Source organism: Phascolarctos cinereus, unplaced genomic scaffold (genome assembly GCF_003287225.1).
Source record: "Phascolarctos cinereus isolate Bilbo 61053 unplaced genomic scaffold, phaCin_HiC Scaffold_726;HRSCAF=1367, whole genome shotgun sequence".
In the NCBI taxonomy this organism is placed as follows: domain Eukaryota; kingdom Metazoa; phylum Chordata; class Mammalia; order Diprotodontia; family Phascolarctidae; genus Phascolarctos; species Phascolarctos cinereus.
In genome coordinates this window covers 427,764,544-427,835,206 of record NW_027556098.1, presented here as the reverse complement: position 1 = coordinate 427,835,206, position 70,663 = coordinate 427,764,544, and the positions used below count along the sequence as shown (strand labels likewise).

The following is a 70,663-nucleotide window of genomic DNA, read 5'->3' as shown; positions in this document are numbered from 1 at the left end:
CTTATTAGATGCCTGCTGTATGCCAGGCACTTGACAAAAACTATCCCATTGGATGGAAGCCTCCGGGCTTGGCAAAGACCTTTTTTGGACACGCTGGATCCCCTTCTTAGCACTGGACAACATGGGGTGGGCCTCCAGACCCCTAAGTCATGCAGCAGACTCAAGCCTGCCTTTGCCAAGCAGTCAAGCAGTGCCCTTCCATCCCACTTCTCTTCTGTCCTCCCCTGGCTACTAGTTCCTCTCAACAACCAGCAAGCACAAACATGCCTGTGTCTCCCCCATCCTCAAAATAGCATCTCTTGACCCTCCTATCCCCGCCAACTGTGGTCCCATGTCTCTTCTGCCCTTTGTGGCTAAACTCCTCCAAAAGGCTATCTACGATGGTGCCTCCACTTCCTCTCCTCTAACCCCTTACAGTCTGACTTCAGACCTCGTCATTCTATCCAAACCACCCTCTCCGAAGTCGCTACTGAGTCTGTTAGTGGCCAAATCCAATGGCCTCTTCTCAGTCTTCAGCCTTCTATCTTTCTACAGCCTGGGGCACTGCCAGTCATGCTATCCTCCTGGACACATTCTTCCTTAGGTTTTGGGGACGCCCTCTCTCCTGGTTCTCCTCCTCCCTCTCTGACCACTTCTCCTCTGTCTCCTTGGCTGGCTCCTCCTCCAGGTTATGCCCTCTAACCTTGGGTGTCCCTCAGGCTCTTTCCTGGGCCCCTTTCTCTTCTCTCGCCATACTACTTCACTTGGGGATCTTATCCTCTCCCTTGGATTGAACAACCATCTCTATTCTGAGGATTCTCAAGTCTACTCGTCCTGCTCCAGTCACTCTGCTGACCTCCAGTCTCTCATCTCCAGTGGCCTTTCAGACATCTCTACATGAATGTCCGGTAGACATCTTAAACTCAGCATGCCCAAAGCCAGATGCTTTGTCTTTCCTTCTAAAGTCTCCCCCTTTTCCTACCTTCCCTACTACTGTGGAGGGTAACATCATCCTCCCAGTCCTTCAAGCTCCCAACTTAGGAGTCACCCTGGACTCCTCACTTTCTCTGACCCCCAGATCCAACATGATGCCAAGGCCTGTTGTTTTTTCATCTCTCGTCCATTTCACCCCTGCAGCATCTCTCCAATAAACACCTTCCTCTCTTCTGACCCTGCTCCCACCCAGGCACAGGCCCTTCATCATCCTTATATCTGGGCTATTGCAATAGTTGCTGGGGGCACTACCTGCCTCAGTCTTCCCACTCCAGTCCATCCTCCATTCAGCCACCAAAGGGGTGTTACCTAAAGTGCAGGCATGATCATGTCAGCCCCCTACTCAGCAACCTTCAGTAACTCCCTCTCACTTGCAGGAGCAAAGACAAAATGCTCGTTTGGCATTCAGGGCCCTTCATTATCTGCCCCCTCCCACCTTCCTAAGCTTCTGACACTTCTAGCCACATCTTCTTCCATCCTGTGCCCCTGGCCTCCTGGCTTTCCTGAATAAGACCCTCTACCACTCTGGCCATCGTCCCCCAGGCCCAGAATGCTCTCCTTTCTCCACTCTGACCACTGCCCTCCCTGGCTTCCTTTAAGTCCCAACTAACACCCTACCTCCTGTAGGAAGCTTCTCCCGCTCCTCTGCACTCTGGGGCTTTCCTTATTGTTAGTTATTTCCTGTTTGTTCTGTCTGTAGTTTATTTATACATAGTTGTTTACATGTTGTTTCTCCTGTTAGACTGTGAGCTCCTTGGGGGTATGGACTGTCTTTTGCCTTTCTTTGTCTCCTCCGCACTTAGCAACATGCCTGGCATACAGTAGGTGCTTAGTGCTGGTTGATTTGACCCGTGTGACCTTGGCCAAGTCCCTTTCCAGCTCTCGGCTGCCTCAGTTAATCCTGTCACATGAGGGGGCATACTTGATGCCTTGTGAATCCCGGTGATCTGCTCAGTGACCCTTCATTTGGCCAGTTCCCGGTGCTTGCTCATTGCTGGATCTCGTCTGATCCGTGTTGTGTGGTTGGAGAGAGAGCAAGTCCAGTCTGTGGGCAGTGGGCCTCTGGCCCGGCGCCTTCCCCTCTGCAGGCTTGACGGGCCTCTCTGAGCCCCCAAATTGCTGATGTCAATCACTGGTCGAAACAGTGGCATGCCAGGCACTTTGTTACCTCTTGGGAACAGCCCCCAACCCCCTCAGGACCTTAGGTTAATGTCCTTGGTGGGATTTGAACTCGGGCCTGGGTTCAAATCCCACCAAGGCCATTAACCTCCTGAGTGATGCTGGGCAAGACCCTTCTCCCCGGGCCTCAGTTTCCTCATCTTGTGTAAAATGAGGTCCCTCCCAGATCCCTCTAGATCAGGGATCCTTTGGTCCCATTATATACCCTTGTCGTGAGACACACACATACACACACACACACACACACACACACACACACATACACATGTGTACACACAGAGTATACATATACACACATACCTACACATGCACGTACACAGATGCAGCACATACCCACACACAGACAGGCACGCATACACACATACACACATGTGTACACAGAACACACACATACACACACCAATATGTGCACACATGCATACACACATGCAGACATATCTTCACGCACATACACACATGCACACTCACATGCACATACACACACAGTAATTTGAGGAGGGGGAAGTGTCCTGCAGGGGCCTGGCCAGCGCAGCATGGAAGACAGGCCTCTCCCCTTGTCCCTTTGGGGTGGGAGCTGCTGCCTTTTGTCTGTGTAACCCCAGGGCTTGGTGCACAGCAGGTGCTTAATAAATGTTTCTTGGCTTGACCTTGGGGTCAGATGAGGATTCTGAGGAGGGAGGCGATGCCAAGCAGGGGGTTGGCCCAGGCAGAGTCCTGGAGACAGGAGATGGAACATCCCAGGTAGCATCGGCCAGTGAGCCCATGAAGGGGGTGATGTGAAATGGCTTCTGGATTGGAGGGGAGTGGGAGGTGCAATGGGGCAGAGGGCCCAAGATGGGGAGGGGCCGTGGGAGTGGGGAGAAGGGCAGTGCTGGAATGGTGTTAGACTGCTGGGGAGGAGGGTCCGTGCTTGTGAGCCTGGGGGTGGCAGGGTGTAGGGGGGGAAGTGGATGCTCGTGATAGGGAGCCTGTCCCCAGAAGAGCCCTCCAGGCCCTTGGCTCTTCCCTCCAACCTGGGGCCCCCTGAGGGTGATGAACAGGGAGGGCCAGCAGCCACCGGGGAGAAGGAGGCAGAGCAGCTGGCCTCGGCCCTGACCCCAGAGACCTCAGATCAGGTTGTACCCAATGAGGAAACTGAGGCCTCCTTGCAGGGACTCCCCCTCATATCACTCACACTTGCTAATCAAAGAAGCCCTGGCCAAGCTGCTGGGTTGCAATGGGGCCGCACACCCCTTCTCTGAAGGATGGGCCTTCAGTAGGGCTAGGATTGCTAAGGCTCACCCTTGCTTGTCTCCATGGCAGGTGCTGCCAGCAATGAGCACTTCCCTCTCCCCCCTACCTCCCTCTCCAGTCTCCCCTCTTCTCTTTCCTCTCCTCTCTCCTCTCTCCCTACTCTCCCCGCTCTCCTCTCCCCTTTCCTCCCCTCCCTTTTTATCTCTCTTCCCTCCTCTCTCCTCTCTGTCCCTTGCCCTCTCCCTCCCCTCTCCTCTCTCCTCCTCTCTCCTCTCTCTTCCTCTCCCCTTTCTTCTCTTCCCCTCCCCTCTCCTCCCCTCCCTTTTCCTCTCTCTCCCCTCCCCTCTTCTCTCCTCTCTGTCCCTTCCCCTCTCCTCCTCTCCCCTCTCCTCCCCTCTCTCCTCTCCTCTCTTCTCTCTCCTTTCCTCCCTCCTCCCTCCCCTCCCCTCCCCTCTCTTCTCTCCCCCTCCCTTCTCCTCTCTCCTCCCCTCCCCTCCCCTCTTTCCCTCTTTCCCCCTCCCCCACTCCAGAGAGGCCCAGTACAGACCTTGGCACAGGAAGCCTGGCTCCATCACCAGTGTAGAAAGTTGATGCCAAGGTGCCAGGTCCTTGAACTCCATCCTGGTGTGTATTTGAAGCAGGGAGGGCAGAACTGAAGCCTAGAGAAAAGTGAAGGAATGAAAGAAGACAGTGCTAGACCCTAGGGACAGATAGGGGCCAGGGAAGGTCATTTGGTCCTGCCAGGTCACAGGAATGGAGAGGGTAGCCTCAGTGCTGTCTGCTGAGATACCTTTTTCCAAAACCATAGGATAGTTTATTTGAACTCTTCATTTTCCAGAGCACAAGGTGGGGGTGGAGTAAGCTGTGGGAAGCTGGAAAAGTGGCATATGGCCTGGGGCGGGGAGGGAGGGGAACGCGCTCCCTGGGCTGGTCAGCCCATTCCAGGGCTGGTGGGCTTGGCTGCCTGGATGTGGCTCACAAGCAAGGTGGGGTCCAGGTGGAGAAAAAGGGTCGTGCCTGTGGCATCTGGGCAGCAGGTGACCAAAATGCTCAGCTTCCAGATCTGAAACCAGCCCCTGAATCACAGGTCAGACAGCCTTGGCCTCCAGAATCTTTTGTGGCCCATTTCCCCAAACTTTGTCCCTTTCTCCTGCTCCATTCCCCCAGACTTGAGTGGGGGCACTGAGGGAGCTGAGGGGCAAAGCTGGTCTCCTAACAGCTCCCATCTCCCCCCCAGCTCTGCCTTCAGCCCAGGCTCCCGCCCATTCTGCAGATCTGGGGAGCCTCAGAGACCAGGAAGCCAAGCTCTCTGACAGATGCCAGGTGAGTGGCTGCCTCCCTCCTGATGCGCCCACCTTGGCCCCATCTCTCTCTGGTCTCTGGTTCTGTCTGAGCGCTATCAGGCTACCCCTGCCCCTGAGCCAGGCATAAAGCCCAAGGGGTCACATCAATAGGATGCAGCAAACCTCGAATAGGGGGAAAGCACATGAGACGCCCCTGAGGGTGTAGTCCTGTGGGGGAGGGGGGACTAGGGCCAAGAACAAGCCAGGCTGCGTGCCTGTCCCCCAGAGTAAAGGCCAGAGAAGCCAAGGGCAGGCAGGGTGGTCCCCAAGTCATCTTGTACAAATGGAAGGTCCCTGAGGACCTTCCCATGGGGGCCGGTGCGGCCCCACTGTGCGGGGTACTCCATAATAAATGTCTGTGGAATGAGTGAGCGTCTAGTCCAGCTCACACCTGGGCAGGAATCCAGCCTGTGTGGGAAGGCTTCTCAGGAGGAGGAGCCCCACCCCCAGGCCCTTTCCTTGAAGACATCTGTTTGTCTTGGCCCCCCCCCCATTCTCTCTTCTCCAGGCTAATCCAATTCTTTCCTCTCCACATGCTCCACTTGTTCTGTGTCCTTTCTGAAATGTATCGGAATGGAACCTCAGCCTCCAGATGAGGCCAGGACTTCTGTGGGATGGCACCTTGTTTTTCCAGGGAGCCTGAGGCCAAATAAGCCTTTTTAGCTGCTATCCAGCTTGGGGTCCACTCACAACCTCAGATCTTTCTCTGGCAAAGTGCTGTCTACCCCAACCCTGCCTTTGCCTGGTTTGTACCTGCAGGCTTGACTTTTGGAGACTAAATGTAAGATTTTAAATCCAGTCAAGTCAGCACACATTTCTTTCTCTCTCTCTCTCTCTCTCTCTTTTTTTAAGATGGACCAATCATTTTATTTTTCTTTGATTGGTTCAGGAATGTGGATAGGCAGCACCTGCAGGTCTGAAGCTGGGTGGGGGTGGGATGGCCTATCCTATTGCGTTCCAGGCAGTTGACTCCTCACTGCCTTGCTGTGGATCACGCATTGCACACAGTGCAGTTTCACATACAGTTTGGGCAGCACACGGGAGTCAAAAACGCTGGCCTTAGAGATGTCCCTGACAGCCGCAGCTTCCATGATGTTGCAGATGACGGACTTCTGGATGGCCTTGTCCTCAGGCATGCAGTGGGAGCAGTCGGTGCCATGGACGGGCTTCACGTGGCCGTGGCCCTTCTTGGCAGGCCCACCAGGTGTTCCTCCTCCTCTTGGTTATCTTGGAAGCCAGGGACTGAAAAAGGCAGCAATTGTTTCTTTTTTTTTTAAACTTTTAAAAATTATTTTTAGTTTTCAGCATTCACTTCCATAAGCTTTTGAGTTTTAATTTTTTTTTTTTGGTTAGGCGGTTGGGGTTAAGTGACTTGCTCAGAGTCACACAGCTAGTGAGTGTTATGTGTCTGAGGCCACATTTGAACTCGGGTCCTCCTGACTCCACGGCTGGTGCTCTATCCACTGTACCACCTGGCTACCCGAGTTTTAAATTTTCTCCCCCTGTCTCCCCTCCCCCCTCCCCAAGGTGGCAGGCGCAGTGATATAGGCTGTATGTATAGATTCATATTAAACATATTTTCACTTTAGTCATGTTGTAAAGAAGAATTAGAACGAACCACCAGAAAGAAGAAACAAAACAAAACAACAAATGGAAAGGAGATCAAACTGTGCGCTTCCATCTGCATTCAGATGCCAAAGTTTTTTCTCTGGTGGTAGACAGCACTTTCTGTCTTTTGGAGACATCTTAGATTCTTGCATTGCTGAGAAGAGCTAAGTCCTTCACATCACACAGTGTGGCTGTTATTGTGTACAGCATTCTCCTGGTTCTGCTCACTTCACTCAGTGTCAGTTCATACAAGTCTTTGCAGGTTTTTCTGAAGTCTGCCTGCTCATCATTTTTTATGGAACAGTAGTATTCCATTACATTCATATACCACAGCTTGTTCAGCCACTCCCTGGTTGATGGGCCTTCCCTCAGTTTCTAATTCTTGGCCACCACAAAAAGAGCTGCTATCAATATTTTTGTGCATGTGGGTCCTTTTCCTGTTTTTGTGATCTCTGGGATACAGACCTAGAAGTGATATTTCTGGCTCAAAAGGTATGCGCAGTTTTATAGCCACTTGGGCATAGTTCCAAGTTGCTCTCCAGAATGGTTGTATCAATTCACACTCCACCAGTAATGCATCAGTGTTCCAATTTTCCCACATCTCCAACATTTATCATTTTCAGCAAGCATTTCTTAAACCCCTACTATGTCCAAGGCACTGTGCTGAGCCCTGGGGATATGAGTTGAAGCAGAAAGGAAGTGGGGAGATGAAGGGGCCTGACCCAAGGCTGATAGCTTGGAGAAGAATGAGGACAGGGAACGCCTGGGAGGGGTAAGCTTATGGGTGCAGAGGGGAGGCACGAGGAGTTATTGGGGTGTAGCCAGGAGAGTTTTGTGTTTTAGTCTGGACTTGAAAAGTCACCCTTAAATGAGCATTTCTATATGCATGGTAGAACACAATGAGAAGAGGCTGAAGGAAGCCACTATTTTCATTTCATGCTGCTTGGTAGTTTTTGTAAAGTATATAGTAAATTTGATGGTGCCCCACCTAAAGATGGCAGCATCCTCTGGAGACCTGGGTATTATAGAAAAGTCTCTCTAGGAGTCTCTGACATCATCTCTGTCCTCATTTCTTAAGGCAAAATCATATTCCTGGGGCAGCTAGGTGGTACAGTGGATAAGCTCTGGCCTTGGAATCAGGAGGACCTGAGTTCAAATCCGGCCTCAGACACATGACACTTACTAGCTGTGTGACCCTAGGCAAGTCACTCAATCCCAATTGCCTCACCAAAAAAAAAAAGGGCAAAACAGAATAATATTCCTTTGCATTTCCACATCACTATTTGGTGGTGTGCCCCTTTAGATTCTGTTCTTTGTTTCATTTTAATCCCACCCATCCCCCCATTGGGTTGGCCATATCTTTAAACCAAACCACGTGTGTGTGTGTTTGTGTTTTCAGCCCTCCTTTTTCCATGCCAAAGAAAAACCTCCATGTCTCTGTCTTCCCTAGTTAGGAGAAATGGCCAGTCTTATGCCATTGCCTTTCTCTTCTGTTTCCCTGTTCTATCCCCAGTCCTCTCCGTTTCATATTTGACTCCTTCGGTTTCCCCTCAAAGGCCATGAAAGCTCTTGGGGACTAAATTCTTTTCCCCATCAGGATATCAGCACTCCATCATCATGCAAACCCTTCCAGGCACTCACTTAAACTTACCTTTCTGGGCTTCTGTTGTTACTTCAAAGTTCTCTCTCTGCCCCAAGTTCCCTGTTTTCATTAAGGGCTCCTGTTGGTTTTTTTTGTTTTTTGTTTTTTGGTCTGTAGGGCTCTGGTCTCCTCTGTAGGGCCAGCTTCTCTTGACTATAATCCTAACCCTCTTTGCTGTGAGGAGCATTGTATTCCAAGATTTCCTTTCCATGGTGTCAGAAGCTTCCAGGTCTTGTGTGATCTTGGTCCTTTTGGCAGACATTCATGGGGCTTTTCCTGTGGGAGCTCCTTTTAGGAAGGGATCGGTAGATTTGTTTTTTGTCTTTGCTTTGCCCTCTTCTCATTCTAGTAGATATGAATTTTTTTTTAAATCACGTTTTCCAGGGAATCTGGTGGTTCTTAAATTGCCTTTCCTTGTTCTGCATAGCAGACCCTTCATGCTGTCTTCTGTTTTTCTGATCTGCTGTGAGTGTCATTTGGATGAGGCTATTTTCTTCTGCATTCTTTCCTCCAGAGGTTTTATTTAATTTCTTTGTCTCTTGCTCCCTTCAAATATTCATCAATGCCTTATGGAAAATACATTATTTTCTTGGAGTTATCAGGAGTTACTTTTTCCTTCCAGTTGGACATTGGGGCATCTTTAGGTTAATAATTCTTTATAGTAATTGGTGCCTTCTTTGGCTTACTCACTTTGGGCTTTGTGCCAGGGTGAGGCTCCTTCCCTTCCTGTATTTTGGGGTGTGGTGGTCAGTGTTGCTTGATCTTGACCTGGGTCTCCTGGGTTCCTGTGCTGACTCCATCTCTGACCTCTGAGGACAGAGCGCTAGGGACGTCAGAGCACACTGGATGCTGCTTCTTCCAGGGATTTTTAACTATCTGAGGCTGGCTAAGAGACCATGTGGATCTCTCACTTATCTGGTAACTCTGGAAGGCCCCTTGACCTTTGCCTTTATGGGAGATTCTGGTTGGCTTTTTGGTGCAGTTCTGGAGTGCATAGTTTCTGATTGGATTTGTTGATCATGGTTGGGTCAGATGCAAATTTCAGGTGTTTTGCTGGAATTGGTATGTCAGCACAGGGTGGCCAACTTCTGTTCAGATAGCCATCTTGACCAGAAGTTTCCTTTTCTGGAGTCAGCCCAGTCTTCTAGCTTGTACAGATCTTTGGGGGTCCTGATTCAGCCACACTGTGTTAGTTGTCCCTCCTCAAGCAGGCTGTACTAGCTATGCCTTTATTCAAGTCATTGATAAACATCAAAGATGTCCCACGTGAAGAGGGTTATTCTCCAGAAGCCTTCAAGGGGAAGCTCACTGGCCACTTGTTGGGGATCCTGTAGAGAGGATTCCTGTCCACATTGCGGCCAAACTGCAGATCCCAAAGATCCCTTCTGCATCTGGGGTTATGGGGGTTAGCCTCATATGGATCTGGAAGCTCTGGAAGTTTTTGGAAGGCAGATGTTCCTGTTGGATTGCAGTGCCTGAGATTGGTAGCCACACGAAACTCCATGGTCACTTTCCACCCCTGACCTCTCCAGAAGGATGGAGCCATCCTCCAGGCTCCCTCACCAACACCCTTTCGCCATTCTGTGTGTGCTCTCTGGCCTGGCTAGAGGAGGCAGTGCACCATCTTGGACGCAGCTCTGGTGGGAGTCAGGACACCTGCCATTGCAGGCCAGCTGCACCCCAGCCTACCAGGGATCCTTCATAGATTGTTGGGCATCGCTCCCCTTGTTGCTGAGCACCTTCCCAGGCATCTCTCCTAACTTGCCTCCATCCTGCCCAAGCACAGCTGCTTGGCGCTGCTCTAATACTTGTGGATTGAAGGGGGCTGGGAGCTGGTTCTCTCCTGGCCGAAGCCTTTTAGACTGAAGGCCTTATCAGACCCAGATGCATCTGCTGCTTTTTAATGCCCTGGTCTCCCATTCTCAAGCTGACCCTCATTATGAGGGTTGGAAAGTACCCAGGGCTCAGAGTCTGATGACCCAGAGTTGTCGCTGGAACCCTCATTCTGTCCCTCTCCTGGGCTCAGAGATGGTCCTGCTGCTGCTGCCTCCCTCTCTGGGCTATGGTGAGGACAGCAGCACAAGGGACCCCATTGACCGTCTTGACTGCTCTGCCCCAAGGGTAGTGAGTCTTGCTTGAGCCACAGAACTTGGTCTCCTGTGGTTGGCCCAGGGCCAAATGTGTGCCCCATCCCCTGCAGACAGCCGGTTCTATCTTGTAGGGGTTCACCTTGCCCTGGGGATGAGGGTATAGCATCCCAGTGCACAGGCTGGGGCACTTTGAGGACCCTTCAGGGAACACGAGAGCCATCCCCAAGGAGTTGTCTTTTGTGTACGTTGTCAAGAGACTAGTTTAAATCTGCATGTAGGGGAAATGTCCTCACTTTGGCTACTTTCCCACCAGGGAATGGCCTGCCTGTACTGAGTGGTCTTCACACAGAGGCTGGACAACTGCTGGTCAGGGACATTCAAGGTGGGATTCCTTCAGTGTGGGGCTTGGACCAGACGCTTGTGAACACCTCGCTTTGAGAGTCGGTGATGCCTGTGGCCCTATTCATAGTAGGTCTTTAATAGGCAAAGGACTGAGTTAAGTCTGGCTTTACCAAGTACTGGCTCTGTGACCTTGGCCTGTTTCCTTGCCTGTAAGATGGGAGAAATTAGGAACCCTGAGGTTCCTTCTGGCTCACTTCTAGGGTCATGTGATCTATGAATAAATGTTTCCTGAATGAATGAATGAATGACTTGGGAGGAACACATTAGTTGGGCATGGTTCCTGAATGAGTACAATTTCTAATGTCATTGCTTTTTAAAAATTCTTTTTGGGGCTACTTTGTATTCCTTGACATACTTGGACTCCTGTTCAGGCCTGCCTTGTCTTGTCCCAGCCCCAGAGAGGTTCCTGTAGGAAGTCTAGTCTTGTGCTCTCCCACTCCAGACTTCACACAGGTTTGAAGGAAAAGCGCCCCCCCCATCCTGTTTGATGCACGACTTTCCAAAAGGTTTGCTGCATTCTGAAGTGTGACTTTCATCTCCCATAGGAAGGCCCTAAGAAATTAAAACTCAGTAGAAATTTTCATTCCATCATTCTATTTAAAAGGCTTTTCTGCCAAGCCCCTTAAAACTCTAGATCAATAAATGCTTGTCTCCCCATTTTGCAGAGGGTCAGAGATGGGGCAGCCATGGGAAAAGGGAGGGGAAAGAGCTATTCAATTGAGCCCCCCAGAGATCTTGGCACCGACCAGGCAGCCCAGCCTCCCATGTCGGGCCCAAAGATTTCCTCCAAGAGGCCCCTGAGTGGGAGTGATAGCCGGAGCGCAAAGAGAGACCGCAAAGCCATTAACTTGCATGTTAAGCTGGAAGTGCTGCGTCGGTTTGCAGCCGGTGAGAAGCTCAGCCGCATCGCCAAGGCCTTGGGGCTCTCCACCTCGACGGTGGCTACCATTCGAGACAACAAGGAGAAGATCAGAGCGAGCTCTCAGGCGGCCACGCCCCAGGTGGCCACCAAGCTGACCCGGAGCAGGAGCCTGGTGATGGAGAACATGGAGAGGCTGCTGAGCATCTGGATCGAGGACCAGAATCAGCGCGGCGTGCCCATCAATGTCTCGACCATCCAGGAGAAGGCCAAGAGCCTGTTCCAAGACCTGAAGAGGGAGCAGGGGCCTAGCGCTGAGGCTGAGACATTTGGGGCAAGCCGGGGCTGGTTCACCAGGTTCAAAGCCCGTCACAGCCTACCCAACCTCGGGACCAGCAGTGAAACAGTCAGCACAGACACGGAGGCTGCAGCCAAGTACCCCGAGGCACTGAGGAGGGTCATTGAGGAGGGTGGTTATACGCCCCAGCAGGTATTTAATGTGGATGAGACGGGGCTCTTCTGGAAGCGCCTGCCTGACAGGACCTTCATCTCGGCAGAGGAGAAAACTGCGTCCGGGTTCAAGGCGGCCAGAGACCTTTTGACCCTCCTCCTGGGAGGCAACGCCGCTGGTGACTTCAAGCTCAAGCCCATGCTGGTCTACCATTCAGAGAGCCCGCGTGCCCTCAAGGGCTTCTCCAAACCCAACCTGCCCGTGATTTGGCGCACCCACAAGAAGGCGTGGGTGACCATGAGCCTCTTCCAGGAATGGTTTGTTCACTTCTTTTGCCCGGCCATTGAGAAATACTGTACCCAAAACAACCTGCCCAACAAGGCCCTGCTGATCCTGGACAGCGCTCCCGGACACCCGGGAAATTTAGATGACCTGTCCGACAATGTGCGGGTGGAGTACCTCCCCAAGAATACCACTGCCCTGATCCAGCCCATGAACCAAGGTGTGATCGCAACCTTCAAGGCTTGCTACCTACGGAGAGTCTTCCACCTGCTCTTGCAAAGAGCCAACGGGGACGACAAGGGCACGATCCGCGAATTCTGGAGGAACTACAATATCCTCAACGCGGTATACAATATCTCGGAGTCGTGGGAGGAGCTCGAGGCGGCGACCATGAACTCGGGGTGGAAGAAGCTGTGGCCCGAGTGTGTCTCCAGCGACCGCGGGGCTCTGCCAGCAGAAACCATCGGGCGGATCGAGCAAGACATCGTGAGCCTGGCCCACAATCTGGGCTTCAGAGACATTGCGGAGGCCGATGTGGCGCAGCTGCTGCAGAGCCACGGCGCTGACTTGTCCAACGCGGAGCTAATGCAGCTGGAGCAGGAGCGGGCTGCTGGGGAGGAGAGCGAGGACGCTCCACCTGCCCCTCGCCAGCTGACAGTCAGGCATCTGGCCAAAGCGCTCTCTCACTTCGATGCGGGGCTTCAGATCCTCACGGATAATGACCCAAATCTGGAGCGTAGTCTGAAGGTGTCCAGAGGTGTCCATGGCCTCATCAGCTGCTACCGTGACATGTACCTGGAGAAGAGGCAAGGGCCCAGATAGGGAATCTGCCCTCCCCGCGCTGGCCACGTTTTTACTCTGCAGCTTCCTCCGAGGAGACTTTTTGTCAAAACGATCAGTTTACTTTTAAAAATACATGTGTTTTGAAAGTTTGCTGCATTCTCAAGTGTGATTTTATTGCGCATACCTTTGGTTGTCTTCCCTGAGGAAAAGTGCCGATCTGCTTTGTTTAGCAGAAGTCCCTGGGGCAGGAAGACTCATCAGGCATTGTCACTGGATGTGTTGGGCAGGATTCCCAGAGGACATAGTGGGGGAGGTGGGGCGTCAGATTGCATTAGGAGTGGGGCCAGAGAACAAACTTCTTCCTTGTCCCTCTTCCTGGCCAGCTCCACAAAGGAGGCCCCCTTGGAGGCCTTCCTCTTGCACTGTTAGTAGGGAAGCTTCCCTGGCACCGACACTCCACTGGAGAAGAGAGGAGGGGGCTCATGAAAATGAGGGAGAGGCCCTCTTTCAGGACCTTCCCGTCTTCATCTCTGCCCTGACAGGAAAGAGGAGAATGGAAACAGTCAATTCTGTATTGCAGGCCAGTAGAAGGAAAGAAAGGGGAAAAACCCACCTTGGGCCCAGCGCTCATGTGTGTACATATGTGTGTGTGCTGGTAGCCTCTGCTCCCAGCCAGGAGCCTGGGGCTGCCTTCACAGTCAGTGGGGCCCAGACTGCACTGCTAACCCTTCCTCCTCTTCTCTCTCCCCCTTCCCCCTGCTCTGGCTGCTTTATGAGTGCCATCACCACACTGTCACTAGCCCATTTGAATTTCCTCTTCCCATGGAGACAGGCTCATTCCAGGCAGCTGTGGCATTTGGAGATCTGGCCATGGATTTCTCCAGGAAGGATGGGGGCCTCCGATGTCCCTCAGAAGGTTCTTTAGGGAACGTGGGCCTTCTGGGTAAGGACTTGGGCTCTTGGGCAGCTGGGTTGGCCTGTCTTCCCTTCCCCCACAGGTGGGCTTCAGGGTCTGATAGCTCTGGACTGCTGACCATGCAGCTCACCTTCCCCAGAGGCAGGGGACAGGAGCAAGGCTCACCCCAACCCCTTCCTGCCTCTGTCTTCCATCCCTGGGCTCCCCCTTCTTTTTGGACCAAGGCTGTGCACGCCTTCCGTCACTGGGGCAAGGTGTAAGGTCCCCACATGCCACCCTCACAGTTCAGTCCTAGGGCCCAGGAGGTGTTGGGGACAGCGAGCCCATGGAGCACAGGTGCGGTCCACACTTGGGAAGTAGCACTCCCCTGAGCCCATGTGTGGGTGGCCTAGCCGTGCTAGCCCCCAGCCAGGGGACCTGCTGAATTCCGTGCCCTGGGTCCCCATTACCTCACTGTCCCTGCCTTACAGGCCCTCCTGGCACTGGCCAGCAAAGACAATGCTCTCGGGATGCCAAGCAGTGTTTTATGACTGCTTCTGTTCTGGTGGCAACTGCTAAGCCCTGCTTCTGCTATCACTTTCGTTGGAGAGGAGGAAATGCTCTTTGTCTGATATGTGTATTGGCTGTGGCGGCAGGGAGCACCAGCTGTGACCCAGGATGGGGCCTGGGAGCTCATCCTTGTACCTGGAGCTGTGCGGTCCCTGATGGGTGGGCAGTGGCTGAGGCCACCGGCCACCAGCATGCAGGGGGCACTATGTGGGTATCTTCTGTGTGTACTTGACCTGGCAGTGAGAGGGAGAGCTGAAGAGCAGGTGACCTGGCCTCATGCTAGGGCATGGGAAGCGCCAGGGCGTCTCCCCTCCTCCCTACCCCTACCCAGAGAAGACCTGGAGGAGTCGTTTCTGAGGGTGTCCCAGTGGGGAGGCTGTCAAGAAGCTTGTGTGTGTGAGCTAGGCAGGGCCAGGTGAAAAGGATGATATTCAGTCTGTGTTAGAGAGGATTTCCTGCTGCCAGGGCCTTTGAGAGGCTCCACAGTTGGAGTCCCCCTGCCACATGGCAGTGAAGGGAGGCTGATCTCTGTGTGATTCTGTACCAGATAGAGTGGGGACCCTCCTCAACTGTTTATGAGAAGCTGCTTCAGGGTCTGTTCAGAGCCATCAGTGCCCTCCCCCCCCAAGAGGAGCCACTCGAAATGACTCATGCTTTGTCTCCCCAGGGGCCCAGGCAAGTTCTCCTGAAAGCCACAAATGTCCCTGCTGGGCCCTTTGGAGTTCTAAGTGGCACTTAAGCATATTCTGTTGTAACAAGCTAGGGGAGGAGCCCCTTCCTCCCCTCCCCACATACCTAGACCAGGAAGCCCTCTGGCTTAGACAAGCATGAGACCTCCCAATAAAATACTGCTTTTGTTCATTTGAACTGATTCATTCAGGGTGGGTGATGCCAGCGTCGGGGAGGGAACTCCAAGGTAGGCCAGTAACAATTTGTGGAGTGCTTTGAGGTTTGCTAAGCAATTTACCCATGTTGTCTCACATGGTTCTCATAACAATCAGGAGGTAGGTGCTATTATGATCCCCATTTTACAGCTAAGGAAACTGAGGCAGGCAGAGATGAAGTCTGGGGTCACATGGCTAGGAAGCGTCTGAGGCTGGATTTGACCACAGGTCTAGTTTCGTGCCAACTAGCTACCTAGGTGGCCTCAGAGGAGGAGAAGTTAGAGATGCCTAGAGTGGACCCAGAATCTGGCAATGGAGTCATGGTGGAATGGGAGACTGGATGGAAAGAAGACTTCTGCCTCTGCCCAGAGCCCTCTCCTCCTGGGCACTCTGGTTCTGGCCAGGAGTCAGACTAGCTTAGTGGGATGTACTCAGTGCACCAAGTGGGCTGTAATATTTGCATTGTCAACTGCATAGGACTCATGGCTAGCCACTCGCTGGAAGCCACTCTGGCCCTTTGGGGCCATGTCATGACTTCTTCCAAGTCACTCCATTGTTCTGGTAGGGTTAGGGTGACAGGGAACCTCTGGCAGTGCCTGATTGCATCCCTGGCAGGCTGGAGCAGCAGCCCAAATACCACCGTGTTTGAGGGCGTGGAGTTGGAAGACCAGCTGCATGAGCCCTGTCAAATGTTTAGTTAGGAGGTGCAAGACACTGAGGGTGTCCCCCCTAAGGCTTCCTTTGACTCCTCATTTGTAAGATGAGGTTGGCCTATGTGACCTCCTAGCTTCTACTTTCCAGCTCTTGCAGGGACAGACAGACCCCTGCCATGCATGGCTGTGCAGTGGTTGGTCCCAGCTCTTCCTTTGACCCCAGGGAAGGAGTTTCCACAGCCCTGCTGCTCCTCCCTATCTCCCAGTGTCTTCACAACCCATTGTGGGCCCTCATCTTCCCTGCTCATTCTCTGGAACAGGCAGAGGTGTGCGGAAATCTAGCTGGACAGAGAGGAAGCACCGTTTGTCATCATAGCATGAAACTCTCTCATTTGGTAGAGGAGAAAACAGGTACAGAGAGGATGACAAAATTTGAATTGGAAAGGACCTCTGCAGCCACCTAGACCAATCTAGACCTGAAAAGGAATTTCCATACAGGCCTGAGAAGTGTCTTCTTGGTGGTCTCCCAGGAAGGGCAGCCCAACCCACCTACGGACAGGGGCCTCGCTGTGATGGTTGGGAAGTCTTTCCACACTGGGTGATAAGCTCACCTAGTTAGTTAGGAGCAGAGCTGTGATCTGAACCCAGACTCTGCAGCTCCTTTTTCTGCCTCTTTGGATCGGGGCATTCTCTACAGGCCAATCAGTGGGTTTCGCCTGCAATTTGGGCAAGTCAAACTGACTGGAGAGATCACTACCATCCAAGGCTAAAGGCAAGGCCTTGGGGCTGAGGCTTGAACCCTCTTCAGGTGTTGCCTGTGTCTCATATCCTTCCAGGGCAGAGAAGGATTCCTGTGGTCCTGAAAGCTGATTCTACCCATGGAACAAGGGAGCAGAGAGAAGTTGCTGTATTATATCTGGCTTTGCTTCTAATCCCAACTTTAGGCAACATTTAAAAGCTTATTATCACCCGGGTGCCCAAGGTCTGGGTCTCCAAACTCCAACCCAAGTCTCACTTTATCAGAATGCCTTTAGGGACTACTTCTCTGCCAAAAAGATTTATCTTGACATCTATAGTACTTTGTCTTGAATAACAAGGTTGGTGATAGGAAGCATGGAGACCTGATAGGAAAATCACCTTGGTGGCTGAATGGAGTTTGGATTGAAATAGGAAGAGACTTGAGGCAGGCAGACCCACCATATTGCAGTTGTCAAGAGGCATGGTGATGGTCTGCACCAGGGTGGGGGCAGCATCGGAGGAGAAAAGGATTATTTTAGAGATGCTGCAGAGGTGAAATCCACAAGTGATGCTGCAGAGGTGAAATCCACAAGAGACCCTGCAGAAGTGAAATCCACAAGATTGGGGCAGCTAAGTGGTACAGTGGATAGAGCACCGGCTCTGGAGTCAAGAGGACCTGAGTTCAAATCTAGCCTCAGTGACACTAGGCAAGTCACTTAACTCCAGTTACCTCACAAAAACAAAACAAAAACCCAAGAGATACTGCAGAGATGAAATCAACAAGATGCTGCAGAGGTGAAATCACAGGCCTTGACACTGTATTGGTTATGGGGGGTAGGTGAGAGAGAAACCCACTGTTGCTGCTAACTTTTTTTTTTTTGCAATCCTCCCTTTATGATCTTCAATGAAAGTCTTCTCTTAGAAGCAGCTAGGTGGCACAGTGGATGGAGCACTAGGCCTGGAGTAAAAACCTGGGTTCAACTAGCCATATGACCCTGGGGAAGTGACTTAATCTCTGCTTCAATTTCTTCAACTCTAAAATGAGGATAATAATAGCACCTCCCTCCCTTCCCAGGTTGTTATGAGGTTCAAATGAGATAATATTTGTGAAGCACCTAACACAGTGCCTGGCACAGAGTAGGTGCTTAATAAATGTTTGTTTCCCTTCACTTTCCCTCGTATCATGGTTGTGGTAGTGGTCTTAGGATCTTGAGGTCTATTATGATTCTGGCAGATTCTGCTGAGATAGAGAGATTCCAAGTCTAATCCTGGAGATAGACTGTGTTTAGATCTAAGAACTTGCCTGCCCAGCAATGGTAAGGTTCATCGTCAGAAGGTTGGCCCTCAGGGGATGAGGTTTTTGGTCATGATGACCCATGAAACAGACATACTAAGGAGCCTTTGGTCCTGTGTGCCCCTTCCCCTTTCTCCAGAATAGTGGCAAAGGTGTAGTAAAGGGCTAAGAATCAGATGGTTATAGGCTGTGCAAATTAATTTCTATAAATGTACATTTAAATGTTGATGCTTTGTGGAATCTCTGTCTATCGACCAAACAGGTGAGAAACAAAACCACACCAGCACAGATAATGCTGGTGACATAAAGAAATTGCAGTAAGGACTCCCAGGTTTTTCCTCAGGGAGCTGAAAGAATAAATTAGTGGAGTTCATTTCATTCAGTGACAACAGGAAACATAATCCCATGGAACCTTTGGTCACCTGGGTTTGCATGAGCACAGTAAGCTTATCATGGGTGGTACTTTTTAGCACCAACTAATAGGACACCAGTAGCTGCTGAACCACAGACCAGCTTTGTCATCTCTATAAAATCTCTTTGACAGAGCAATCATCTAGTCCAACCCTCCCCATCCCCATTTTTACAACCAAATCTAAAGGCTGTAAATCTAAGGTCTCTGGCTGTATCATGGAATCCTTTTCCATCACTCAAGAGCGCAGTTTCAGAGAGCTGCTGCCTCTATGTAGTCAGCACCTGGATCAAACCCAGGGACTTTCAAACCTGTGTGGAATTCTAGCCTCTGGCCTCTGCCCAGAAAAGAAAGAGAAGGAAGGAGGGGGAGGAAGAGGAGAGAAAAGAGAAGAGGAGAGGAAGCTAGGTGGTGCAGTGGATAGAGCCCTGGCCTCGGAGTCAAGAGGATCTGAGTTCAAATGTGACCTCAGACACTTGACACTTACTAGCTGTGTGACCCGGGGCAAGTCACTTAACCCCGTTGCCTAGCCAAAAAGAGAGAGAGAGAGAGAGAGAGAGAGAGAGAGAGAGAGAGAGAGAGAGAGAGAGAGAGAGAGAGAAAAGAGGAGAAGGGGGAAGAGAGAGAGGAGAAAGAGGGAGGGGAGGCACCTGTGAAGCACCTACTATGTGTCAGCCACTGTACTGATCACTTTATAAATACTCTCTCGTTGAATTCTCACAACAGTGCCAGGAGGAAGGTGATATTGTGATATTTTACAGTTTGACTTGTGCAGGGTCACCCAGTTGGGAAGTGTCTGAGGCCAGATTTGAACTTGGGCCTTCTTGAATTCAGGCCCAATTTATCCATGGCATCCCTAGCTGCAGAAAGGCAGAAGATGGCAGCTACTCCAGGTAGGGGAAAGAGGAGAGAGAAATCCCACCATCTCCTGGCTGGACTCCACTCAGGACATCATAGGAAAATGGAAAGGCCCAACTACTTCCCAGCTCGGTTGTATAGGCTATAGGGGAAAGAGATTCGCCATCAAGGAAGGCTTGTGGGGATGGTGGGAGCAATTCACTCCCCTTGCCTCCACTGCTGGTCCCTTAAATGGCACTAAAACCATTCCCCAGATTTAGTTGACATTGGGGCTATTGACTTCATGTCCTGATCCTTTCTCTGATGTGTGGCTGGCAGAATGTGATGGACAACTTCAAGGCAGGTGTGCTGAGTTCACCTGAGTCAACCTGTCCTTGTTGCAGACCCTTCCCCTGGTCTGGCTAAGAATGTCTTTTTTTTTTAACTAGTAATTAGTATGCTTCGATCTGCATTCAAATTCCATAGTTCTTTCTTTGGATGTGGATAGCATTTTCCATCATGAGGCCTCTGGAGATGTCTTAGATCCTTGTATTGCTGAGAAGGGTTAAGTTTATCAATATTAGTCATCACACAACGTGGCTGTTATTGTGTACAAAGTTCTCCTGGTTCTGCTCACTTCACTCAGCATCAGTCCATACAAGTCTTTCCAGGTTTTTCTGACGTCTGCCTGCTCATCATTTCTTATAGTGCAGTAGGATTCCATTACATTTATATACCACAACTTGTTCAGTTATTCCCCAATTGATGAGCATCCTCTCAACTAAGAATGTCTTTTGTTCCATCAGTCAATGAGCATTTACTTGTGTGCCTGCCACCCTGCTGGCAGCACTGAAAGTGCATGCAGGGCCCAACTCTCCCTCCCACCAGAACTGTGGCCTTGTCTCTGCCCTTTCTGACTGTGTCTTCACCACCATCATCCTCCTTTCTCCCTCTTTCCCATTCTCTTTTATATGCCATCTTCCTCCATTGGAATAGAAGCCCTCTGAGGGCAGGGACTATGTTACTTGTGTTTGTATCTCCAGTGTTTAAGACTTTGCATATAGCAAGGGCTTAATAAATGCTTAACATATATTATTTCTCTCTCTCTCTCTCTCTCTCTCTCTCTCTCTCTCTCACACACACACACACACACACACACACACACACACACACACACACACACACCCCTTAGTAGAGCAGCAGATAGAGTGCTGGGACTAGAGTCAGGAAACCCAAGTTCAAATCTGGCCTCAGACATTCACTAGCTTAGCTGTGTGACCTGGGGCAACTCATTTAACCTTTCTGGGCCTTAGAGTCTTCGTCTGTAAAATGGGGATAATAATAGCACTGATTTTCCAATGTTGTGAAGATCAATTGAAAAAATATTTGTAAAATGCTTAGCACATGGTAGGTGCTACATAAATGTTAGCTTTCATTATTATTATCCTCTACCTACCTCCTTATCTATATCTGTCTACATACCTATCTGCCTGCCTGCCATCTATTTCTATCTATTTATAATCTTGCTATCTACCTTATATCCATTTACCTACCTATATCATCTACTTTTCCACCCATCCACCTGTCTACTCACCTGTCTACCTATCTGCCTATAAGCCTGTCTCTAGTAAGTTGTACTACTTTCTTAATGAAAAGATGAGAACAGAATAAGGTTCTGCTGATTTGTTGGTCATGTGACCTGGTAGCACAAAATCCAGCTTCTAGAAGGCTCCCCCCACCTGCGGTGAAGTGTCTTCCTTGTACGTGGCAAGATCTCGTAAGATTCCAGGATAGATGTGCACTCTCACAGCCAAGTGCACCTCATTTTCTTCCTTATAGGATAATCAGGCTGGCAGTAGTGGATGGAGACACCTGGACTTCAGTGCTGTTTGGCCTTTGTTCTTGAAGAGGACCTTGATGTCAGGAAGGTGATGCTGTGTCATGCAAGTGAATTGGATTGAAGTGAGGAAGCGCTATGCAAAGTCACTGGCCTAACTTTTTCCTCTGCAGCCATCTGGATCTAGTGGCCAGACAGAAATCAGAATGGCTGAAGATGGCCCCGGATGCGTTGGCCTTTGAAGTACTCAGTCAAGCTTGTCGTTCTGTCTGTGAATAAGCCAGGGATGAGGCCAGAGCCAAAGAGCAGGCACAGATGGTTCTACTTTAGCAGGGAAGGAGGTCTCCTGATAGCACCGCAGGGATCTCTCCTTCACTCTATGAGGCTTGATATTTTTGTCACTGACTTGGATGAAAGCACAATTTCCAGTTACACAAAACTGAGAGGTTAGGATACCCCTGATTTTGACAGGCTTGATTGTTGGATGAAATCTTATTTATTTATTTTTCTTTTTTTTGTGAAGCAATCAGGGTTAAGTAACTTGTCCAGGGTCACACAGCTAGTAAGTGTCAAGTGTCTGAGGTCAGATTTGAAATTGGGTCCTCCTGACTCCAAGGCCGGAGCTCTATCCACTGTGCCATCTAGTTTGCCCCTGGGTGAAATCTTATAAACTTAATAGAGATAAATATAAAGTTCTGTGCTTGGTTTTTAAACATTCATTTTTTAAAAATAGACGATTAATCAGGTATGGTGGTGCACTCCTGCATCCTCTGTTATTAGGGATTTCTGTCTGTCAGTCAATATTTATTCATCACTTACTGTATGCCAGACACTGTGCTAAGTGCTGAGGATGCACAACAGTCCCGTCCTTAAAGGTCTCATTGCCTAGGCAGGAGACTGAGCAACTCCCTGAAGGATAAAGAGGAAGTAATCCCCAGAGGGAAGTAACCAGCATTCACAGAGGTTGGGAAAGGCATCCAATAGAAGGTGGCATTTTAGCTGGGGTTAGAAGGAAGCCAGAAGGTAGAAACAAAGAGAGAGAGCAGGCCAGGCCCAGGAGACAGCCTGGGAATATTTGTGGAGCTGAGAGATGGAGTGTCAAATTCATGGAATAGCCAGGAGAGGCCAGGGTTACTGGAATTGAGGGAAATAAGGTATAAGAAAACCAGACTGCCCCAGGAGGGAAACAGCAGGTCAAAGGTTTAGGCCACCAGTAACAGGATCAGGCCCAAGAGTGGTCACTACATTTCCAGCCAGAGTAAGGTAATCCAAAGGAAAAATACATATGCAACAAAAACAAAACAGGGTTGGTGTGTTTGGGCTGGACAGCGGTTTCTGTGAAAATGAAATGAGGCTTTCAGAGGCACTTGTGCAGAAGAGTGGAGCCAGCACAACGAGGAGGGCAAATGCCAGACTGAATAAATGTGCCTGAGGTGGAGCTGAGGCCACGGAAAGCAGAATCGCAGAATGTGAGGGCTGGAAGGGGCTTCCCCTAACACTCAACCCATCCACTTGAGCACAGGGGAAGAAACTGCCCAGCCTCTACTCAAAGATGTCCAACAAGGAGGACCTGCTGCCATTGTGGAGGGCTCTCCTTGTGAGAAAGTTTCTCCCAAGTCGAGCCCTTTGCGAAGCCGCCCTCCCGAAGCCTCCTGTTGCTCCTGGGTCAGTTCTACATGTTCAAATTCCACTTTCCACATGTTCAAATACTGGAATACAGCCAAGTCTTCTTCCCTCTAAGCTGAATGCACCCAGCCTCTTGAATTGTTTGCCATCTGTCATGGGCTTGAGCTCCTTTTACCGTTCTGGCTGCTCGTCCTCATGCACCTTCACTCTGATCTGTTGGCCACAGAAGGAAAGAAACCAGAGGCAGAAGCCACAAAGACACAATTTGCATCTTCCTCATCAACCAATCAGAGCGAGCCTGCTCCTGTAAAACCAAACTAGGCATGAAAGTTCACACCAGCAGGACACACTAAAGCTGCATCTTCAGTAACATTTTGTCCAAATGGACTAAATCAGCAAGTTCCTCTGCAGATAAGCTCACTAAAACATGGGGAGCATGTGATGGAAAACTCGAGAAAACCCTGTCTTGGCACAAACTAGGAATTTCAGATCTTGTCTGGTCATCAGGTTCTTGTGTCTGCTTGAGATCATCATACTCTTGAGCTGTGGGATGCCAGCTCTGGGAAGGGTCTAAAAACACCAAAGAGTCACTGAAATTATGTCTTTTTGCTGCAAATTTAATCCCCAATCTAACCTCATCACTTCAGGCTCTTGTGATGAAAGTGTAAAGATATGGGAAGGGCAGGTAGGTGGCACAGTGGAGTCATGAAGTCCTGCGTTCAAATCTGGCCTCAGACACTTCCTACCTGGGGGACCCTGGGCGAGTCACTTCCCTCTGCCTCAGTTGTCTCATCTGTAAAATAAGCTGGAGAAGGAAATGGCAAACCACTGCAGTATCTCTGCCAAGGAAAAAGAAGTGGGTTCACCAAGAGGTAGACATGACTGAAAACACCAAACAAGAACAGCAAAAAGGATATGGGCTGAAAACACAAAGGTGCCTTAAGACTTCAGCTGTTCACTTTCATTACGATGGATCCTGGATGGTGTCAAGTTGTTATGATGGAAGGTCGGTGCTATTATTATTCCCATTTTACAGAGGAGGAAACTGAGGCAAACAAGAGGTTAAGTGATTTGCCCAGATTCATATGGCTAGTAAATGTCTGAGGCTGGATTTGAACCTAAGTCTTCCTGACTCCAAGCCCAGCACCACCTGACTCGTGGATATAGGGGAGAGTATCACCAAGGTATTGAGGGGAAATGTTTATGCTATTGTTCTTGCCATAACTTAGAAGTAAATATCCCTTTGCAGAAGCTAATAGATGTTAATTGGCCAAGTGGAATTAGGGTGGAAACAGGGTGATTAGGGTCACTGATGACTAGGCTGGGTGGTTAGTGTCAGCTGCCCGTTCTCTCTCTGGCCTCTTCCTCTAGTGCCTTCTCCCACTTTGGATGGACACTGTCATATGGTGTTGGGGGCCTGATGCCCCTGGTCCATGCTTTCTAGGCAAGGGAATTTCTTGGAATTAGTTGAGTGAGTCCAGATCTATTCTCCCAGTAAAACAGCCGTAAGGTCCTTCATTGGGCTTTGGGGGGGCCCTTCCCACCACCACCCTGCTGGCTACCAGCTGGAGATCCTAGCAACTTGGAATGGCTGCCCTTCATCTGGGTGGCTGGCCTGATTTCCCTTCCTCTGACTCCCCCCAGGACTCCAGCTGGCTGGGTTTCTGTCCTCTTCCTCAGTGCCCACCCCGTGTTTCCCACATGTCTGTCACTAAGCCATGAGAGTAGGTACCTTTTTGTAGTTGTCATTCAATTTGTTACTGATTTTTAAAAAATAAAAATGAAGTTTTCTTAAAACTTCTTCCCAATAGTGAAGTGAGCAGAACCAAGAGGACTTTGTACACAATAACAGCCATGTTATGCGATGACTAATATTGTTAAGCTGAACCCTTCTCAGCATTACAAGGATCTAAGACATCTCCAGAGGCCTCGGGATGGAAAATGCTGTCCACATCCAAAGAAAGAACTATGGAAGTCGAATCGTTATCACTTATTTTTACCTTCTCTTGAGTTGTGTTTCATCTTTCTGATGGTTCCTCCTATTGGTTTTAATGTTTACTTACAACTTCACTAATGTGAAAATATGTTTAATAGGAATGTAAATGTAAAGCCTATATCAGATTGTGTGCTGTCTTGGGGAGGGTGGGGAGGAGGAAGGGGGAGAAAAATTTTCAACTCAAAAGCATATGGAAGTGATTATTGATAAATCAAAATAAATTTAAAACAAAGAACTTCTTCCCAATAAAGAAAAGCTCTTCACAAACTGACTCCATCCTTTCTCTCCAGATTCATTAGACATCGCTTCCCTTCACACACAATTATGGTTCAGCCAAACCAGCCTTTTTGCTGTTCCTCCAACTCATCGCTCCATCACTTCCCACTCCCATCTGCAGTTCCCCCACCCCCCTGCCTCCTTCAGGCTGAACTGAAAGTTCAAGCACAGGGGGAACCTCATCGCTCCAATCCCAGAGCAGGTTGCCCCTAGAGCACTCTCCGTGGTGCTGACCGGTTGTAGCTGTAGTGCTTTCCGTGGTGCTGACCGCACATGCTTCCACTGGGGTCTGCCGGCTTCTTTAGGTTTGGGGAGCAATGCGATGCCCTTCAGATCCCTCTGCAAAGGGACTAACATGCCATCCACCTGCAAAGAGGGGCTCCTGAGCCGAATGGCAGCTGGAAAAGGGCTCCTACAGGCCTTTTCGGCGAAATAGAAACGTCCTTTCCTCCCTCCACTGAGGACCCAGTCATAGGAAGGGGCAGGAATTGGGTTCTCTGGGGTCCTGTCCAGTTTTATTTTATTAGGTTACTGATTAGGTGACTTAAATCACCAATGTTGACACATCGCATCCCCCCCGCCACAGTGCCCCAAGACCCCACTATTAGACACACACTCCAGGCAAGCTCTAAGACAAAAAGGCCCAGAGAAACCCCAAAATATTTTCATAGCACATCAGCAAGGAATTACAAAGAACTGGAAACAACTCAGGCAATCCTCAGGTGGGGAAAGACTAAACAGACTGGGATTCCCAGGGAAGGGGCAGGACTGTGGTCCAAGAGCCAAAACAGGAAATTCTATGCACACAATGCGTACAGCACAAAAAATGACTGCTAAGTGAGCCCCAAGAAAGTGCAATACCATAGAAGCTAAAGCCCACGGGAGAGAGCGAGCTAAGAGAAAGCACCTCCCTCTGATGCCTGCAGAGGTGGGCTCATGCACACACTTGTAGGCCCCTTCAGGTGTTCCCCAGGATACCTTGATTTCTTCCCTTTTAAAAATGTATCAGATAGAGTTTGATGGGCAAAGAAGAGTAGAGGGGGCAATGGATTTAGAAATTAAGCTGTTTTTTAAAAGGGCGGCAACAATTTAATATTTGTAAAAATCTGGGCAGACATCAGCAGTCAAATTCAAATGAATAGCCTCAGCTGTTCATGAACACAGCCCTAGGTGCCACAGGCTCCCTTTCTCCCCGATTTCCTGGTAGGCCCCTGACCCAGGAGCCCAGACATATCAGAGCATATGCTAACTTGACTGTTCAGCTGCTGGCTGGGTCTAGCAGTCTTTCACTGGACACACTAATCCTCGTTCTGTGCCCTTAAAACCACCTTTTGGGGAGGCAGCCTGGAACGGTAGACAGCAGGCCTGGGAAGACTCCAGAGGATAGTAACCATACCTACTATGTGCCAGGCCCTGTGCTAAGCCCTTTATGGAGCTTTGCTCAGTTAATCTTTATAACCACTCTGGAAGGCAGATGTTATTACCCCCACTTTACAAATGATGAAACTGAGGCAGAGAGCAGTTATGGACTTGTCCAAAGTCACCCAGCTTGTAAATAGCTGAGGCTGGATTTGAACTCAGATCTCATTAACTCCAGGCCCAGCACTCTGTACAGCAGCCTGATGCTAACCTCTATGCAAACCTTAAGCCACCGTTACAATGTTAGGGCAGTGGCTGCTACCATGCTTGGAAGATACTGAAAGAAACACCTTGGTGGCTGAGGGAGAATAAGCCACAGACTGAAAAAAGGTGTGTGCCTCAATTTCCCAGAAAGGAAAGGCAGGTTCCACAAATGCCTCACCCTGCATCTCACTTGAGATTGAGAGGAAAGTTCTAGAAGCTGTGCCCAAGGGCATGGCCAGTGGACACTCCAGAAGGAAGCTGGAGGTCTAGGCCCACTTCCCCCAGGACAGAGGCTCCCTGCTAGGCCCATGGTGCCCTTGGTCTGATACTCAGGCCCAGAAGGACAGGAATCCACTGGTCAGACATCCCCATCTGGAGCCCTGGGTGTACTCTCCCCACATTCAAGAATGTGGCCAGAAGGCAAGCTGATAGAGGAAGGGGCTGGAGAACACGACATACAAGTCTTGGTCAAACAAATAGCACATCTACCCAGAAAATACTAGGCAGTAGGGTGCATCTTGGCAGTCTTCCCAAAGATGAAGGCCCGTTATCTGGATGAAAGAAGAAGCAAGAGGGGAGAGACCTGGGACAATGGGGGGGGGGGCCTCTGGAGGGAGTGAGTTCCGCCTGCATTGAAGTACTCCAACACATTGGGGATGAAGCAGAGGCAGATGGAGAGAACTGGCCATCTCCATTCCCAAGGCTGCATTACCTGGATTCTGAGATCCCTTCTGAGAACCTGTGATTCCCCAGGGTCACCAGAAGGTTGCTTTTCTGGCCAAGGCGAAGCTCCCTACAGGCCCAGGAGATCCCATTCCACCCCTCCACCCCCATCATCCCCATTTCTCCCCAGCAGCTGCCCTACAAGAACACCTGTGTCTCTCCTAAGCCCTTGTCCGTGCATCTCCCTCTTTCACACCAAGACTGCCTACAACCTGTACCTCCACCTCCTTTCCTCTTGTGTTCTCCTTGGCTCTACCAGCATCTTCAGGGAGACCTGGGGCAAGGGTCTCCCCCTGCCTGCCTGTAAAATAAGGGAGCCACTTTCCATCCCTTGGTGCTATGAAGACATCATCAGGACACCAGCCCCGAGGAGGGGGCTCTGGGTCATGTGACTTCTCTTATGGCCATAAAGCTCTGAAAGCTGGGTGAAGCTGTTCCCGCACTGGTTACAGATGCAGGGCTTCTCCCCTGGGTGTGTCCTCTGGTGGACAGCCAGCTGGGTGCTATGCCAAAAGCCCTTTCCACAGCAAAAGCACTTGTAGGGTCTCTCCCCAGCATGGACTCTTTGGTGTCTCTTCAGACTGGAGTTCCAACTGAAGCCCTTTCCACAGAAGGCACAGCCATATAGCTTCTCCCCAGTGTGGGTGACCTGGTGCATGCCCAGGTGGGAACTCCAGTGGAAGACCTTCCCCCAGCTGGGACACTGGTCGTGCTTCTCCCCTGGGGCAGAATGGGGGCAGGCTTCTTGTCCTTGAGGTCACCCCCTGGGGGCCCTGGAAGGAGGAGGGAACTACCTGGCCCGGGCTTGCATCCCTCCCTCTGGCTTCCCCTTCACAGTTTTCCCAGGACACAGAGGGGCCTCTCCTCATCTCTCCCTCCCCCGAATCTCCCCCAGACTCCTCTCCTGAGGTGTGTTGGGAGGTGCCCTCCAAAGCCTCACTTCCAGGGCCTGTATCTGGAGGACTCCTTTTTGGACTCTCACTCCCATCTCCTGGAGGAAGAAGAGCTTCAAGTGAGAGGTGTGAACAGGATTGAGCTTGGCCTTGGCCCTCCCTCACTCCCTGATCTCTGCTCTCTTGAGGAGTCCTGTAATCAAAAGGATGACGGACTGTGCAGTGCTTTCAATTTAGGTTTGGATCTCAAGATATAATGACACGTACTCAGTATAAACTTAACAAATTTTCACATTTATTTTACAATGATTAATAATGATTAAGGCAAAATACACACATAAAGATGAGAATAACATTCAATATAATAATAATCAAAATAAAGAAAAGGGGACCAGGTGAGCTCATACCTCCTAGACCGGGGAGACTGGAGAACGGCCAAGAAGTCTGGTCAGGGAGGCAACAGAGCGGCGTCCCATTCTGACTCAGCAGAAGCCGTGCATACGATCCACTTCTGATTAACAGAGATTTGGTGTCCCTATCTCTGACATCAAAGTACTCCAAAAATCCCTTCCAAACGATCCCTTTTATATCTACATAAACCGGGGAAAAACAATCTTAACATTGTTTTCTGTACGCATCCTTGGTGAGCCCTCAGGTCCAGGGCATGCACACATCTTAACAAAGCTTGGGGCTTGATCAGAGCCCCAAATACCTGTTTGTTGTGTAAGTCTCCAAGGAGGGATCAATTCCTCGGACAGTCACGCACCTTTTCTCGAGAAAAATGTTCCTTGAGATGAATTGCTTTCCCAGGTGACATTGTTTGTTACTTAATGTTCCAGTCTCCTTGGTACACTAAGACATGCATTGGTAACTCCAATTTATCTTTATGTCAGGTCATGAGGCAGTTACACCAGGGGGCTGGGGAGGACCTATCCTCCTCAGTTTCCCCTATAGGTTCTCTCCTGATCTCTGGGGTCCCACAGACTCCAAACTGTGGAGAACCCTGGGCTGCCATCAGGGGCCACTAGATGGGGGGGCAGCATCACCAAGGTACCTAACTGTGGACAAGTCTCTCCCCCTCAGTACCCTCTTCTCAAAAATGAGGTGAGCAGCATTGTGATCCCTCGAGTGGTATATTCAGCTACTATAGAAAGTGTTACAAAGGTGAGCCCAAGAGCCTGGTCCAGTCCCCCAGGGCTAAGGCCTTCCTCAATCATTGCCAGGGAGGTGAGGGGTATGGGGGGTGAGTATCTCCCAGGTCCCCACTCTCATACCCTGGGGAACCTGGCCAGAAGTGGCTGGGTACTGGAGGGAGGGAGCACCCTGGCCTGGCAGGGAGTGATGGGTTCCTCACTTGGGCAGGCTTCTTCCAGGGTCTCTGGTCCCCACGGCTCTGCCCCCTGCTCCATCAGGGTGATCAGCTCAGGTGGGAGAAATAATTCCTACTAACCACAGGGAAGGAAGGGATGAGGCCTGGCCCCCAGGTCCAGCCCTGGTTCCATCTCCTCCCAAGGGCCCTGGTCAAGGCACAAGGGCCCTGTCCCAGCTAGGCCCCTCAAATCCTGACCCAGGGAGATCATGTTTCCATAGTTCTCCCAGTAGCGTTTCTTCTGTGCAGGATCCAGATGTTTCCACTGCTCCTGGAAGACAAGCACAGAAATTGTGACCTGCCACTAACCAGGCAGCTGCTTCTTGTTAGAAAAACCCCCCTCAGGCACACCTGAAGGCAGCTCACATAGCCCCAAGCCCTCAGGCTTGGGCTGTGCCTGAGTGACACCTCCAGTGAGGGTTGTCATCTTCATTCAGATGGACCCCAGCCAAGGTCTACCCATAGCTGAGGTCAGAGAACAAGGGCACCACCTGGTCTCTCCGAGTGTGGCCTACACTGGCCTCGAGTGGGCCACCATGTTTATACATATGCCAGCTCTAGCATCATGCCACATGCTAGAGTGGGAAGGGACTTTCTTATTATTGTGAAGCCCTTTTCAGTCCTGCCTGACACTGCGTGGCCCCATCTGGGGTTTTCTTGGCAAAGATACCAGACTGGTTTTCCATTTCCTTCTCCAGCTCATTTTACAGATGAGAAACTGAGGCAAACAGGGTTAAGGTTAGCCCAGAGTCACACAGCTCGTAAGTGTCTGAGGCCATATTTGAACCCAGGAAGACTAGTCTTCCTGACTCCAGGCCTGGCACTGTAACTGTGCCATCTAGTTGTTCCACTTTTGTAGAAGCATATTAAAAACTTTTTTTAGTTGAACTAAAAAAATTAATATTTTTCTGAGCCTATGACCAACAAAAAGAAAGCCTTTTCTTAGGGGAATAGATTGAATAATAACCAAACAACTCTTTCTTTTCTTTTTTTAAGATCAGATGATTTCATCCCTGCCTGAAGCAACTGGCATCATGACTCACCTAAGGGAAACTTCCCTCTTTTCATTCAAGATTAAGATATTGATCCAAGGGAAGAAACCCTTTTCAAACCTTGAAATGGGGCTGTGGTCAAGGAAGGAACTGAGTGGTACCTATTTTGGAATCTTAACCCCAAACTGTATTTTAACATTCATGATCTTTTCTTTATTTGAGATTCCTATAAATGTAAACTCAAAACATCTCAGGGTAAAAGACTTGTCAGAAAGCATGGAAGGGTTAGATCATTTTGCTCATCTCTGTCTCGAAGCTACAAATGCTTGGCTATTAAATGAAATAATTTAATTATGTAAAATTGTTTCTGACAGTTAAGAAGAAAACACAGTGAACAGTAATATTTTTTTCTTCAACACTATTAAACAAAACATTCAAAATCAAGTGTAATCCCAACATTTCCTCACCAGAAAGACAAAGCAACAAGATTAATCAAACATCACACGTCCTCATGAAAAGGAGAGAAGAGATCAGCATCAGTAATAGTCCACACATATGCCTGAGTCACATCCTGCCTACAATCCATGTGGTGTCCATAGGGAAGAGCCTCAGAGAGAGGATGCATGTGTCTGAGACAACTCCCACCCCTGGGGGGGTAGTTTTTGGCCAGACCAGAAATGGGGAGGGCTGCGGCATATGAGAGAGGGAGAAGGGAGGGAAGGAGGCCAATCAGAGCTCATCTCCATGGCAACAGCTCCCCCCGGCTGAGGGCTTATGGGAGAAGCCATCGTGGAGCTGGGGGGGATTGTGGGAAAGGAAGCTCCATAAGAAGCCCCATAAGGGGGCGCGGGGGAGGTCTGCCCCAAGGGATTGTGGGAAAGAGAAGAGCACTTCTAAAGTGGGGAGGGGGTCCTGCCTGGTCCATTAGATTGTGGGAAGGGGAGCCCCGAATGTGGGGGAGCCTGCCTGGCCCAGGGGATTATGGGAAATAGAACCTCTAATGCGGGTTAGCTGTACCTAGGGTGAGGTGAAGGGTGACTTGTTCCTGGGCCCTGACTTGGGAGGGGGCGCCCCCACGGTCCCCTGGGCTGCCTCCCTCCCTGCTGGCTTCTTTACCTTCCACAAGTATTGATTAAGTCCTGGGGGGTTTGTGGGCAGTAGAGGCCAGGAACTTCAGACCCCTATCAGCAGGTTCCCTCTCGGAGCTCCAGTTTCCCCCTTTGTAAAAAGGGGGGACATCCTTATCCTCATCACTGCTGTTGCCCTTCCCCTTGCATGCAACCCCAAGGCAGCAGGGGTCAGGGAGGATGCCCTGGGCCTGGAGTCAGGAAGACTATGGTCCAGATCCAGCCTGAGACACACATTAGCTTTGTGACCCTAGCCAAGTCACTGCACCGCTGCCTGCCTCAGTTTCTCCATGTGTAAAGTGCCGTAGTTGTGCTTGGGAGCCAGTGGCTGCCTGCTCCGTCTCATAGGGCACCAAGCCTTTGTAATTGCCCCGTCATCACTCAGGTCAGAAAGCAATGGTGGAGAAGAGGCCAGAAGTGTTTAGGGGCCCTTTTGCTCCTGGTTCTTCAATCCCAGGAGGGTGGGCATGGTGCTCCATTTTCCTTATCCATAGCCATCTCTTTTATTTGCAGGAGGCAGGATTCAAAGTCCACAGGAGACTCCTACAGAGGGCGGCTGTGGAGATTGGGTTCAAAGGTCTCCTGGTCCAAAGGAGGCCCTTCGACAGACTTCTGGAAGGGTCTCCTTAGCAGGATTGACCCCTCAGCTTCCTGGGACAGCCCTCTGGGTGGAAGGAGGTGGAGAGAAGACCCGTTATGGAGAAAGCCCATGAGAAAATCCACCTTGTCTCTCTCAAGATGGACCTGTTGCGGGAACAGGAGCATGAGTGCTCTGACTGTGGGAAAAGCTTCTGCCACAAATCACACCTGGTTGGGCATGAGAGGACCCACACTGGCGAGAAACCCTACATGCTTCAGCCAGAAATCCAAGCTCATCCTTCACCAGAACATTCACACTAGAGAGAGACCCTTCCGGTGTCCTGCCGCCCTTCTTCACCCAGGCTCCTGCCTTTCTGTCCACCAGGCAGTTCACACTGGCCAAAAGCCCTAAAAGTCCCAGCTGTGGGAGGGGGCTTCGGCCACACCTCCAACCTCTACTCTCACCAGAGAATCCATACTGGCAAGAAACCCTTCACATGTGGGGACTGTGCCAAGAGCTTCAGCCATCACTTAACCTTATACCATCACCAGAGAATTCACACTGGGGAGAAGCCCTCCATGTGTCCCAGCTGTGGGAAATGCTTCACCAAGAGCTCTGACCTCCACGTCCATCACCGGACTCATACTGGTGAGAAGCACTATCTGCCCTATCTGAGGGAGGCCTTCACTAAGGTCTCCGACCAAGGAGCCCACAGTGAGAAGGGAGCTTATGAGCCCTGAGCCCTCTCCTTCCTGCGGTCGTCATGTGGTCCCAGGTCTGCTGCACATTGCTCAGGTGGGAAAGCTGGGAAGGGGAGGAGGAGAGGAGGGTCTAGACCTGAGGAAGAGGGTCTAGACCCTAGGCCTAGGCCCAAGGGAGAGGCCCTGCTGGGGAGGGAGATCACACAGTCTGCCTCTCTGGACCTACCAGCCCTCTTACTAGACTGGGCCAGTCAGGGTGGCTGGGGGAGATGCCAGGGGGAGAGCCAAGCAGGGAGGGGCTGAGGGCGTCCCTTCTTACTTCTGCCCTGTGCCTGTGTCTACAGGAAGCATGGAAGCATTACCACCAGGATTCAGAGAAGGGGAGGCAGAGCTGGAAATCACACCCAGGCTGTTGGACTCCAGGCCCAGTGCTCGGTCCTCCCCTCCACGGGGCCTGTCTTCTCACTGCCCACATCCATCCCGTGTCCAAAGCCGAGCTTTGCCCTGGGACTCCGAGGGAGACTCCTCTCCTTGTGGCAGAACAGCCGAGCTGGCCTGAGGTTTGATTTAAAGCACATAGGGCCGGGGGAGGGGGAGTGGGAAGAGCCTTGGAGGGGCGGGAAGGGCCCTGGTTCCCTTCTCTGGACAAGGCAGCTTTTGGACTTAGTGAACAATAAAGGTCCCTTCCAGGCAGCGTGGCAAAGGACCACTTCCTCATTGTGACTGGTGTTGGAGAAGAAGAGTCCATTCACACACACACATCCCGCCCAGGATCTCAGTCCTGCCCAGGAGGGCCTCATCAAACTGGGCTACCAAAATGCCCCCCGGGACAAAGGGTTGGCTAGTCTGTCTTGATGGTCATCATTTCTCTGTCCAGTCGTCACCCTCCCAGCCCCCCAGCCTTCCCAAAGGGTGTGTGTTTCTTTAGTCTTAATGTCTGCCCAATAAATCCTCATGGAGCTCATGGCACCTAAACTATGCTCTGGGCCAAGCAGAACAGAACAGCTCTCCTGCCCCTTCCTCCGGGGCTCCTTAAGTCCTCAGGGCCCTTCCCCACCCTGGCTGCCCTCACAGAACCTTCTTCAGCCTATTAGCAAGCCTGCTTCTCTTGATGGCTTGGCCAGAGTCCAGGACAGCACCTGAGGCCTCGGCCTGGTGTGCCAGCCTCTCCCAGGAAGACGGGGCCTCCTCCCACGTTCCCCATCTTCAGGGTTACTTATTTTTCTATGACTGTTTCTAACCTTACTTGGCTAAGAGACACAGAGACCGTGAGTTTCACCTGCGGCCTGTTTCTGGCCTGGAGGAAACCCATCCTCAGGCAGTGGCTGTGGTGTTCCTGGGGCCACTGTCCGGCACTGGGAGACCCACCTTCTCCCTTAGCCTTGCCAGCCCTCCGGGATCTACCAGAGTGAACTGATGCGGTGGCATTAAAGGTCACCTGGGTCTCCATCTGGGACTCCCCTCCTCAGAAGGAGAGGAGGAGAGAGGGGTGCCAGTCCTCGGAAGGCTCATCTCTGGAGTGGAGAGGGGGGTGGGGGATGGGACCTGCGGAGGCAGCTACTCCGATCTCATTTTTTCCTTTGAAAAGACTTTTACTGATCTCATTTTGACATCGTCTTCCTTGACTTCTCTAGCCAGTGAACTGTCCCATGTAACAATGACATGGAATTAGCTCAGCCAAGCTCATCGCAGCAGCCATTCCCATTCTGGCCCTGGTCCGCATGGCCAAGAGGAAGAGCACCTCATCGTCTTAGCTGGCATCTGGGCCACGGTTGGTCATCTTAAGCACCTGATGTTTTGTTCGCTCCATTGACATGGTTGTCGTTGGGTAGGCTTTTCCTGGTTCTGTTTGCATCAGTTCATGTAAGTCTTCTCATGCCTCCTTGCAGTATTTGTGCTGATCATTTCTTACAGTACAGCCATATTACATTTTGTTCCTGGATCATCATTTTTTTAGCCATTCCCCTGTCCACTGGTGTCTGCTTTCTAATCTCACTTTACAGGTACAGAAACTGAAGCAGTCTGGAGAGTCAGGTGACTTGCTCAGGCCAGAGGGCTTCACTGAGTTCTTCCTGGCAGTCATTTTGGCCTTCAGAGATTAGAGAAGAATATATTTTTTAATGGTTTACTGTAAACAGTATTGAATATCAAGACAAAGCCTGCTTTGCAACTATTGCATCTAAATTAATGACAGTGAACCCACAGAATGTCATTCCAAGAGACCCGATGCCTTGCACCAAGTGGCCCATTCCCCTGGTAGGAGCCCAGCCTTAGAAATAGAGGAAACCTTAGAGATCACTGAATCCTACTCTTTCCTGCAGAGGAGGAGTCAGGAAGGAAGGAGCCAAACTGAAGTATGGATCCAGGGATGAAGGCAAAGGGTAACAAGCCATCCTGGAAGAGAGAACGGATGGCTGAGAGATCCGTCCCTGCAGTGCTGCCTCTCTCTCTGTCCCTGGGAGAGGGAAGGGCACCGGGCCAGATCGAGGCAGATGAGGAGAAGGCTGGCTCTTGTGAGGAATCGATCTCATCCTGGCATGAATTGGGCCAGAGGCCCCTGAGATCCCAGTAATCATCTGGGGGACTGTGGACATCCCTGAACGTCTAAGCTGAGGGGACCTCAGAGACCACCCAGCCCAGGCAGCCCAGCTCAGCACAGCCCACTTATCCACAAGGCTCTCCAGCATAAACACAGCCAACAGTGGGGCAGCTAGCCTCTGCCTCTTGGGGCACACTTTTCCCCTTGGGGGCAGCTGGTAGGGTTAGAAGCTTTTCCCAACATGGACACTCCGTGGATTTCCTTGCTCCTTCTTCAAGTAAAACAAGGCTGATCCCTGCAATCAGGGAACACGGTTCTCCTGTTGCCTCCGAGTCTTCTCTGTGGATGCGAGGCCCCAGATCACACAGCTCTTTGATGGCAGAGCCCCACGTGCTGACTCCTGCTCCGTGGGGGAGTGGGGCTGCTCTTCCCAGTCCTGAGGTTATGGGGTTGAGGGGGGGAAGGAGGAAATGGACACAAAGTCGTTCCTCAGAGAAGCCTCCGGACCTGAAAGTCAGGGTCCTGAGAAGCTTGCCCCTCTCCCAGCACCATGCCTCCTCTCTCCTCTCCATGGGGACGCAGCGCCCACTGGGACAGCCTAGCAAGTGAGGTCTGGTCCGAGCTCTGCCTTCTTAATCCAAGGGACGTGTGGGCCAGGGGAGGGCTCTGTCTGAGGGTTGCCTCCCTCCAACGTCCACGGAGGGTCGCTGGCCTGGAGGGCTCCTCCCTCTCTTACTCAGGACCACCTTGGGCTGCTCTGTTGACCCTGGATCTCTAGTTGGGATCACCACGTCCCATAAGTACTTGACTGCAAAGCCGCTTGGTTTTGGAGACCATGTCAGAGGCCAGCCCCTCAGGAGAGAGGAGGAAAGAGTGGAGTGAGCCCCAGAGGGTCCGGGGTGGGGGGAGAGTGGGAACCAGCAAACATGCAGGAGGCCCAAATGCAGCAAGAATTCCATGGACTGGGACTGGAAAGACAAAAGGTAAAGGCCCTGACCTCCGGGTGCGTGCCTTCTACTGGGGAAGCACCACAGCCATCTGTGAAGTAGATCCATGGAGCTTGCAAAGGAACTGCAGGTGGCTCTGGGAGCAGATGGGGGAAATCAAGAAAGGCTTCATGGAAGAGGCAGTGCTCAGCTCAGAAGGGAGGAGGTCTCGTGGCCTGTGCTGCCTGGGTGGGTGTGAGAGAGGAGGAGGAAGGCCACTCTGGCTGGAGTGTGGGGCCTCAGGCTGGGAAGGGAGGAGGGGGCCAGGTGGTGATGAGCTTCAGGCACCAGGCGGGACATTTTGCATTGGCTCCTGGAGGCCACAGGGACCTAGCGGAGTTCACTGTATGGGGGTGTGGGGGACATGCTCGGACCTGAGTTTCAGGAAAATCCCTTTGGTGACTAGAGGGTGGATGGATTGGGCAGAGACAGAAACCCACCCCCAGCAGTTCTTGCAATAAGCCGGGTGTGAAGGAATGAGGGCCAGCACCAGGGTGGGGACTATGTCACAGAAGAGCAGTGTGGAGCCGGAAGTGAGAGGATATGGTGGCTGACTGGGTGTGAAGGGTTCCAGGGTTAGGAGTGGGAGAAGACAATGACTCTGCAGTAGTGGAGGGGGAGGCTGGGGTGATCTGTAGGAAGAGCCGACCGGCACAGTCGTAGATACGTTCACCTAGGGATGCCTACAGGACCTCCCATCCTGGACACCCACCAGGCGCTGGGCGCGGGGACTTCTCTCGGTGATCACACCAGCTCCCGCGGCTTAACGACCATCTCTGGACTGATGACTCTCAGATCTCCCTTTCCTCCTTCAGCCTCTCTGTTCACCTCTAATCCCACATGTCCAACTGCTCTTTGGACATCTCAAACCGGATGTCCAGTAGACATCTCACCCTCAACATGTCCAAAACTGAACTCATTCGCCTTCCTCCTAAGCCCTCCCCTCTCCTTCCCTTCCCTGTCGCTGTCGCGGGCACCCCTCTCCTTCCAAGCCCATAGTCTCCCCTCTTTCCCTGCTTAGATCCAACATGGTGCCAAGGCCCGGCGAGGTTACCTCTTCAGAATCTCTCCAATGTTTGCCCCCTTCTGTCCTCTGCCATTGCCCTTCGTCACCCCCTCACTGGGTCTCCACCCCCTCTAGTCCATTCAGCCAGCAGAGGGTCTGATTGGGTCCCCTCCAACTGGTGGCTCTTCATCTTATCGCCTTCAGGACCAAATACAAAGTGTTCTACTTGGCTTTTTTTTTTAATTTTAATTTTAATTTTTTTAGGCAATTGGGGTTAAGTGACTTGCCTAGGGTCACACAGCTAGTAAGTGTCAAGTGTTTGGTCTGAGGCTGGATTTGAACTCAGGTCCTCCTGACTCCAGGCCCAGTGCTCTATCCACTGAGCCACCTAGCTGCGCCTCTGCTTGGCTTTTAAAAGAAGAGCTAGGTGGCTCAGTGGATAGAGCACTAGGCCTGGAGTCAGGAGGACTTGGGTTCAAAATTGACCTGAGACACTTACTGTCTGTGTAGTCACCATCTGTGTGACTTTTGTCTGTCTCAGTTTCTTCAACTGCAAAAAAAAAAAGGAATAATAAGAGCATTTACCTCACAGAGTCATGAGAATCAAATGGGATATTTGTAAAGTGCTTACTTAGCACAGTGCCTGGCACATAGTAGGTGCTTAATACATGCTTATTTCCTTCCTTCCATACCCCATATGGAGGCTGGATTGGTCTGCCAGCAGGATATTGCATGAATCCATGTGTGAGGTGATGAGGGCCTGCACAGGGCGGGGGCAGTGTCAGAGGAGAGAGAGAGAGAGAGATTGAAGAGAGGCTGCAGAGGGGAGATCCACAGGCCTTGGCCCCTTACTGGATCTGGGAGGTGAGAGAGAGTGAGGAGTCCGGGAGGACTGGGTGGGGATCTTGAGAGATTGGGGACAGCAATAGGGAAAGTAGGGGGTGGGAGAGTTTTAGGAGGAAAGATAATGAGTCCATTTGAGGACATAATTTAAGCTCTCTACCGGACATCTAGTTCCAGATGTCTGAAAGGCAGTTGGAGGGCAGCAGGGTGAAAAGGTAGGAAATATAGATTTGAGAATCATCAGCACAGAGATGGTCACTAAATGCATGGGGGCTGCTGAGACCACCAAATGAAGTAGGGGAGAGGGAGAAAAGGGCCCAGGACAGAGGCCTGAGGAAGGTGATTGGGAGGAGGATCCAGCCAAAGAGACAGAGAAGGAATGGTCAAAGAGGTGGGAGGACCAGGAGAAAGAAGTGAGGGGTGTCCTGAAAACCCAGAGAGAAGAGGGGATGACCCACAGGGTCCAAGGCAGCAGAGATGCCCGGAGACTGAGGCCTCAGAAAAGGCCATCGGACTGGCCACTAAGAGGTCACTGGTCACTCTGCCAAGGAAGTGGAGACGCCAAGACTTTTTGAGGAGCTTGGCTGGGAAAACCACAGCTTGAGGGGATGGTGCTTCTTCAGTGTCTTTAAGGCCCTCTCCTCTCACTTCTCACGTAGGAAGGCCGGGTCAGGCTGGACTGAACCCTCTCAATCAGTGCAGTGAAATGTGCTGCAGGATGCTGGAGGGCACCTCCAGCCTCAGGAGAAAGAGCTTGTCAGCCCAGTGTGGCCCTGGCATTTCAGGGGGCTCCGCCTGGAATGAAGCTAGTTCCCCGGGGTCTTAACCGGGACCTAGCTGGCCTTTTTCTTCCACCTTCTGGTCCCTCAGCTGAGGCTCTGCTCACTCCTCCAGGAAGCCCAGGCTCCTGCCCTCTCTCTGCCTAATGCTGTTTATATAGCACTTACATAGTTATCCCCATTCTACAGATGAAGAAACTGAGGTAGGCAGGAGTGAAGTAAGGGACTTGCTTATGCATCTCAGGCTGGATTCGAACTCCACGTCCAGAGCTCTCTCCACAGTGTCATTTAGGGGGTAGGTATTGGTTAAGCCTTGGAGGGCACTGTACTGGGGGCACCAAAGGCTTGCCAAAGGAGTGCAAAGGGGCAGCAGATTCCAGGCATAGAGTGGAGGCTGTGCAAAGGTTTGGAGGTGGGAGATGGGGCCCAGCACGCGCAGCACTTTGCCTGAAGCAGGAAGGTGTGGGGTGGGAGTGGAGCGGCCAGACTGTGAGGGGTCCTCCCTGCCCCAACTGTGGGCCTCACCTCAGGACAGTCCTGAGAGGTCCTGCAGCAGGGGGCGGCCCAGGCAGAAAGGACACCGGACCGATCGGCCCCATTGCAGAGATAAACAAACTAAGGCTGGGAGACAGAAGGTGAGTTGAGTAGCAGTTGGATGTAAGTTCAACGGGCTCCGCAGGTCGGAACTGTAGGGAGCAGGGCGCAGGCGCAGGGCGCAGGCCAGGCGCTCCAGCCGGGGCGTCCCCGTTTCTCCGCAACACCATTTCCCAGAAGGCGCCGCTGGGGACGCTCGTGCTGTAGTCAAGGCGACACCCTGGGTGGGGCGGACGCGCTGACGGTTTCCATGGAGCCGGCCCGGGCCTCGGCTGACATAGGAGGAGAAGCTCGGGCTCTAATCGACTGATAGCGTGCGTGTGTCCCGCCCGCCCCTTGGCCAAGAGAGAGCCCCCCCCCCGCTGTTCCGTGTGTGCGCGTGCGCAGTGGGAGCTCGCTCCATCAAGGCCGGAGGCATTCGGTGAGTGAGGACTGTGTGAGCTGCAGCCTCTTGGGTCCCCGGGGGGGCGGCTGGGGTGAGGGTGCAGTTGCCCTCTGGCCCGGCTAGTGCCCTTGTGGCCCGTGCCTTCGGTTCGGCCCCCTGAGAACGGATGGCAGCCGGATGCCTCCTCTGAGGCTTAGGGCAAACGGCGGCTGCGCGGGATGGTGGGGGGGGGAGTGGCGGTGCAGGTGGTGTATGCGGCGCGGTACCTTCTGGGAAACGTAGTTTGTGGGCCTTCATGGGGGAAATGGCGGCGTTTCAGTCTGCGCATGCGCGAGAGGAGGAAGTTGCGCGCGCAGCCTCGTTCGCCTTTCGGGAAGTGTAGGCTGGGCGCTACCTCGGAGGGAGGTGGGTGAGGGCTGGAATGGGTGGGGGTGGGGGAGAGACAGGAGGAGGAAGAAGAGCGGAGCTGAGGGGGGGTGTGGGCGGTGTGGGGTGGAGCCAGGGAGTCTGTGAGGGACCCGGGAGAGCCTGGACCTCTGAGAGCATAGACTGACACGGTCTGCAGGCGTGACAGAGGGGGAAACTGAGGCACCGGAGGACGAGGTGAGAGATGAGTGCGGAAAGGCGAGGAGGAGAATGAAGATGAAGACTAGCTGGGAGGGGCGGGACCCTGGGAGCCCCTGCTCTGCCCTTGGAGCACACGTAGACATAGGCTGCGAGGCATGACAGAAGGGGAAACTGAGGCACAAGGGTGGGGTAAGAGAGGGAGGAGCCTTCAGTCCCTGGAGTGCACGTGGACTTAGGCTGGGGGGCATCTGATAGAAAAGGAAACTGAGTCGGGGGGAGGGAGAGAAGGAAAAGCCCTGAGCCCCAGGACCCCAGGAGGGGGAGGAGTCCCGAGTCTAGAACACTGCCCTGCCGGGACACAGGCTTCAGGGAATCTGAAACGAGGGGGAAACTGAGGCGAGGAGTAGAAGGAATGGGATGAGGATGAACACTTGGGAACCCCAGGAGCACAGGAAAGGGTGCTGACCAGGCAGGGGGCCAGAACCCAGGCTGGCCCTGCCCTGCCTCTGCTCTGCCCCTGGAGCACTTGGGGACTCAGGTTGAAGGCAATCTGACGTTAGGGGAAACTGAGGAGAGGCTGGGCCTGGCCCTGCCCTCGGCGCCCCCACTCCACTCCCAGCCTGGTCTGCTCAGGTCTCTCTGTGGGGTGCTGTCTGTGATCTCTGATTTGGGGTCAGCAGACCCCTGTGCCTGTCCTGCAGTGGGTATGAGAGTGAGGAGTGATCATTTCTCTAAGCCTCAGTAAAATGGGCTGAATAAGCTTATCTGGGCCTGAGAGAGTACAGGTGACCTGTTGGTGGAGTGCCCCTAAAGCTCCAAGTCTGGTTGGAGTCCAGTGGAAGGGAGGTCAAGGAGCCAGACACCATGGCACCGAGAAGCCTGAGCTAGGCCCTGTCCTCAGGTGGCTTCCAGGCAGGGGCCAAGGAAAGACTTTGTGGCCGTTGGAGCTGGGGGGGGAGCAGCTACCCCTCCTGCTGGGGCATCTAGCCTTAGCTGGCCTCCGCCCATTCTTGGAGACCCCTGTCTAGCCTCCCAGAGCCTTCCCTTCTCCTGGCTAACTGTCCCGACTTCTTTGGCTGCTCTTCCTGTGGGCCCTTACCTGTCACCATTACCCAGCACCGTCCAGGTTATTGGGGTCCTAGACACTTCCTGTGGAGGCCTGAGCAGGGCACAAGACCGAGCCCCTGCCCTTCTAGCCTAGCAGGGTGCCCGTTGCTAGGACTTCGTGGGCCTGAAGGTGGGGCTAGGGCAGGCCTGGGGGATTCTCCCCTCCCCCTGGGCCCAGGGTCCTCACCACAGCACCACCCCCTTTGTTTGACACAGGAGGAAACAGGTCACGGAGAGCTGCTTCTGGTAGACTCCATGTCTCTGGGAGCCCCCCCCAAAGGCCTCCCTCGAGCTCCTGCCCCCGGGGAGCAGGGTGAGAGCATATATGCCCATAAGAGCGTGGTGAGTGCCCCTGAGAGATGGCGGCCTTTGGGCTCACTCCCCTCCAGCTTCTGTTTGGGTGGGACTGGAGGCCTGTGGGGGGGAGCTAAGGAGGTGCGGAGGCTTTGTGCCAGGAAGGGGACGGCGTCTGGGGGCATCTGTATAGAAATCCCTCCCTGCAGATGGATTCATAAGCAATTGGTGTGTGGTTGGGGCTCAGTTGGTGCCCAGGCTGTGTGCCCGGCAGCCCTCCTTCAGTTGTACGGTGTGGCTGGATTGGGGAGCAGGAGGGGCTGGGACCCCAAGAGATGCCATGGTGGCTCCCTGCCCCCTTTACTGAGGCGCCTGTGGGCTGCGCTGTCTCTCAGAACCCTCCCTGCTTTTGTCCGGATGTTTAAGCCCTGCTTGTGGTGGGGTAAGGGCATCTGTAGGTTTAGGGTGCCCAGGGAAGGCCATCCCCTTGGGTGCAGCTTGCTTCTCCAGGACATTGGACAGTGTACCCCTTCCCTCCCGCTTTCCCAGGGCAGCCCTCTCCTCCCTGTCCTGAGGCTGGCCTCGGTAAAGTGTCCCTGAATCCCCCTCCAGAGCTCCTTGCCAGGGGCTGGGGCCCTCCATCCTGGGTCCTCTCGTGTCCTCCAGGAGCCTTCCACCCTACCCTCATCCACTGCCTGCCAAGGTGCCCAGGTCCCCCATGCTTACTACCCTCTCTGCCCCCTACAAATAGCTGTCTCCACCTGTTGCTGGCGCCTCCTCACTTGGCTTCCCGCCTCACCTGCTGGCCTCCTCTCAGCCCCCTCAGCGTCCCTGTCTGGCCCCAGGCTGTCCCCTCCGTCTCTGCCAGCCGTCTGTCTAGGGGCACAGCATGTCACCTCCTGTTTCTGGGAGGGCGCCCCGGGCCTCCCCTTCACCCCTGCCTCAGTCACCTCTTCCCTTTCTGCTCCCATGATGAGTCCCTTGGGATCACCTGCACACGGCTGCCCAGGGGATGCGCTTCTACCCCCAGCCCTCGGCCCATCTTTCCAGGCAGGGACACACGGCACCGTTCTCTGCTCTGCCTGACTCCCTGTACTTGGCATACTCACCGTCCCTTCCTGTCCCCCTTGCACCCCAAACTCCCTGCAGAGGGAAGGTTAAGAGCTGCAGCCTGCAGCCCCTGACTCTGGCACCATGAAGGGCTTCCTACCCATGAGACTCCTTTGGCTCTGGCTCTCAGGCAGCACTGTGGCACATAATGTGGGGTGAGAGCTACCTGAGGACTAAGGAGGGTGCCCTCAAAGGCTCTGAAAAAGGGACAGGGGATGCCACAGGGGAATGTGAGAGGGTCAGGAGGCTGGGCTGAACATGTAGGCAGCAGGGAGCCCCTGGGAGTCTCTGAGAAGAGAGGCCAGAGCCGAGACTGGGCGGGCCTCTCCTCCACTGTTCTGTTGTGTTGACATTCCCTTCTTCAGCATCCTTGGGAGGAGCTGCCCCAGACTCCTCGGGAGAGAGAGGCCAGGGGCCTGAAGTTCAGGGGTCCCTGCAGAGTAGAGTCCAGTGACAGCCTGACCATGCCAGCCACCCTGGGATCCCTGGGCTTCCAGCGGGATGAGGAGGTGGCCTGGGGCCAGGACTCCAATGGCCCCCCGAGGCCTCACGCCAACGATTCCGGAGGTTCCGCTACCAGGAGGCAGCTGGGCCCCGAGAGGCTCTGAGCCGGCTCCGAGAGCTCTGTGTCCTCTGGCTCCGGCCAGAAGTCAGTCCCAAAGAGCGGATCCTGGAGCTGCTGGTGCTGGAACAATTCCTGAACATCCTTCCTATGGAAATCCAGACCTGGGTGCGGATGCAGGGGCCGCAGAGCGCTGAAGAAGTGGTGACCCTGGTGGAAGGCCTGCAGAGGAACCCTGTGAGGCTGATGCAGTGGGTGAGGCTGAGGGGCAGGGGAGGCAGAGGCTGGGAGTGAGGCTGGGGAGGCAGGTGGGGCTGAGGCTGGGGGGCAGGTGAGGCTGAGGCTGAGGCTGGGGGGCAGGTGAGGCTGGGGGAAGTGGGGGGGACCCACTTTCAGCCCCCTGTGTCCCTTCTTCTGGGGACTCTTTGCCCCAGCAGACTTAGTCAGGTTCTTGCCTCCTCCCATGCCAGCCCCCCTGACAGGGCCGCAGCTCCTCCCTGGCTCTGCTGGGCTGACCTTGGTCCCCTGACCTTCGAGGCTGTTGGCCCACCCACCCCCTTTAGGGCCAATACAGGCTCAGCCCTGTCTCCCGTTTTCCTCAGATCATGGGTCGCATCCTGAGACAGGAAGGACTTTCCTCGAAGATGGAGTCCCTGGGCGTCCAGCCGGCAGTCAAAGGCCTTCTGAGCAAAGGCCGGAAGGAGAAGGAGCCATCTCTACGGCCCCAGGTGGACACCCCAGAGGAGGCAGGCCAAGACGTCAAAGAGGAGCCTGCTGGGCCTCACAAAACAAGTGAGTGACAGAGTGGCCATGGCGCTGCTCCATGCAGGGAGCAGTGGGGGCATGGCGGGTGGGGCAAAGGAGGGACCAGGGAGCTGCCCTTGGGGGACCCAGAGGAGGAAGGGGCCCTTGGAGGGGAAGGCCAGGATGGGCTCCCACCCTTTTTACAGGCATTTCTGGGGCAGCCTGATGGGAGCAGGAGGAAGGGTCACTTCTCTTCTTCCTGGCCCAAGAGCTTGGGAGACAAGATGGGCCGGCCCTGTCTACCGTGCCCTGGCCCAGAGGCCCTGCCTGCCAGCTGGGTCTGTGGAGGTGCGTCCAAGGCAAAGCAGATGGGGAAGGCCTTAGCCAGTGGCCTTGAACCTGCCCTGTCTCCTCCCTAGCTTCACCCACTCCCCAGATCCCTGCCCACCCTCAGGAGGGGAACGGTCACCACCCAGAGACGGCAGCCTCCTTCCTGCCTTTGGGATGCCAGGTGAGCTCTGTCGGGGAAGCTGACCCTGCTGGTGGGCAGGGTCCTGGACACAGCCCTCCTTTTCTTCTCTCTCTTTCTTTCTCTCTCATTCTCTTCACCTCCCTTCCCCTTCCCTGCCTTTGGGAGGGGCTGTAAGGACACACGTCTGGGGCCTCCGGATTTTGTGCTGGGGCCCCCAGGGAGGACGCCCTCGAGAGTCACCCATTGCTCCCAGACCTGGGCCAATGGGCTCTCGTGGCAGTTTCTGAGCTGGGGAATTTTGGCCAGTCCACCATCTTAGCTTGCTGGGGAGGGGAGGGAAATGTCTGAGAATCAGAACACCCTGTGCATCCTCAGGAGTGCTGCCTGACAGCTCCTCTGCCACAGTGGACCAGTGATGGGGGAGGAGAGGCAGCTCACGGCGATTGGCCTCCATGTATTCTGTAAAATAGGAACAGGATCTCAGCTGAGAGAGTGGGGAGGGGAAGAGGGAGCTGATGAGGGCCCAGTGGGGGTGGGTCAGAGCCTGGTTTTCTCCACCTTCATTCACCATCATGTGTGTATGTATGAAGGAGGTGAATGGTGGGAGTGAGTCAAGGCTGAGGCTTGGGGGACACAGGGAGGTTGAGGGGTTCACAAGAGGATGACAGTGTAGAACTCAGCTGGTTCCCCCAGGGGTCCAGATGGGGAGAAGGAGAGGGAGTGGCTGGTGCAGGGGAGAAGGCTGAGGGGTCAGGGAAGGTAGGGTTATGTAAGGGGAGCCAGAGAGAGAGGGGAAAAGCCAATAGATTATGGTCGGATAAGGGGATTCCAGAATTTTAGACCACAGAGGTGAGTAACCACAGAGGTGCTACATTTGTGAGTGAAGCCAAGATCCAGTGTTTGGCCGAGGGGGCTGGAGGTGAGCAGGGTGAGGAGTTGAGAGGTTTGGGTGTCTGAGAGAGAGTCAGTGTCTATGTGGAAGTCCCCAGGTAGGAGCACAGGAGCTGGGGGGAGAAGACTAAGCTGGTACCAAGCTCCCAGAGGGAGGAACGGGCGTGTCCTGTGTGACCCTGGCCTCTGACTGGATTTAGGTGTGACCAGTGCAAAGCTTGGAGGAGGTGAGGTCACTGAGTGGTGAGGAGGGGGAGAAGCCAGAGGCACCAGGTGAACGTGGGAGGGGGATGAGCCAGGGCTGCCCAGAAAGGCTGGGGAGCGAGCTGCATCAGCATCAGGGAGCCGGGTCTCAGAGAGGGCAGGAAGGTGGGAAAGACTCAAGATGCAGCTCATTACATTTGGAGAAGGGCGTTTGGAGGCTGACCGCCAGGCTCCTGAGTCCCTGGCCTGGGTGGGACGTGCCCAGAGAAGAGCAAGGCTTTATGCGTGTTCCCCCTTGTCATCTTGTTATGTGGGGCCTGGAGACTGGGGCATAACCTGGGCCGAGCCCTGCTTCTGACACGACAGTCGTTTCTCCTGGCTGTGTGACCCTGGGTAAGTCACTGCTCTTTTTGGTTCTGTGGACAGTACCAGAGACAGGGAAAAGGATGGGGTCATGACAATGACAGGGACAGAGACAAGGATGAGGCAGAACCATGGACAGAGACAAGGACAGGGCAGAGACAGACAGCCACAGCTTGAGGCTGGGGCCTCCTGCCCTGCCCTTGTCACCAGGGTCTTTTTCCTGGAGGTCACTGAGTGTGACAGCAGGTGGGCCCCCTTAGGTGCTGTGAGAGTCCCTGTGGGAGCAGGCCCCTGGCTGAGCCTGGGAGGGGCAGGGGACAGAGCAGGGAGGCTACAGCTGCATCGGCATATATTGTGAGTTTAGGTTTGGACATAGGACATGTGGTGTGACAAGTCCACCATTATGGGCTGGGAAGACTTGGGTTCAAGTCTTGCCTCAGTGGCTGAGAGAGCTGAGTGACTCTGGATAAGTTCTTTCAATTCATGGAGCCTTGGTTTCCTTGTAACTCCTCTGATTCTAAGTTGTGGGGAGCCACGTTCTGCACGTGTTGGAGAGTATTAAGTGGGAGATGTCTGCCTCTGCCCCATGAGGCATCTGTCCTGGAGCCATCTGTCCCAGGATCTGTCTGTCCTGGAGGTGTCCAGGAGCCATCTGTCCGGGAACCATCTGTCCCGGAGCCATCTGTCCCAGAGCCGTCTGTCTTGGAGCCATCTGTCCTGGAGCCGTCTGTCCTGGAGCCGTCTGTCTGGGAGCCATCTGTTCCAGGATCTGTCTGTCCTGGAGTCGTCTGTCCTGGAGCCGTCTGTCCTGGAGCCGTCTGTCCTGGAGCCGTCTGTCTGGGAGCCATCTGTCCCAGGATCTGTCTGTCCTGGAGCTGTCTGTTCAGGACCCATTGTCCAGATGTCCAGCAGACCAGAGCTGAGGAGAGAGCCAAAGGCTGAAGTGTCACTGTCACAGGAGTGGGCCTGGTGGGACAGCTGTACCAGGAAGGTTTTCCTTGCATCAAGCAGGTTTGCAGGCTCCCCAAATCAGGGGCCGAATTTGAATCCAGGTGTCTCCTACCTCCAGTCACGATGCTCTCCACTGCCTGCTCCATCTTCCTTAGCTGCACCCCACCTTGAGTCTTCTGTGGACTCTTGGAGCCTCCCCCCAGCCACCATCTTGTCTGTGCCTGTGCGTCCTGGCCACGTTCAGAAATGAAACAGATCTTCCACACGGGGCCTGATGGGGAGAGCGTGGCAGCGACCATTGACGCCCCCAAAGCTGACAGGATAACAACAGGAAAAGGAAAGGCAACAGGAGAGAGCCCCCAGGGGCCACCACAGTGGAGACAGCAAGCCGTGCGGGCAGAGGCTGAGTGGGTGCCATAGAGTGCCAGGCAGGCGCGGGCCAGGAGAGCCACGAGCCTTATGTTCACCGAGGGCGTGATGATCTGACCCAAGGCTCCCGTGTGTCATGTGCTGGGACATCACGCCTGACCCGAGGCTCATGTGTCTCTTGTGTGAGGTCATCACGCCTGACCCAAGGCTTCCGTGTGTCGTGTGCGAGGTTGTCATGCCTGGTCCGAGCTGAACATCTGTGAGAGCAGAGGGAAGGAAAGGGCTATCCTTGTGGGAAAGTGTCGCGGTCAGCCTGTGAGGGCCTTGGAGGTGGCCGGCACTGTGGAGCGCCAATGAATGATGGTGCGAGATCCTTGGAAGTGAGAGGAGGCGGTTTCTCCTTGTGTGGAGTAGAATATGAGCTCCTTCTAAGTAAGAATTGTTTCATTCTTTGCATGCAGTGCCTGGTACAGAATAGGCACAGGAGAAATGCTTCTTTATTGGTTGACTGGGAGGTGGAGTTTATGGGTGAAGAACGCTAGGAAGGCCAGGGGGCGCAGTGTCCTTTGGAGCTGAGAAGATAAATTGGAGCTGGGTTGTATAGGACTTTAAAGGCCAAACAGAGGGAGCCATTGGCTTTGGCTGAAGAGGGGAGTGACAGAATTAGATCTGAATTGAAGGAAAATCCTTTTGGCAGCAACGGGGAGGAGGGTGCTGCAATAATCTGGGAAGAGATGACGAGGGCTTGGACTCAGGTGGTCACTGTGGGAGTGGAGAGAAGGGGTTGGATGCCAGAAATGGGAGCAGAAATGGCAACCGATTAAATGTGTGGGATAACAGGCATCTAGGACATTGCTAAACTTGGGGGGATGGCAGTGCCTTCAGCAGAAATGGGGTGTGTGTGTGCGTGTGTCTGGGAGTTGTCAGCATGATGATGATAAGTGAAGCCATGGGAATTGATGAAGTCCTCTGGAGAGAGTGGAGAAGAGGACCCAGGACACCCTTGCCAGACATCCACAGTAGGAGTGTGATGCAGGCGATAACTCAGCAAAAGACGTGGAGGAGCAGTTCTTTGTATCCACAGAGCTTAGCCCCATGCCTGGCATGTAGTAGGTGTTTAATAAGTGCTTGTTGAATGAATGAATGAATGAGTTAATGAGCAAATGGTTGACCAGATATGACATGGCATAGGAGCAAGAAAATATGGGTTTGAATCCTGTCTTTGGTGCTTATTATCTGTCACCTTGAGAAGGTCACCTTACTTTCCTGGGCCTCAGTCTCTTGCATTGTAACAGCAGAGGCTTGGAGTCCATGGCCTCTGAGGTCCCTCCAGCTCTACAGTGATTGTACCACGATACTTTCCCATGTATTACTGCTTCCCTGCTTTCTCAGCTCAGCCAGGTCCAGTATGCTATATTGCCCCTCCAAGGTGGACATTCATTTGACTGAGGAGCTCTTGAAATCCAGAATCTTCAGACCTTGAGAAATGAGCCTTTCTTCTGTGGTGGGATTTTAGAAAGAGTGTAGGTAGTAAACAAGAGAGAGTCCTCCCAGTCATAGCCAATCTCATGTAATTCATTCAGCAATCCCTGGCACCGCTAACCTAATTGCTGTCTTATAGGCACTGCATATGGGCTGGGGGGAGTCCAGTTCCTTCTTCCTGCCCCGTTGTGCACCCCCTCCCCTAAGGTCCTCTGTGCTAGGCAGCCTCTGATCCAGGGATGTTTCCCCAGGAGGAGTGGGGCCTGCTGGACCCCTCCCAGAAGGAGCTGTACTGGGACGTCATGCTGGAGAAGTATGGCAGTGTGGTCTCCCTGGGTAAGCACTGGTCTTATTCTTTGGGCTGTATTTGGGAGCAGATCGTCTGGAGGCTGGGAGGTGGGGGAGCGGACCGTCTGGGGGCTGGGAGGTGGGGGAGCGGACCGTCTGGGGGCTGGGAGGTGGGGGAGCGGACCGTCTGGGGGCTGGGAGGTGGGGGAGCGGATTGGTTGGAAGTTGCAGGATGTGAGGACACAAGGTGAGGGGGTGTGGGGGATGGGGGTTGGAAGTAGAGACCTTGGGCAGACTCCCTGTGATGGGGCCAGAGGGGAGGGCTGCAGCAGGATTTTCAGCAAGAATTATGAACTTGTGGCATAGCGAGGCCAGGGGATGTTCAGCGTATCTAGTTTGTGGCAGCTGTGGTGGGGCTTGAACTCGGGTCTCAGCATTCACAGACCTGGAACCACTTGTGTGATGTCAGGATAGGCTTGAATGCTGAGCCAGGAGGAGGCTGGACTCTTGTGACTGCCTGGCTTCTCCAATCCCCATTTTTCATATGTGAGTACTCGAATGCATCAGTGCGGGGCCCCCTTTCCCAGTACGTGGGGGTCTTTCCTGGAGAGGTGGCAGCTGGCTCCTTTGGCCAGGGGCTGTCCTTGGGTGGGGCAGAGGTGAGCTCAGAGGGGGAGGGGCCAGAGGAGCCCCAGCCACTGAAGATGCCTTGGACATGCTGATTTGGGGATAGCTGGTTGAGTGGTGTCCGAGGTCGACTTGGGCTCCAGCTCTGCTCTGCCCTACTTGTGGGCAAGGTTAGTGTCATCCTTCCGAGCGGTTGTGAGGGGCATAGCATCGTCTGTAGACCTTGCTGCCTGTAGGGGCGTGGCCCTTTCATCTGCACTGGCCATGACAGCAGGGAGCCCCTTAGCCTGGCAGAAATCTTCCTGCTTTGTGCCTTGGCTCCCTGGGACCAAAGCTTCCTTCCGTGTAGGGTCTGGGAGACCCCTTGCTTGAGGAGCAGTTTCTCGTGCCCTCTGCCCCTTTCAGTCAGCTGGTGTGCCTGGTGTGTTGACCACTGCCTCTTTTTCCATCTCACACCTTTCCCAAAGACAGCCTTGATCCGGTGTCGGTCCTGCCCGTGAAGGGCCGATAGAAATGAAGACTGACGTGCCTCCTGTCTCCTCCCTGTGACTTTCCTCCAGATTCCTTGACATTCAGCGCCCCCATGCTCGTTAAGTCAGATCACTCATGCTTCCTCATGGTGGGCATGTTGGGGAACCTGGGCTCTTGAGCACTGTGCCTGTGGATGAATGGCAGCAAATTCTGACCCTGGTCATGTGTATTGTCCCCGAGGACTAGCCTTGCTTAGTGGAGAGAGGCTCGTCCCCACCAGGTTGGCCCAGAGAAGAGGAGATCCGGGGGACACGGTGATGAGGACAAGCGCTTTCTTCAAGGCTCTATGAGGCAGTCATTTGAAAGCAGGCATGGCCATAGAGGGCAGAACCAGGGGCAGCAATGAGGGAAGACGCCAGGAAAAGATTCCTTTATGATGAGAGCTGTCTCAGAGTAGAAGAGGCTGCCTCCAACATCTTTAGGACCCCTTGGCGCCCCACTTGACCACCTGAGTGTCTGACATTAGGGATGAGGAGAGGTCAGAGGTCCATCAGAGTTAGATGGGACTCCCATGTCTTTGACCACAAGCACCACAGCAAAATCTGCCTCTCCATTGAAAGGGTCTTGGGAGGGTCTCAGCTGTGCCCCCCTAAATGCTCATCATGTGCAGTGCATTATCCATCGTTCCTCAGCTGTTCTCGGTCACCAGCCTCTGCTGTCATGGTGGCTGAGCCATGGCTGCCATCATATCATTAACCAGGAGAATGATGAAAATAAGTAACCCTGGCATCCATTATGTCATGGGAGGCTCATAGTGGCCCCAGGAGAGGGAAGCGCCTCACAAGGCAGGATTTCTGATTCCCCTTCTCACCCTCATTTCTGTGGGATTGGCAATGATTTTTTGAGGAGGTCAACTTAGCCCTGTATCCTCTCCTCTTATTCTAATTTGGTATCAATTTTGCCCTTTTCCTGCCCCCTCCCCCCATTGCAGTGTGTGCTTCTTGAAGGCAGCAAGCATTTTTTTTTTTGGGGTGAGGCAGTCAGGGTTAAGTGACTTGCCTGGGGTCATATAGTAAGTATCATGTGTCTTGAGGCTGAATTTGAACTCAAGTCTTCCTAACTCCAGGGCCAGGCTCTATCCCCTGCACCATCTAGCTGCCCCAGCAAGCACATTTTTGAAACCTTTCTTTGTGTCCCTAGCACTCCGTGGCGTTCCTTACACATAATAATTAGTATTTGTGAATTGACTGACTGGTCACGTCTCCCCTTCTCGAGAGATGATTCTGAAACAACTTTGATCTCTCCACAAAGTTTTTGCTGTCAGTCACATGCAGTCCATTTAATTTTTTGTGATGTTTGGTCCTCACTACGTCCAGTGTCCAGTGCCCCAGCTCTCCCGAAGAAAGTATATGTGATGTCTGGGCAGGTGGTTGCTGGGAGTTGATCAGCCGTTTCTGGGGCTTCTTCCTCTGGTGCCCTCGGGGCAGATAATAGGTGTGGAAGAGCTCTCCTAGCTGTTCATAGCTGGCTTTTATGCTGGCACTGGAAGCAATGAGGACCTTTCCCTGGGGCAGCTTCATCCGCCTTCACTGCCTGGGGAACCTGTGAGCCAAGCTTGTCTCTGTCCTGGTTCCTGGTTTCGCTTGTACAGAGAAAGCCAAGATTGCTATGTACCCAATTCTTCAACCCTCTTCTAAATTTAGACAAGGAATGCATGGCTAAATTACTGTTTATTGGAAACCTGAATACTCGATTCCTGGCACCCTTAAGTCCCTTTTAAATAAATATTATAGACTAGCAAAGCATCTCCAGCATTTCCCTACACAAGAGAAAAACATCTCCAGAAGAAACAATTGAATGTGAAACCATGAATAAATTACTTTAAACTTGTTTTTTTAATCTATATTAAATTTAACGTGGTAGTACAAACATTGCCCTACTAGGCTGTGTCCCTTTCAGAAATTCTGTTTTTAAGTGCTTCATTGACCCTTTTTTCCATCCCTACCACCATCTTAACTCCTGGCCCAGGTGACCTTTGGACAGGACCCTTCCCTGCTGGTCATACTCTCCTCCCTGGACGTTGCTCCCTCAAAATCTCTGGCCTGGGGCGTTGTCTCTTTCCATGCCTCAATGGGAGGGCCTCTTGCCATTCTGTCCTGTGCCTTCCCCTCCTCCGAGCAGCCACCATGTCAGTGGCCCGCGGGGTTTTTGGCCTGCACTTTCCCTGGCCCCTGTTCTCACTGAGGTCGCTGCCACAGATCTGAAGCTCATCACCCACCGTTGACTCCCTGCCACTTCCCAGCCGACCCCGCTCTTCTAGTCTTCCTTATCTCCTGTCACCTCTGTGCCTACTCTCTGAACCGTCCTCGTGTTTTCCCAGTTGTTGCCTCTAAGTGCTGTTCCCTCTCCTGCCTCCTCACCTTTGTATAAGCTGTGCCCTCACGGCTGGCATGCATGCCTTCCCTGCTTCCTTCCCAAGCTTCCTTTGTACCCTGCGCTTCCTACCCATTCGCTCCTGGCTGGAGAGAAGTTCCTTGAGGGCAGAGGAGTCTTCACTCTTGTCTTTGTCTCCCCTGCACTGAGCACATAGTAAGTGCTTCATAAATATTGGCTGGAATCACTGTTGACTGGTGTGCTCCTGAACTCTGAGCTGGTGTGATGGGGGTCCAGAAATGTGAGTTGTGCTTATTTTATGGTGGTCAGGTGGGACGGGACTGAGGCGGAGATCAGGTGGCCACCGGGTTACAAAGGATGGATGAGTGGATGGAACATTTATTGGGAACTAGGTGGCCCTGGGGATAGGGGGCTGCACCTGGCGGCAGGAAGACCTGAGTTCAGATCTGGCTTCAGGCGCTTACTAGCTGTGTGAAACCCTGGGCAAGTCACTGAACCTCTCTCTGCCTCAGTTTCCTCCACTGTAAAATAGGGATAATAACAGCACCTGCTTCCCAGTGTTGTTGGGGATCAAATGCAATCATATTTGCAAAGTGTTTGGCCCAGCGCCTAGCACATAGTAGGTGCATGATAAATGCTTATTTCCTTCCTTTATTGGGCTCCTTATGTGCCAGGCACTGTACTAAGTCCCTGCTTAGGGCGTAGGGGACACAACAGTAATGTACAAACTAGCTATAGACAAGATGCATGGGAAATAATCAACTGAGGGGAGATGCCGTGGGCATGAAGGGAGATCATGAAAGGCTTCTCACAGAAGGCAGGGTCTTCACTGGGCCCTGAAGAAAGCCACAGAGGTGGGGGAGGGGAGGAGCTGAGGGAGAGCATGCCAGGCCTGGGGGATGGGCGGCCAGAGAGAATGCCTGGAATCTGGGGAGACTCAGGCAGGCTCGTAGTTGGGAGGGAAGGAGCCAAGAGAGAGACAGAGACAAGTGAGGGGGTGATCTGTTGGAGGACACAGTATGGACAAGGGTCACTTGAGCAGGTGGAGGGGTCAGCCTTGGTCAGGGGTTAGCCCCACCTCGTCATGGGAGGATAAGGGCAGAAGACACCTGGGTGATGGGAGGAGAGGGAGCTTCTGGTGAATGCCTTGATTTTATATTTTTTGTAAAATAGGAGACAGGGTCCCTGCTGAGAGAGTGGGGAGGGGGAGAGGGAGCAGTGAGGGCCCAGTGGGGGGCCTGGTCAGAGCCTGGTTTTCTCCACCTTCCTTCACCATCATGTGTGTATGTGTGAAGGAGGTGAATGGTGGGAGTGAGTCAGGGCTGAGGCTTGGGGGACATGGGGAGGATACGACAAGAGGTCGAGGGGTTCACGAGAGGACGGTGGAGAACTCAGCTGGTTTCCCAAAGGGTCCAGATGGGGAGAAGAGGAGGGGTGACTGGTGCAGGGGAGAAGGCTGAGGGGTCAGGGAGGGTAGGGTTATGTAAGGGGAGCCAGAGGGAGAGGGGAAAAGCCAATAAATTATGGTCGGATAAGGGGATTCCAGAATTCTAGACCACAGAGGTGAGTAACCACGGAGGTGCTACATTTGTGGGTGATGCCAAGATTTAGCGTGTGGCCAAGGGGGCTGAAGGTGAGCAGGGTGAGGAGTTGAGAGGTTTAGGTGTCTGAGGGAGAGTCAGTGTCCACGTAGAAGTCCCCAGTTAGGAGGGCAGGGGTTGGGGGTGGGGGTGGGAAGACAAAGGCTGAGCCTGCTACTGAGCTCATTGAGGAAGAAAGGGGTGTGTCCTAGGGGTGTCTGTATATTTTAATTGGGTGGTCGATGTGAACAGCATGAACCTCAGAGGAGAGGTCATTGAGTGGTGGAGGAAGGGGGAGAGCTTGGAAGCAACAATGGGGATCCATGCCTCCCCCCCAATTAGCTGAGGAGAGTGAGGGAAGGGGCAGCCAGTAGTATATGAATGGATAAATGAATGAAGCATTTACTTGGAGCTTCCTCTATGCCAAATACAGTGTGTGTGTGTGTGTGTGTGGTGTGTGTGTGTGTGTGTGTGTGTGTGTGTGTGTAGCAGGGCCTGCCCTCAGGGAGTTCAGCCTCAAAGCCTGGTCAGTGGCCAGCAGGAATATCTCAAGGGGATCTTGTCCTAAGTTTGGCCTCCGGTGCTTCCTGAGGCCTCAGGGTGCCCAGGGTAGGTGGGCACTGCTTTGAGCTAATGCCTGCTGTGTTCCAGGCACTGTACTGAGCACTGGGGATACAGAAAGAAGCAAAAGCTAGTTCCTGCCCTCATGCTCCCAGTCTGAGTGCTGGGCACAGCCTTGGGGACCAGAAGTGCCTGGAGGGAGGGTGTGGGGGCCTTGGAAGCACTTCTTTAGCCTTCCTGCCCCCTGGCCAGGGGCCCCTAACCCTGCCCCCAGGCTGTGCCTTCAGCTCCCTTTCTCATGGCACAATAAATAACCCCATGCCTTTGGTGTCCTGTCCTTACCTGGCAGACTTTCCCCCTTCCCTGTTTCCTAGAGCCTGGGGGCCTTTCCCTACCCTCCCTGCTGGCTACCCTCAGGCCTTTGGCCTCTTCCTCCAGCTGGTCTCCCACCATGTATCAGACCAGGCACTACAGGCCCTCTTGGCTCTTTCATCTGTCCATCACACTTTGTCCTTGGGCCCCTTTGGGGCTGGAAGGAAGCCCCAGACTCTTGTCCACTTGGCCCAAGAGCTATGTGAGCTCTCTACGAAAGTGCAGGAGCGCCTATGACACCAAATTGGGTTCTGATTCCTCTCTGCCGCCCCTTCCTGGTGGAAGGACTGTGATCAGTGCGGTGGAGGAGACCAGGAAGCAGCTGGAAGCCACATGGGCAGAGCTGCCACGTCCCTCTACTGCAATTTAAGGGTTCAGGGATGCTGGAATCCCAAAATCTCAACACATGGGTCCTGACCAAAAGAATTCGACCTAAGCCTTCTTTCAGCCAAAGACAAGGTTTATTAGAATATTCATCATATTGGGCAGACTCTTAAGGAGTCTGAGCATTAGTAAGCTATTGGCTAGATTATAAGAATCTGACCAGTGGCTAGATTTTAAGAATCTAAGCATTTTTTTTCAAGTCAACAAGTATTTATTAAGAACCCATTGCTAGGTACTGTTATTTACTTCAAGGTTCTATGAATTCATCATTATGGGTACCTTCTTTAGAGATATAGATGACAACTCTCCAGAATTCATCACCTAAAGCCCAACCTTCTGATGATGTCCTCCATAGTAGCTGAATTGGCCCTCAAAGAAGATCCGCTGTCATTCGCTAGGCATAAATTTAAAACCTTTCCAGTTTGGCAAGCCAGATGTCTAACAGTCAGTAGCCTCCATCGGAATAGCCATTAAGAACCCAGGATAATCTCACTACAAGATGGAATCAGAGGCAGTCTAACATAATGCATCAAAATAATTCTTGGCTCCATAGTCTGAGAAGTTTTTTTTTTTCTAGCAAATAGTATGCTTTGATCTGCATTCAAACTCCATAGTTCTTTCTTTGGATGTGGATAGCATTTTCCATCACAAGGCTTTTGGAGATGTCTTAGATCCTTGCATTGTTGAGAAGAGCTAAGTCTATCAATATCAGTCGACACACAATGTGGCTGTTTTTGTGTACAACATTCTCTTAGTTCTTCTCACTTCACTCAGCATTTAGAGCCTGCTCATTATTTCCTATAGCACAATAGTATTCCATTACATTCATGTACCACAATTTGTTCAGCCATTCCCCCATTGATGGGCATCCTCTCAATTTCCAATTCTTTGCCACCACAAAAAGAGCTGCTATAAATCATTTTGTATGTGTGAGTCCTTTTTCTTTTTTTTATAATCTCTTTGGGATAGAGCCCTAGAAGTGCTATTGCTGGGTCAAAGGATAGGCACATTTTTATAGCCCTTTGGGCATAATCTAAGCATCTTAATGGAGATAAGATGGACTTTATATACAGAAAGCCTGTGGGAGGGATCTAGGAGTGGCCAAATAGTCTATGGGGTAATAGAACTCCAGGGATGACCAAGGGAGAATGGATCCTAGATAGGCTTAAGGGTGGGAAGTGGCCTGGGGCCATAGGGAGATATGGAATTATAGCCTTAGGAGAACGCCAGAGGTTTGGCCTTGTGGGAAAGTCCAGGGTTTTTACTTTCTGGGGCCGGGATCCCAACCCCATCACCCCTGGAGCTGGGGTTATAGCAGCTGTCCCTGGCACGTGATATCTTGGTCAAGTGACACCCAGCCTTGGACTCTGGAAGCCCTAGGTCCAAAGCTCTTTCTTAGTAGCTGCATGGTCATCCACTGGCCAGTCCCTTGTCCTCTCCATCGTTCAGGCAGAGTCTGCCTGCCTCGTGGGGCAAAGCCCAGGTTATTCAATGCCCTAGTGGTCGATTATTGTTAATTATCATTCCTTCCTATGACTGCTGTGGATGAGCTGATCACTTCCTCTCTGGGACAGGAATCCCTGCCCCCAAACCAGATGCCAAAGCCCTGATGGAGCGTGGAGAGGAGCTGTGGAGACCTGGACTGAGCTCAGCTGCTGAGGACAAGGCTCAGCCCAGAGGCGTCGGCCCTCCAGGTGGGTACCTGAGAAAGGGTTCAGAGTCGGGAGCCTCGCACGGACACCTAGAGTCAGGAGAGCGAGTTCTCCCCCATAGCCCAGCTCCACCCCGTCCTGCCTGCCTTGGGTGGGGCCCCTAGCGCCCTGTCCCCACCCACAGGCTCTAAGGGAAAGGAAACACCCGGGCTTGACCAGTTATGGGCAGGTTTGGGTGGACGGCCTGGACCGTCTCTGGAGGAGGCACTCCTTCCAGGAGGCCGCCATCCAGGCCCCCCCGGCCCTGGCCAGCATGCTTTGCTGCACCTCCCCAGGTTTCCTGAATCTGCCAGAGACTGTGAGGCAGTTCCGCCAGCATTCCCATTCCGCTTCACCGTGTGCCGACATTCCCACTTACTTCTTGTTGGGAACTGGGGTAGGACTGTTCCCTCCTCCTGCGCCGGTCCCTAAAACCTTTCCCTTTCCCTAGGAAGCCGGAGTCAGAATCACAAGGAGTGCCCCGCCAGGGATGCTTCGAGGACCCAGGCATCTCAGCACCCTCCTCCTCGACAAGCCCAGGGAGACGGGCCAAGTCCGGGGCCCGGGAGAAGCCCTTGGACCACCACAGAGCCAGGAAGTCCTGGAAGGAAAAGAAAGGCCCCGTCGGTGGCCTGGGAAAGCCCTTCGGGCAGAGCGCGAGGAGGGCTCCTTCCCGGGGGAGTGTCTCGGCAGGTTCCTGGCGAGCAGGCCTCGGCGTGGATGGAGCGGGACAAAGGCTACTTTCCGCCAGGCCCACTGAACTCGCTCCCAGCCTTGAGAGAGAAACCCTATGTCTGTGACGAGTGTGGCAAAGGCTTCGACTGGAAGTCGGTGTTTGTCATTCATCAGAGATCGCACACGGGTCCGGCCGCCAGTCAGCTTGAGGAGAGGAAGGAGCCCCGGGACCCTCGGGACCCGAGAGCCAAACCTCGGGCGACCGCGGGAGAAAAGCCCTATCGCTGCAGCGAGTGTGGGAAGGGCTTCCGGGAGCTGTCCACACTGCGCAATCATCGCCGAAGCCACACGGGCGAGAAGCATTACCAGTGCCAGGAGTGTGGGAAATCTTTCAACTGGAAGTCCCAGCTGGTCATTCACAAGAAGGCCCATGTGGGCGAAAAGCAGCATACGTGCGTGGAATGTGGGGAGAGCTTTGACTGGAAGTCCCAGCTGGTCATTCACAAAAAGGCCCACAGGAGGGACGCTCTGTAGGCAGAGTGCCCGAGAGGGCGGCTCACTTGTGCTGGGCTCCATGGGGCTCCGAGCCCAGATCTCTGAACTGCCCCTAGCTAGGCCTGGCCACTGGGACAAGGAACCTCCTTGCCTGCTCTGTCGGGACTCCTTAGCCATAGTGCCCTGGGGGGGAGGGGGCCCTAACGCCTCTTCCCAGACCTCACCGAGCCCTGCCCCTCCTCCAGAGACGCTAATCTAGGGAATAAACTCCTTTAGCACTTCATGGAACACATGTATGTTATTTCTCTTGTCTTCTTCCCTTCCCCTCCCCCTCCCCACCCCAAGCTTCCCACTTGCAGAGTAAGGACCAGTGTCAGGGACTGGGACTGGGGCTGATCAGTTGAGCCACATCATCAAGCTAGGTGGCTGAGGGAGCCTGCAGTGGAGACAGGCCCAGGAAGACAGGGGAAGGGAAGGAGGTAGGGCTGACCCCACAGCCCTCCACACCAGGGGTGGGCCAGACTGGGAAGAGAATACCCCCAGGCCTGAGCCCAGCAGAGGGTGGGGGGTCCCCACAGCCCCAGAACCGATTCCCCCAGCAAGGTCCCATCTACCATTCCTGCTATGGGGGAAGGTGCAGCCCTCACTCTAGGTATCAAATGTCAACAAATGCAAACAGTCAAGGGACAAAGAAGAGGAAATGGAAGTTCAGGTTGGTGTTTTCCAAGACAGTTAGTTTCAAGGCTGTCCTGTGTGTCTGTATCTCCCTCCAAACTTCTGTTGTTCTCTGGTGCCTTTAAAAAGGCTTCCATGCTTCTTTTCCCCATCCTTTCCTTTTCTCTCCTTTCTTCTGCTTTTCTCTTTTTTCTTTCTTTGCTTTCTTTCCTTTTTCCTTTTTATCTCCTTTTCCTTTCTTTGCTTTTCCTTTCCTTTTGTCCTTTTCCTTTCCTTTTTTCTTTCCTTTTCTTCTTTCCTTTTCTCTTTTTTCTTTGCTTTCTTTAATTTCCTTGCTTTTTTCTTTCTTTTCTTTCCTTTTCTCCTTTCCCTTTTGTCTTTGCTTTTCTTTTGCCCTCTTTCTTCACTTTCCTTTTCACCTCTTTCCTTTATTTCCCCCTCTTTTTCTCTTTTCTTCCTTTCTTTTCCTTCTTGTCCTTTCTTTTTTCCTTTTTCTGTCACTTTTCTTTCCTTTCTTTTTTTTCCCTATCACTATCAGTAGCCCTCTAGTTCTGTCTCACACATAGGAAGACAAAATCAAATTCAGAAACATCTTCTGGTGACGAATACCCAGCTACACTTAAGGTGCTCACCTCCTCTCAGCCTCCTCCACTCCATTCCCTCCCTGGCAGCAACAGGGTAGCATGCTCCATCCTTAGTCAGGCCAAGTCAGGGCAGGTCACCACATCGTTGTGAGGTTTTTCATAGCATGCAGGGTATCTGTTATTCTCCTGACTCTGCTCACATCACTGCTGCATTCTCTTTTGTCAGAATATCATCACTCACAGACAAGTCATCCTGACCCATGTTTTGCCACTGGACCCTGATGACTCTGGAGGAGAAAGGCTGATGACATTGCACAGTCCTGCCTCACTTAAACCCAGCTCACTTGCAGTCAAGACATCACCCACCTGATGTCACTGGTCCTCTTTGAGAATGAAGGATGAACAGCAAACACCCAGAGATACACACTTTGTGTGTTATACCTTTATTCTCTGTTTCGTAGAGACACTCTATGGACACTGAAAACACCACATCTAAATTCACCGAGAATATTCTACATATCATCCATTTATTCTTTTCCTTCTGTGAACCTTTCCTGTCTGCATATCATCCCTATGTTTTCTATGATTAATGCACACAGCCTCGGTCTTAACTTCCTAAGAGATCACCTTCATTCAATCTCCCCTCTCTAGGTAGCCTACCACATAGCAAACAGCTTCCTAAAACAAATGATACTGTCACTATCTTATTAAAAAATGTTCAGTAGCTACCTATTGCCCCTTGAATTTTCTTTCTTTTTTGGTAAAGACAAAGATTGAAGATTAGTGTTAATGATAGTTGGGGTGGGGGAGGGATAATCTGGAAAAGAGAAGACATGATGGGATATAGGATGTAGATGGAAAATTCAGCCTTGGTCAAGAGTCAGACCACCTCATCATGGGAGATGGGGGAAGGAGGAGAGGGGCAGAAGAGACCAGAGTGATGGGACATGAGCAAGAGGGGAGGAGAGGGAGTCCTTGGGGAATGACCTGATTTTTCTCTGTAAAATAGGAGGCAGAGTCTCAGCTGAGAGAGTTGGAGGAAGAGGAGGTTTGGAAGAGTTATTGAGGAGAGTGGGAGAGTGAACTGAAGAGGGAGATACAGTAGGATTGCCTGGCAGCAATGAGGGCCCAGTGGGGGTGTATCACATAAACCTGTAGTGGACCCAGTCAGAGTGTGATTTTCCCCACCTTCATTAGGCAGGTTGTAGACAATGGCTATCAGAATGTTGATTGGGTATCAGATATAAATTGAGTGAATGTCAGAGGAGGAGAGACTGGATGTGGGCATGGGGAACAAGGAGAATTCCAGTTCCCCTACTTGGACCAGAGACTGTGGGGAGGGAGAGACAGAGGAAGAGGGGAGCCATGGAGAGCTCAAAGAGGGAGGGACTGAGAAGGAAAAGGTTTCAGATGAAAGGAAGTGTGTTACCTACAGAACAGTCAACAAGCATGTATTAAGCATTGCTCTCTGCCAAACACTGCTGGGCACACAAAGAAGGGCCAAGGGCAGTGCCTTCCCTAAAAGAGTCCATAGTCTAGAGGAGGAGACAACATGCCAATAACAAGGTACAAACAGGCTACAGATGGGATAAGTAAAGGGTGGGGACTAGCATTGAGGGAATTAGGAAAGGCTTCCAACAGAAGGTGGAATTTTAGCTGCACCTGAGAAAAGCCCAGAGGCAGAGAGGAGGAGGGAGGGCATTCCAGGCAAGGAGCAGTCAATGAAAATGCCCCAGAGTTGGGAGATGGATTGCCTTGCACCAAGATACTATTAGGATACACCCTGATTTTTTTTTTAATGATCAAGTCTGCTTTAATGAGCACATAGAACCAATCAGTTCTCCTTAACAAACAACATTTGGGTTTAAGGTTAAAATGGGTTCTTGAGCCTTTCTTTATGCTCCCACTTTGCTGACTTAACCACAACCATCTATTTGTCTTGGTGTGTTTGTGTTTCTAACATGGCATTTTTTAAGAATGGTGCTTCCAGGGCAGAATGTGATAGGAAGGAAGAAACTGATTCTTCCAGGGCTACCCACAGGCCTGTGAAGGTCCCCAAACTTTGTTCCGATCCTCTCTCCTCGGTGATTGTTTTCAACATAAAAGTTCAGATGATAAGAAGTCATCTTATTGAAGGAGCTGCTGTTCAAGCCAGGCTGAGGAGCAGCTGTGACTCATAGAAAGATCTTGGTTGGTTGGTTGGTTTCAGAATCTCCACCCAAGAGTTCAGTGGCTATTCCTAGTTTGCCAGGAGTCTGGAGTTTTGGGTCGCAGTCTCTACAGGTCCAATCCCTGTTTCAGGAGAGGTCCATTTATTAGCTGGAAAAGTGAAAGGGGCAGGCTGATGTAGGCCAGGCGCTCCTACAGAGGAACAGAAGGCTTGAAATCCTACAGTTCCTGTTTCTCTGATGAACTTCTGCCACCTTATTAATCTGGACAAACATCTGATTGGTTTCCATAAATGTTTTAGCCTTGGTCTCTGGAATGATGAAGTATGTGTAAATTGCAGTAAGGAGACATATCACAGCAAAGATGACAAAGCTATAGGTACCAAGACCTTCTTGAATGAAAGATCAATCCCAAGGTGAAGCTGCAGAACCAGTGGACAGTGCCTCTGGCCGTGAATGCAGCTGGCCTAGAGGACTGTGGGAGGACTTCAGTGGTAATCCCAATAGCCAGTGGCCCAATAGCATGGCCCACAATGTAGGAGGTCACACAAGCAATGATGACATAAAGCATGCCAGCCATGGTGTCCTGGAGTGAAAAGGCTACTGTTATCAGGCTACACACCAGGCAATTAGGATGAACAGCCTCCTCCCCAAGAGCTCCACGATGAACTGTCCTGTCCTGTCCTCATCCCACTGCCAGCACCTGGCCCTGTCGTGAAGTCCTGGACCTTGTGGTCGGACACTCCTACTCCCCTGTAGATCTGGTCTGCATAGTAACAGACTGAATTGACTCCTGGGAGTTGCTGGCTAGCCTTCAAGATGATAATTGAAATGAGCTGCCGGCTGAAGGACTTTGTGGCAGAGTGTCAGCACAGACACCCTGCCAGCAGCCTTCTCCATCTCCTCCCCCAAATGGATCTCCTCCACCTGACCAAACCCCCCCCACAAAGAAAACCCCAATAATATTTTAAAAAGTAAAAAAAGTCTGCTTCCATCAGCATTCAGACTTCATCAGTTCTTTCTCTGGAGGTGGATAGCATTTTTCATCAGCCATTCTTCGGAATTGTCTTGGATCACTGTATAGCTGAGAATAACTGAGATCATTCATAGTTGATCATTGTACAATATGACTGTTACTCAGCACAGTGTGCTGCTCTTGTTCACTACACTCTGTGTCAGTTCATGTAAGTCTGTCGAGGTTTTTCTGAGAACATCTCACTTGCCATTTTTTATATCACAATAGTTCCATTACAACTATATATGTATGTGTGTGTGTGTGTGTGTGTATGTATATATGTATATCTCACAACTCACTCAGCCATTCTCCCATTGATGGACATCTCTTCAATTTCCAAATCTGTGTCACCACTAAAGAGCTGTTATAAATATGTTTTTTTATAAAAAGGTCCTTTTCCCTTTTAAAAATCTCTTTGGTATACAAATCTATTAGTGATATTGCTAAGTCAAAGGGTATGCACAGTTTTATAGCCCTTTGGGCATAGTTCTAATTGATCTCCTGAATGGTTGAATCAGTTCACAACTCCACCAACAGTCCATTAGTGTCCCAATTTTTCCACATTCCCTCCAATATTTTTCATTTTCCTTTTCTGTCTTATTAGCCAATCTGATAGATGTGCTGTGGTCCTCAGAGTTGTTTTAATTTGCATTCCTCTAATCAATAGTCATTTAGGGCATTTTTAAAAATATCGCTAGAGATAGCTTTTATTTTTTCATCTGAAAACCATGTGTTCATATCCTTTGACCATTTATCAATTGGAGAATGACTTGTATTCTTACAAATTTGACTAAATTCAAGAAAAAAAACAAATTTGACTAAATTCTCTAAATTTTACAAATTTTACTAAATTGAGAAATTACGCCTTTATCAGAGACATTCTCCATAAAAAAAACACCTTTCCCCCAGCTTTCCTTCTTTCTAATCTTGACTGCATTGTTTTTGTTTGTGCAAAACCTTTTTAACTTAATGTAATCAAAATTATTCATTTTACATCTCATAATGCTCTCTGTCTCTTTTTTGATCACACTTCTTTCCTTATCCATAGATTCTGACAGGTAAACTATCCCAGGCTCTCCTAATTTGCTTATGGTATCATCCTTTATGTCAAAATTACGTACCTATTTTGACCTTATTTTGATATACAGTGTGAGATGTTAGTCCATACCTCATTTCCACCAGTTTTTGTCAAATACTGAGTTCTTGTCTCCAAAGCTTGGATCTTTGGCTTTATTAAATGCTAGATTACTGCAGTCATTTAATACTGTCTTGTGTACCTAATCTATTCCACAGATCCACCAATCTATTTCATAGCCAGTACCAAATTGTTTTGATGATGACCACTTTGTAATACAGTTTGAGATCTGGTTCTGGTAGGCCACCTTCCTTCACATTTTTTTTCATTGATTCCCTTGATGTTCTTGACTTTTTGTTCTTCCAAATGAATTTTGTTATTCTTCTTTCTAGTTCTATCAAATAACCTTTTGGTAGTTTCATTGGTATGGCACTGAATAAGTAAATTAAATTAGGTAGAATTGTCATTTTTATTATATTGGTTTGGCCTCCCCAGAATGAAATTGTTGGATAGTTTTGATACTCACACAATAGATGAGGAAGAAGGACATATGTGACAGTGCCGTATTGAATATTTTAATACCTTGAAGTAAAAATCAAGTAAAAAATAGCAATTATTACATGTGCAATCCTCCTTTTATTTTATGATATATGTGTGTATATGTTTAAATAATGTGTTCCTTTTCAGGATTGTGAATTTTAAAATAGGAAAATCAAATGTTGATAGCTTCCTTTTTGTCATTGTTGCCTATTTTGAAGGCATTCTGTCTATTTCTTGAATATAATAGCTTTTATCATTCATTTCTTTTTTAAAATTAATTTATTTTGAATTATCAACAATCTCTTCCTAAGCTTTTGAGTTTTAAATTTGTCTCCTCCTCCCTCCCCACCTCCCTCCCCAAGACAGCATGCAATCTAATATAGGCTATACATACACGTTCCTATTAAACATATTTTCACATTAGTGATTGTAAGTAAAATTAGAACCAATAGGAGGAACCACAGAAAGAGGAAACAAACACAACAGAGAAAAAAAATAGCAAATATGCTTCAATTGCATTCAACTCCATAGTTCTTTCTTTGGATGTGGATAGCATTTTCCATCACAGGCCTTGGAGATGTCTTAGATCCTTGTATTCCTGGGAAGGGTTAAGTTTATCAATATCAGTCATTGCACAACGTGGCTGTTATTGTGTACAACATTCTCCTGGTTCTGCTCACTTCACTCAGCATTAGACCATACAAGTCTTCCAAGGTTTTTCTGAAGTCAGCCTGTTCATCATTTCTTATAGCGCAATAGTATTCCACACTTGTCAGCCATTCCCCAATTGATGGGCATCCTCTCAATTTCCAATTCTTTGCCACCACAAAAAGAGCTGCTATGAATATTTTTGTACATGTGGGTCCTTTTCCCATTTGTTGATCTCTTTGGGATATAGCCCTAGAAGTGCTATTGCTGGATCAAAGGGTATGCACATTTTTATAGCCCTTTGGGCATAGTTCCAAATTGTTCTCCAAAATGGTTGGATCATTTCACAACTCCACCAACAATGCATTAGTGTTCCAATTTTCCCACATCTTCTCCAACATTTATCATTTTCCTGTTTTGTCATGTTGGCCAATCTGATAGGTGTGATGTGGTACCTCAGAGTTGTTTTGATTTGCATTTCTCTAATCAATAATGATTTAGAGCATTTTTTCATATGACTATAGATGGCTTTAATTTCTTCATCTGAGAACTGTCTGTTCATATCCTTTGACCATTTATCAATTGGGGAATGGCTTGTATTCTTATAAATTTCTCTTAATTCTCTATATATTTTAGAAATGAGGCCCTTATCAGAGAGACTGGTTGTAAAAATTCTTTCCCAATTTTCTACCTTCCTTCTAATCTTAGTTGCATTGGCTTAGTTTGTGCAAAAACTTTTCAATTTAATGTAATCAAAATTATCCATTTTACTTTTCATAATGTTATCTGTCTTCTGTTTGGTTATCAATTCTTCTGCTCTCCATAGATCTGATAGGTAAACTATTCCTTGTCTCCCAGTTTACTTATGTATCAGCCTTTATATCTAAATGAACCCATTTTGACTTTATTTTGGTATATGGTGTGAGATTTGGTCTATGCCTAGTTTCTGCCATACTCTTTTCCAGTTTTCCCAGCAGTTTTTTCAAAGAGTGGATTCTTATCCCAGAAGCTGGGGTCTTTGGGTTTATCAAATAATAGATTACTATAGTCATTGACTACTGTGTCTTGCATATTTAACCTATTCCACTGATCCACCACTATTTCTTAGCCAGTACCAAGCAGTTTTGATGATTGCTGCTTTATAATACAATTTAAGATCTGGAATTGCTAGGCCACCTTCCCCTGCATTTCTTTTCATTAGTTCCTTTGATATTCTGGACCTTTTGTTCTTCCAAATGAATCTTGTTATTATTTTTTCTAACTCTATAAAATAATTTTTTGGTAGTTTGATTGGTATGGCACTGAATAAGTAAATTAGCTTAGGTAGATTGTCATTTTTATTATATTAGCTCGCCTACCCATGAGCAACTGATGTTTTTCCAATTATTTAGATCTGATTTTATTTGTGTGAAAAGTGTTTTGTAATTGTGTTCATAGTTCCTGGGTTTGTTTCAGGAGGTAGACTCCTAAATATTTTATAATGTCTACAGTAAGTTTAAATGGAATTTCTCTTTCTATCTCTTGCTGTTGGGCTTTGTTGGTAATATATAGAAATGCTGATGATTTATGTGGGTTTATTTTATAGCCTGCAACTTTGCTAAAGTTGTTTATTATTTCAAGTAGTTTTTTACTTGATTCTCTAGGATTCTCTAAGTATATCATCATGTCATCTGCAAAGAGTGATAGCTTTGTTTCTTCTTTGCCTATTCTAATGCCTTCAATTTCTTTTTCTTCTCTTATTGCTAAAGCTAATTTCCAGTACAATATTGAATAACAGTGGTGATAATGGACATCCTTGTTTCACCCCTGATCTTATTGGAAATGCTTCTAGCTTGTCCCATTACATATAATGCTTGCTGAAGGTTTTAGATAGATGCTATTTATTATTTTAAGGAAGACTCCATTTATACCTATGCTTTCTAGTGTTTTTAATAGGAATGGGTGTTGTATTTTGTCAAAAGCTTTTTCTGCATCTATTGAGATGATCATGTGGTTTCTGTTGGTTTTGGTTTTGATATGCTCAATTGTGCTGATAGTTTTCCTAATATTGAACCAGCCCTGCATTCCTGGTATAAATCCTACCTGGTCATAGTGTATTATTCTTGTGATAAGTTGCTGTAATCTATTTGCTAATATTTTGTTTAAAATTTTTGCATCTATATTCATTAGAGAAATTGGTCTATAATTTTCTTTCTCTATTTTGACTCTTCCTGGTTTAGGTATCAGCACCATATTTGTATCATAAAAAGAATTTGGTAAGACTCCTTCTTCACCTATTTTCCCAAATAGTCTATATAGTATTGGAATTAATTGTTCTTTAAATGTTTGATAGAATTCACTTGTAAATCCATCTGGCCCTGGAGATTTTTTCCTAGGGAGTTCATCAATGGCTTGTTCAATTTCTTTTTCTGAGATGGGGTTATTTAAGTATTTTACTTCCTCTTCTGTTAATCTGGGCAATTTATATTTTTGTAAATATGTATCCATTTCACTAAGATTGTCAAATTTGTTGGCATATAGTTGGGCAAAATAATTCCTAATTATTGTTTTAATTTCCTCTTCCTTGGTGTGTTCACCCTTTTCATTCTTGATACTAGTAATTTGGTTTTCTTCTTTCTTTTTTTAAATTAAATTAACCAAAGGTTTATCTATTTTATTGTTTTTTCATAAAACCAGCTCTTAGTTTGTTCAATAGTTTTCTTAATTTCAATTTTTTAATTTTTCCTTTGGTTTTCAATATTTCTAATTTGGTGTTTAATTGAGGATTTTTAATTTTTCTTTTTCTAGTTTTTTTAGTTGTATGCCCAATTCATTGATCTCCTCTTTTTCTATTTTATTTATGTAAGCATTTAGAGATATAAAACTTCCCCTAAGAACTGCTTTTGCATCCCATAGTTTTGGTATGTTGTCTCATTATTGTCATTCTCTTGAATGAAATTATTGATTGTTTCTATGATTTGTTGTTTGACCCAATCATTTTTTAGGATTAGATTATTTAGTTTCCAATTATTTTTTAGTCTATCTTTCCATGGCCCTTTATTACATATAATTTTTTGCATCATGATCTGAAAAGGATGCATTTAATACTTCTGCCTTTCTGCATTGGATTGTGAGGTTTTTATGCCCTAGTACATGGTCAATTTTTGTGTATGTGCCATGTACCACCAGAAAAAAGTATATTCCTTTCTATCCCCATTCAGTTTTCTCCAGAGGTCTATCATACCTAACTTTTCTAATGTCTATTCACCTCCTTAACTTCTTTCTTGTTTATTTTGTGGTTAGATTATCTAGTTCAGAGAGGGGAGGTTGAGGTCCCCCTAGTATAGTTTTGCTGTCTATTTCTTCCTGTAACTCCCTGAATTTCTCCTCTAATAATTTCAATGCTATACCATTTGGTGTATATATGTTTAGTAATGATATTACTTCATTGTCTATGGTGCCTTTTAGCAGGATGTAGTTTCCTTCCTTATCTCTTTTGATTAAATCTATTTTTGCTTTTGCTTTGTCTGAGATCAGGATTGCTACCCCTGCTTTTTTTACTTCAGCTGAAGCATAATATATTCTGCTCCAGCCTTTTACCTTTACCCTGTATGTGTCACTCTTTTTCAAATGTGTTTCCTGTAAACAACATATTGTAGGATTATGGTTTTTAATCCATTCTGCTATCTGCTTCTGTTTTTGGGAGAGTTCATCCCATTCACATTCACAGTTATGATTACTATCTGTGTCTTTTTCTCCATCCTTTCCCCCCTTTATGCTTTTCTTTCTCCTTTTCCTCTTCACTAGTGTTTTGCTTTTGACCACTGCCTCCTCAGTCCCCTCCCTTTATTAGCCCTTTCCCTTTTCTTCCCCTTTCTGCTTCTTCCCTCCCTTCTATCCCCTCCCTTTTCTTTCCCCTTTTCCCTCCTACTGCCTATAGGGCAAGTTAGATTTCTATACCTAACTGATTATGTTATTCCCTTCTTGAGCCAAATCTGATGAGAGTAAGGTTCAAACAATGCTCATCCCCTCCCTTCTTTCCCTCTGCTGTAATAGGATTTTTGTCTTTTTCCTGTAATGTAATTTACCCTTGTCTGCCCTCCTCCTTTCTCAGTACATTTTCTAGATCAGATTAATCCACTTATTGGATCCATTTAACCCACTTGATTAGATTTTTTTTATCATTACATCAAAGTCAACTATATCCACCCCTTTATGTATACTTGGTGTAATAACAATACAGTTCTCAAGAGTTGCAAGTGTCATCTTCCCTTGTAGGTGTAAACATTTGCCCTTATTAACATGTTGATTTTTCTGTCTGTTTACCTTTTTATGTCTCTTGAGTCTTGTATTGAAGATCAAATTTTTGTTGAGCTCTGGTCTTTTTATCAGGAAGGTTTGGAAGTCCCTATTTTGTTGAATATCCATCTCCTCCCTTGAAAATCATGCTCATTTTTGCTGGGTAGTTGATCCTTGGTGCAATCCAAGCTCCTTTGCCTTACGGAATATCATATTCCATGCCCTACGTCTTTTAATGTAGAAGCTGCAAGGTCCTGTGTAATCCTGACTGTGGTTCCATGATATTTAAATTGTTTCTTTCTGGCTGCTTGCAGCATTTTCTCATCTGGTAATTTTGGAATTTTGCTATATATTCCTTGGCATTTTCAATTTGGGATCTCTTTCAGGTGGTGATGGTGTGTTCTTTCTATGGTTATTTTACCCTCTGGTTCTAGGACTCAGGGCAGTTTTCCTTTATGATTTCCTGAAAGATACTGTCCAGGCTCTTTTTTCATCATGATTTTCAGGTAGTCCAATAATTTTTAAATTGTCTCTCCTGGATCGATTTTCCAGGTCAGTTGTTTTACCATGAGGTATTTTACATTTTCATCTATTTTTTCATTTTTTGTTTCTGTTTGACTGATTCTTGCTCTCTCATAGAGTCATTAGTTTCCATTTGTCCAATTCTAGTTTTTAACAATTGTTTTCTTCTGTTAGTTTTGTACTTCCTTCTCATTGGCCAATTGTATTTTTTAGGGACTTGTTTTCTTCAGTGTACTTTTTTCCAGTTGGCCAATTGTTTTTTAGGACTTGTTTTCTTCAGTTATTTTTTTTCTTTTCCAAGCTATTGATTTTTAATACTCTTTTTCTTCTACTCTCTCATTTGACTTTTAAAATCCTTCTTGAGCTCTTCTAAGAAGGCTTTTTGGGCTTCAGATCAGTTCATATTCCCTTTTGAGGTTTTAGATGTGGATTTGTGTACAATGTTGTCCTCTTCAGAATTTCTGCCTTGACCTTCACTGTTCTCATAATATGAACCTATCATACA

The 70,663-nt window shown here is 50.4% G+C and overlaps 1 protein-coding gene across 1 annotated transcript; it reads left to right on the top strand.

Annotated features, from left to right (window-relative positions):
• The first annotated feature begins 39,958 nt into the window (after positions 1 to 39,958).
• LOC110197842 (zinc finger protein 446) lies at positions 39,959 to 58,941 on the top strand. Its single transcript, XM_078146455.1, is given in 9 exon segments — positions 39,959 to 40,035; positions 41,890 to 42,015; positions 43,443 to 43,613; positions 43,616 to 43,894; positions 44,242 to 44,431; positions 44,803 to 44,894; positions 49,367 to 49,451; positions 57,367 to 57,486; positions 57,935 to 58,941. Coding segments are annotated over 8 exon segments (1,782 nt in total). The 5' UTR covers positions 39,959 to 40,035; positions 41,890 to 41,928; the 3' UTR covers positions 58,693 to 58,941.
• The last annotated feature ends 11,722 nt before the right edge of the window (positions 58,942 to 70,663 follow it).